The sequence below is a fragment of the Schistocerca gregaria genome, chromosome 8 (assembly GCF_023897955.1).
Source record: "Schistocerca gregaria isolate iqSchGreg1 chromosome 8, iqSchGreg1.2, whole genome shotgun sequence".
NCBI lineage: Eukaryota > Metazoa > Arthropoda > Insecta > Orthoptera > Acrididae > Schistocerca > Schistocerca gregaria.
In genome coordinates this window covers 116,675,176-116,747,264 of record NC_064927.1, presented here as the reverse complement: position 1 = coordinate 116,747,264, position 72,089 = coordinate 116,675,176, and positions in this window count along the sequence as shown.

Here is a 72,089-nt window from a genome sequence, read left to right as displayed (position 1 = left end):
CAATTTTCCCCCGTTCGAATTTCCTTAGCTCCGATGTAACGCACTCAGAACTACGCGAAAACTGTCATGAACGTGACTGAAAATTGCATCGTAGTGAAGACATTGCACAGGTGCCTTTCGCGGTCAGATACAACAGCGCAATTTGCTGAATTAGATAGCATCTGCATGTATGTTCAAGAAAGCATTTCTCGCGTTGTTTCCGGTTTTTTTGTCGAACTACCTTTTTCTGGGACTCTTACCACGAAAAATTGATAGAGGAAATAGACAATATTCAGAGAGGTGCAGCGCGTTTTGTTACAGGTGAAACGGAACACTTAAAAGCTTTTTTGTTTAATCTTCAAATCTAAAGGGGGTGGAAGGGCTGACCCAATAAAGTGAACGCTTCAATTCCCATGGCTTTATTAATTAACCAAAACAATCTTACTTAAATTTTGACATGCGCCACTCGGGCAAGATTATTTAAGAGACATTCATTACATAAATCATGAACAGATTAGTAATAAATAGATTTAACAAACAACTCTTGTTAAGACACATTATTTAAGAACCTTACATTACATGTAAAATAACATTTGACACACAGCCTCAACTTTAACTAGAATAATTAAAACATATTTATAACTTGGTCAATCTTACAGAGCGACCCCGAAAGTATTCAAATGCCCATTGACTTGAAAGAGGGGCTTTTTAGGTCATAGAAAGTTACAGCTTTGTACAATGATAAATGTGCAACAACAGAAGCATAGTCCAAGCTTGTAAGGCCGAAGTTCAACTACGAACGGTGGAACCGTCTGAAAGAAGTAATACTTCACTTCGAACCAAGACGTGGCTTCGTTTGGAACCCCACGTCGAGTAGACCACCAGAATGTGAAGCAAGCAAACACTACCGAAGGGAAACTCACGAGCTCAGGCGAAGTCCACCGACCGTAAGACAAACTTGTAATTTAAAGGGAAGCCCTGCGCTTCGGTATCCCGCTGCCTCAGCTCACTGAAACACAGATCACACCCGACAACAGAAGGCAGTAAAACCTTTCTTAACCTTAAAATTTAAGATTGACCAGTAAATGAACTCTATGAAACCAGGGGTAAACAACAACTAATTCGACTAGGAAGTGCTTCCTTTAACTGAAACAGTACTTGATAAACAAACTCTAAGAGTAGGAAATGAACTAGCTCACGAGAACCGGCACTCACTAGAACTTAATGAGACACATCTGCAAATACATCAATATAATGCCGAAGCAGAGCACACGCTTAATAGGAGGCTTCAAATGAAATGGAACAAGCATAACATCACACGTCGTGCAACGTCTTACTGTGCCAAAAGCAGTCACAATCACAGTTAACTAAGCGCTCGTAGTAATTAGCGTACATAACAGGGTGTCTTTATGCTGGGGCCATTTTGCGAAGATGCCAGACCGTCACTTCGCAAGACCATAACAGCGTGTCCCTCCAAGGAAGGGGTCACATCCACAGCTCACGAGGTTGCCGGAGAATGCAGAGCGCCGGCCAACTCCCGCCGACTCCAGTACAACCACGTGATACCGCCTCCAGGCCTCAGGCACGCCGTCTTCGCTTCCCTACGCCAACCAATCGCCGACTCGCGCACCGCCGCGTTCCGTTCTCACTAGAGATGGGTAGTTCGCGAACGAACGGGTGCAAAGGAACGAACGGTTCACCAAGATGAACGAAAGGACCAAGAAACGAATTCCAAGGAACGATCGGGTCATAGACTCATAGTTCACTTCGGACGCAGCGGTCTACTTATAGTTCCCGGGAACGAGGAACGATCGGTTCATAGTTCACTAGTTTACTTCGGACGCGGCGGTCGCGTGCTCGTCTCAATCTCGGCCTCCCTCGGCCGCGCTCGTCGTTCTTCGCATGACCACCTGTCTCAGTTCCACTGCCAACTGCTCCTAGTTAGTTCAGTATCCAGTTGTTCGTTTCGTTCACTGCGCTGGCGTATTTTACATGTGATCCAAAATGTTCTTTCACTTGGGTCTGGCTATTCAGCGTCCACGACCCGTAATCAAAGAGTATTTTATAGTTACGTAAATTACATACAAATAACGTTGAATGTAATAGGTACGTCTCTTCAGGTAACAAAAGGTCATATCAGCTCACTTCATTATGTCGATGAACAGCAGAAGACATACTTATAACAAGGCAAAGTTTTTTTTGTTATTCGTATATTTTTTGGTTTCATGGACTTGATTCAGCTGCTAACCTTCACTAATTTGCTTAATTTTTTTGTGTAAAAAGATTCATATAAAACGATTTTCGTGTATTTTTCATATACACAACATTACATTTAGGAAGGCTCTAATTATTTTTAAATTTGGTTGTTTCAATTTGCATTACCAGCTAGTTTAGTTTCTTTGAAGAAAAAAAAAAGTGCTTTGTGGGTCATTTTGGCTCAGTAGGAAAAGCGGCGCCTCTCCATTTAAAAAGACATAAACCTAAATAAAATCGTATTTACTTATTATCTCAAAAACATTTGTTCAGAAGAAGCTTTCAAACCGAAAACTTTACTACTGCGAACTTAATTGTTATTATTATTGCTGCATTAACTTTAATAATGCAACATAAAAACCTAATTTTTACTAAGTGTGTGACGCAAGTATGAGAAAACCACATTTTATTTTATGCTTAGTCTCTACTTCGCCTACGAACTCAGAGACAACGTGAAGTATATATAGAGTGTAAACGATTATCGTTTACAACGTAGCATAGCTATGTAGTGGAAGTCAAAAGGAAGAATTTTATACAAGACACTTGTGGTCTATTAAGCTGGGAAACAGCCACCAACAGTTTTACAAGACTACGTGAGCTATAGCCCATGCGCTTCACGTGAGATTTTCATGTTCTCTTCTCCAGCTCTCTACACATCGTCATCGATTGTTTCGCAATTGTTGCTTGCATTAGCTTGTTATTTCATCACTGCCTAATTATTACATGCTTGTCTGTTTGTTGTATCTGCTCGCAACGGGCAACACTTAGTCCGTAATTGGCGAGCAGTCTGTACTCGGGGCCGGTTTTCCGTGCGCCACCCTATATTGTTTCCCTGCGATCAGCCACACAATGCTACGGTTGGCTGAACGAGAGGTTCTGCAGATTCACAGAAATTACTTCTAAAAGTGAGCAAGAATTCTGTAATGAATAAAAACTCTATACTCCAGGGGGGAGGCAAGTGCCCCCTCTTGGTGCTCTCCTCCATCCTTCAGTCACCTACACTACTAGTTTTCAGTTTTTCATAAGAACCATATACCAAGCACAAATGAACGGTGAACGAGTATAAATGAACGGTTCCGAAAAAAGAACGATCAGCAGTGAACTAGTTCCCAAGGCTGAGCGAGTTTGCCCATCTCTAGTTCTCACAGCGGTGAGTCCTCTCCTCCCTACTCGCGGTCGGCTCTCCCTTATATCTCGAACCAGCCCAAGCCCAAAGACAGACCCCTGCAGTAGGAACTCAATCGTACTCACGTCAGAGGTACTACTGGCGCCAGTCCCGCCAAGGCTCAACAGGTTCTTTTAGTCACCGCGAAAGCGTCATAGAGATGATCATTCAACTCCAGTGTCAGAGACACTTGTTCGTCACTGTGTGGTTTACCGTAAAACTTCCGAGAACAAACGTTCGTAGAAGATACTACCAATATCTTTCTCCCTGCTACGTATAATTCGCGAAAAGATGGTGAAGGTAAAATTGGGGAGATTCGACCTCATTCAGAGCTCATTGAACAGCAATCGTTATTCCCGCGAACCATTGGCCACTGGAACTACAAAGGGGAGGAGTGACAGTGAAACCCAAAGTATGCTCCACCACACGCCATACCGTGGCTTGCAGAATATATAGGTATATGTTCAGGGAGATCCATAGGTAGAATATCACCCTTCTAAAACAGTAAAGTAATACGAGACGGTATGAGATGGGTAACGGAAGGCGGTGGGGTGGAGTGGGGTGGAGGGGAAAATGTGAGGTTATTTTATCAATATGGCAGCCATATCTGAATTTACGAGAAAAACAATAGTGTCATTTGAACATAGCATTATCCATACTGCAGTTATGTCGCATTTGCGCAGAACAGGGCGAAGCTGGTGATAACACAAAGCTTACCCACTGTGACGGTCCGTTCATTGAGCGACTGTCCCGATTTGTTATGAATATAACAAACTGCTGAGGGTTCAAATGGCTCTGAGCACTATGGGACTAAACATCTGAGGTCACTAGTCCCCTATAACGTAGAACTACTTCAACCTAACTAACCTAAGGGCATCACACACATCCATGCCCGAGGCAGGATTCGAACCTGCGACCGTAGCAGTCCGGACTGAAGCGCCTAGCACCGCTCGGCCACCACGGCCGGCCAAACTGCTGAGGGAACAACGACAGGACGGCCTGGGGAAGGGGGAGGGGGGAGGAGAATGCGTGTGGTAGTTAATGTGAACAGTTGTTACAAAAAGCTATTCTAGCGGAATGAGAGGTCGCTACAGGTGTGCTGGGTGAATGGAAGACCCGGCCACTGGCAGTGGTCGGCTGGTGGCGTTTTTACGAAAGCCTGAAAACTTTTTTTCCCGGTGGGCCAGAAAGCGATTGAGAACATACTCACCCAATTTCCAGTCTGCAAGTCCACATACTTCTTGGACTCACTGTAAGATAAGAAAATGCTCCCTCTTGCTATTTACTCAGTGGGATCAAGAACTATGACTAGAAATAAAACTTTTGAGTTATAACTGATTAATACAGTCAGTGAAAGTTCACACGCACAAACATAATAATCTTCCTAATAATATTAATAATAATAAAAATAAGACCCGTGGAGGCCCGGAAAAAGAATAGGCCTCCGGTATGTTCTGCCAGTCGTAAAAGGCGACGAAAAGAACAAACCACTACTAGGGCTAACCGCCCTTTTAGTGTGATTAGTTGGTTCAGGACAGAACTAATGAAGCCTCGCACAAGCGCTGTCATGGTCGGGGACGACGCTTGAACCCTATGCCAGTCCACAATGGTAACGACACTGCTAGCCACGCAGCAAGTGATTTAAACCCAAATAGAGGTGTTTTGCAGGATATGCTTCCTGCAACCACTCAAGAAGGAAAACAAAGACAGAGGATGAGATGGTCAGATGAAGTTAACCGACACCTCATGCTCTGTTGTTACCAGGCAACAAACTTAAGAAACCAACACAACTGGATACAGATCCCAAGTATACACAAAATTTATTACCAGACACCCAGAATTAAAATTTTTAACAGAACAACGGCTAGCTGATCAGATCCGTGTAATAATCAAAAATAACAGGATACCCCAGCCAGAATTAGAAAACATCAAACAACAAGTACAACAAATACTCGAACAAAATAATGTGCAATCAGAAGAAGAAGAAAATACAGTAATGGACTCAAACATCCCAGAGCAAACAAACAAAGAACGCCACGCATCAATTAAGCAATCAGAGGAAAACGACATCTTAAGACGGCCACCAGAAGAAGCACGAATAGAACATGAAGTGACACACATGTTATATATAGAAGATAATAATAATAATGTCCCTATACAAACAGCACAATTAGCGGTAAGTTCCAAGTAAAATGATCTTTCGCCCTGACTTCTAATCGCCGGCTGGTGTGGCCTCGCGGTTCTAGGCGCTACAGTCTGGAACCGCGCAACCGCTACGGTCGCAGGTTCGAATCCTGCCTCGGGCATGGATGTTTGTGATGTTTGTGATGTCTTTAGGTTAGTTAGGTTTAAGTTGTTCTAAGTTCTAGGGGACTGTTGACCTCAGAAGTAAAGTGCCATAGCGCTCAGAGCCATTTGAACCATTTGACTTCTAATCTTCATCAAAGTCAGTTGCTCGCCACAGGAGTGGAAAATAATGTCGCTACTTGCCACGCAGTCAACATTACGGGCGGCACAAAAACAGTTACTACCATGGAATCTAAGCGATACAGGACGGTGAACAATTCTCGCGAGTCCACTTCCTACTTTTACTGACAAATCGCTTGATACCTGCCTGGCTGTGGCAGGCCTTTCCCGTATTCTTTCCCGGAGCTCAGCTACATCACTTGGTAGAGGCGGTACGTGCACGAGATCTTTAATGTGTTCCTACAGAAAAGTCACACGGAGAGAGATCTGGTGATCATGAAGCAGCTATCCCCTTCCGTAGCACGGCCGATCCATCGATGCGGCAGCACCGTGTTCAGGCAACCACGATCTTCACAATGAAAATGGGGTGGAGCCCCATCCTGCTGAAAGATTAACGGAGAGTCCGATCGCATTTGAGGCGTCAGCCACTGCTGCAACATGTCCAAGTAGGAATATCCAGTGACTGTGCTCTCGGCGAAGAAGAAATGCCCATACAGTTTTCAGCGTGACAAGGCGCAAAAAACATATACCTATGGGGGAATTATGCTCAAATTCAGTGCATTCGTGTGAGTGTTTTGTACCCCATATCCGACAATTATGCTTCACCGCTAAAAATTAAGCGATCAACAATGTCACCTCTATTCTCATTCAATTGTTGCAACTGCGAACAAAACTCAAAACGCTTATCTTTGTCGTCGTCATTACTGAGCTCCTGCAGCAGCTCCAATCTGAATGGATTCATAGACACCTTCTGCCGCAGGACTTTCCACACTGTCACTGGAGCAATTTCAAATGGTTCTGAGCGCTATGGGACTTAACTTCTAAGGTCATCAGTCCCGTAGAACTTAGAACTACTTCAATTAAAAAACCTAAGGACATCACACACATACATGCCCTAGGCAGGACTCGAACCTGTGACCGTAGCGGTCGCGCGGTTCCAGACACTCCGGCCGGCGCAGCCATTTCGAGTTCACAGGATGCACAGCGCACCGATTTCTTTGCACTCATTATGAATGTCTCTCGTACGCGCTCCACATTCACTTCACTCACACTGGGACGTCCGTTTCTCTTTGCCAGGCACGATCAACCTGTCGTAACGAATTTATTGTGCCAGCGGTAAATGGCCTTCCTTCTTGGTGGCTTCTTACCGTACATTCTAAACACACGTTGAGAAGCTGCAGCGCACTTGTTTTGTCGAACTCCAACACACAGAAAGTTCGCTCCGTACCGGAACTCACCATGTTTGCGATTAGCGCTGACTATCGACAAATGACCAAACTACACTTTAGCGGTAAGCAGGAAAAAAAAAAAAAAACTTTCAGGGTTTCTATTCAAAACTAAATATGTATTATACCTGCACAATGTTTGCTTCTTGTGCAATAAATAATTGAAAGTGTTCCCAGACTTTATGTACTCTTGTATATGGGCGCAGGGGACCGTTGAACGGAACATCTGCTGTCAGCCGCTCTAGGCAGAGTCAGCAGCACCTAAATTGGCCCCTTTCTCGGACACGTATAATTTAATAACTCTGGTTTGAAACAGTTTACAACAGCATTACATTTTTATGAAGTTAAGTTGGCTTTAGGCACTGAAAAAGTTTTAGCTTGAGTGCATTTAAACTTTGCCTGATAAAAGTTTTGGAACAGAACTGACAATAGAACATGACTTCTGAACTACTTACTTAAGAGTCCTTGTATTGATTGTTATTTACACTAAAGTCTTTAAACTTGGTACAGATGCATTATTTTGTTAATGTAATTAGAACTTTCTATCACTACAAATGATACTTAATCTATTGCGAATAAGGAGGTTTCTGTTATAAATTTGGTTCTTGGCAAAATTATTGGAGGTAGCTTAATGGAGTCACGTATTTGATGTTTTTGTGTCAAGCTGAAGCTGCATAAAAATTTTCAACTTTCTGAATCTAATATTTAGGGCCTAGATTTTTTCGCACAAACACCGATTTTGGCCAAGATATTGCAAGTTGAGACTTGTACCTTTTGACTGTGACGTACTTCTGGATATTGTGAAGAATTTTTGGCCTTGTGTCTTTCTTGTTCAACGCCGCTTATGTTTTTAAAATAATAATACATTTAACGAAACATATTCATCTGATCATTCTGAGATTTAACAATTTTAACATTAATATACTGAAGCCTATACTGACCAAGTTTGGAAAAGTTACTTTAATTTTTAATTTCATTCTTATATTATGGTGAATTCCTTTGTATGTTACTCATAGGCACGTTATGATGACGTGGCGCTAGTAGCAGTGAACTGGGTTAAGCCCCGGCACCCTCGCTCGCCTCTGTACCTCTCACAGTGACACAGCCCTTGTTTTGCGACACGGCTAACTATAATAAGGCGCCAGGCAGAGAATAACCCGTTGGCGCCGATTACAGCTTGAATCCTGGAATGTGTTACTGAATATTCAGTTTCACATAGAGTTCTGATCTGTACGTTATTTTGTAAAGATACCTGTGCAAAGATTATTTTTAATTACGCTGAAATTAATGGATTGTTGCTCAAGTATGATTCTCAATGGTAATCCGAAAGTTTTAACGGTGGATCACAGTAAAGAATTACTAGAATATGTAATAATACTAAATTACTGATGGGGCTTCCTGATTGTAATGGAATGTTAGTGATGTTCTGGTGGGTAACTGATGATTTAGGTGTCCACTTGCTCCCAGTGTCGGAAACGACAACTTTGATTGATTACCGAATGTTTTTTTTTTTTTAAGAAAGTGTCACTCTGTTTATTATTTGGCTGAAAGCTACTGAGACAGTTGGGTGATTTTTTTTTTCTTCTGATGATAGGAGTAGTCACTGCTTTCCCTTCGCTATTCTTCTGAGCAATCCAAGATATAGCAGCTATTACCAAATAAGTGCCGGAATGGCCGAGCGGTTCTAGGTGCTACAGTCTTGAACCGCGCAATTGCTACGGTCGCATGTTCGAATCCTGCCTCGAGTATGGATGTGTGTGATGTCCTTAGGTTAGTTAGGTTTAAGTAGTTCGAAGTTCTAGGGGACTGATGACCTTAGAAGTTAGGTCGCATAGTGCTCAGAGCCATTTGAACCATTTGATTTCATTACCAAATCGCGATTAAATGGTGGATTTTAGCCTGGCTCTTATATTGCTTGATGCCGTTTCAGGAGCGATGATGCGAACTAAGCGCTCCCAGCTTCCGTGAGCCAATTGGTAGATCAGATACCGGAAGACAAGTGTAGCCAGAGTCCTCGGAGGTAGGGGCGCCGCCACACAGGATGTGCATGTTATGTTCTGCAGTACTTTGTAACGTTTTCGTTATCACCTTCGGTCATTCCTCATGGAGTTTAATCAACACATCACATTCCACAATCAGACCACAAGCACCAGCGGTCCGCTTTTTGGGGTGTGTAAGGTAATAACCTCAAACTCAACTGCCTTCACATGTGCCGACAGGCATTTCTAAGCGACTTGAATAAGGGGAATGTGGCAGCCCCTCCGCCGAACCTATCCATCTACGAGGAAACTGGATATACCGCTATGCTCAGATATAGGAGCGACACCTCCGAGGTCAAACAAAGTTGGAAGTGTCCTACCTTCAGACTGCAGAGACACCAGCACATATTCATCTAACAGCTATGAGTAACCCTGTGTACCCTGAATGAAAACGAAGCCAATAATGAGAGAATCCTATACACAACACCAAACGATGACTTACGATGTGCCAACTAGCTTCGAAAGATCCCTCTAGTACAGTGAAGTAATTGACCAGTACCTGTGACTAATTATTTACCACTCCATTCTTGTAGAATTATCTTCGTACGTAAATAGCACATCCTTTCAGAAATGACGGTTTTCAAACTTATATCTCAGCTGTTCTGTGAACTGATCTCGACTATCTTGATTGTTGTCGATGAGATGTGACATTTTGATTTTGGAAGGATTCCATTTATGTGTGGCCAAAACTCATCTTTGATGCGCGTCTGACTCCAGTTTCCTTTCACATTTAGCAGGTAGGGAGATTGTTCAGTGAACGATGCCAGAACAATGACTAATGTCGCTTCATTCCTAGACGTTTTCCATCGTCCAACTTTCGGTCTGTCTGCGACACAGCCAGTTTCGCAGAATTTAAAGATAAGTGGGTAGTAGGTGCTCCATCTGGTTGGCGTTGGCTGAAGTCCTCCGTGATAACACAGGTGCTCCTCTCGCCTGATACCAGGATGATCTAAATGTGTTAAGCTTGTGTTGATGTCATTCGCTTTCTCGTTAAGTGTAAGTCAGAAACATCAGTTACAGCTAGAGAATGAATGAACGTATGCTCAAATGAATGTGTGAGCGTGTGTGTGTGTGTGTGTGTGTGTGTGTGTGTGTGTGTGTGTGTGTGTGTGTGTGTTTGTTTTACAAGTTTAGTTCCACATCTACGAGGATCCGCCCAGTAGATGAAGATGTAAAAGTGCAAAGAAGTTTTATTCCACTCATTACGGTAGTGACTTATCTTTACGGTCAGCTCGGTCCGAAACAAGAATAACCAACAGCAATTCAGGGCAGCGAGAGCCAGTAGGCTTGCTTCGGAAGTACCACGTTGAGCGCCTGGCATTCGCGTCACGTGAGGTACCTTGCTTGCCACTGATGTGACGCCATTTTGGTTCATCATATTAGGGCATAACTTTAATGTTATGGCAGTATATACTTTCAAAGCAATGGCGCAATGAATAATTATCAGAGACTAATCGCTCTAGGTAAAACTTGTTATAACAAAATGTCAGTTTATGTTACTTCGTTTATAAGAGCTCTAAGATAAGCACTAATGAAGGCTAAGATTGTCAGTGATCGCTGTGGTTACATACAGAGAAGAGCCAAAGAAACTGGTACGCATGAATTGTGCAGAGCTCTCCACAATATCCGTTAGAGTTCGAGGTGATGGAGACCTCTTCTGATCATGCCAGATATGCTCCATAACGTTCATGTGTGGGGATTTTGGTGGCCGGTGGGAAATTTTTAACTCAGAAGAGTTCCTGCAGCCTCTGTGTAGCAATTCTGGACGGGTGGGGTGTCGTATTGTCCTGCTGGAATTGCCCAAGTCCGCCGGAGTGCACAATGAACACGAATGGATGCAGGTGATCAGACAGGACGCGTGCGTACGTATCACCTGTCAGAATCATATCTAGACGTATAAGGGATCCCATGCCACTCCAACTCCACACGACCCATTATAGACTCTCCACCAGCTTGAATAGCCCCTACTGACATGCAGGATACATGGATTTATGAGGATGTCTCCATACCCGTACACCTCCATCCACTCGATACAATTTGAAACGAGACTCGTCCGAGCAGGCAACATGTTTCCAGTCATCAACCGTCCAATGTCGATGTTGACGGGCGCAGGCGATGCGTAAAGCTTTGTGTCGTGCAGTCATCAACCCATATCGATTATGTTTCGTTGAATGGTTCGCGCGCTGACACTTGTTGATGGCCCAGCATTGAAATCTGCAGCAATTTGCGGAAGGGTCGCACTTCTGTCACGTTGAACGATTCTCTTCAATCGTCGTTGATCCCGCCCTTGAAGGATCTTTTCCCGGCGGCAGAGACGTCGGAGATTTGATATTTACCGGATTCCTGATATTCACGATACACTTGTGAAATGGTCGTACGGGAAAATCCCCATTTCATCGCTGCCTTCGAAATGCTGTATCCCATAGCTCGTGCCCCGACTACAACAACACTTGAAACTCACTTAAATCTTGAAAACCTGCCCTGTAGCAGCAGTAATCGATCTAACAACTGGGACAGACACTTGTGTTATGTAGCCGTTGCCGATTGCAGCGCCGTATTCTGCCCGTTTACATATCTCTGTATTTGAACACGCATGCCTGTACTAGTTTGTTTGGCACTTCAGTGTACATGAAGTTGTAAGAACAGAGGACCGGGGGTCCCCATGCTGGGGCCTACTCATATATATGTTGCCTCAACTTCGCTTTTTCAGCACATCTGAGATTTTTTTATTCTTGTAACGGAGGTACGTTATGAAATATTCGATTTTATTTACAGAAACGACGGTGTACTTTCAGTACTGAGTCTCTTCTTCCATCTGATTAAACATTGGAAGATAAATTATCATTGAGGGAAACATCCAGCAGTAACATTTACCTGTCTAATCTCAAAAATATTTCAAAACGTTCAAATGTGTGTGAAATCTCATGAGACTTAACTGCTTACGTCATCAGTCCCTAAGGTTTCACACTACTTAACCTCAATTATCCTAAGGACAAACACACACACCCATACCCGAAGGAGGACTCGATCCTCCGCCGGGACCAGCCGCACAGTCCATGACTGCAGCGCCTTTGACCGCTCGGCTAATCCCACGCGGCTCTCAAAAATATTTGACCGTCTGTTCCGAATATGGCATGATGATAGAGAGTGTGGTTGACCAGAAATCTAAAAGTACAGCTTAAATGACTTTTTTCATTCTTCCCCGTCGCAAATATTTGGCTTTGTACTTCTGAATATGTCACCATTTCCGACGATGAAAAATGGTTCAAATGACTCTGAGCGGGACTTAACTACCGTGGTCACCAGTCCCCTAGAACTTAGAACTATTTAAACGTAACTAACCTAGGGACATCACACACATCCATGCCCGAGGCAGGATTCGAACCTGCGACCGTAGCAGTCTGGCGGATCCGGACTGCGCGCCTAGAACCGCGTGACCACCGCGGCCGGCTTCCGACGATGAGTATAGGGAGGAATCAAAGAGGACAGGTTGAATTGCTGCGAATGAAACGAAAAACAAAGATGTTTATTGTCTTGCTTGTCACAAATATTTAGCTGCGATCGAATCCTTAACGACGCCTTCATAAATTTGATGGTTAAGACAAGACACGACACAATGAGCGAAGAGCGTCACATGACCCATTCCCGATTTCAGCAGAACTGAGGGATGTCAGTGGACCACCTTCCGTCTTCAGCTTCTGGGCGTTCTAGTTTGTAGCCGAGCTGTTCCTGACCACCGGTATAGTTTGTCCCTATGCTCGACGGAGGACCGTTGTGGAGGTGGAGAACCGCCTGTTCCGGCAGAGCTAGGCTAGACGAGCGACACCCTGACGCAGTGGCACACGCAGTGCCCCCGGCCTCACAGGGCATGGCGTTAGCAGGCAGCCCGCGTGCGAGTGCTCGGCAGTCAGCACGCATGCACGGCGCGCTATCCAGGAGATCTCTGGCCCTTCCTTAGCTCTGTCTGTCCCGCGCCGCCAGTTATGTGCACCAGGGCGTCCCAAGGTCGCCGCGAGGTCGGGAATCCTAATGGTGCTTCTTCTCCCCCGCTGACAGCAACGATATCCTCGGATTATCTGCCCACCGTCTGCTCCACGCCACGATGACGCAATATCGGGGTCAAATTCTTCATTCGCTAACGTGTTTACATGTTGCGTCTGATTCGCTTTGGCTAGCATGGTATTCTGGGCGCCAGGTGTGTTTTACTCTTTTTTCTTTTTCATTTTATTACCAACTGTGCCTCTAATATACTGTTCAGGTTTCGTAGCAATAGTAGTAGTAGCAGCAGCAGCAGCTTCATTCATACCTAGATGAATGACGGTTCGGATCCGGAATCACCACAGGTTGCAGATAAGCAGCTAAAATTGTAGGAGATTGTTCGAGAGTTCCCTAACTTACGCCAACATACACTGAAGGACCAAAGAAACTGGTAAGCCTGCCATAATACGACATGCCATGGGCTCAAATAACTGGGAAATGGAGGGAACTGACACTATGAATCCTGCAGGGATGTCAATTAATCAGTGAGAGTACTAGGGAGGGGGATGGATATCTCTTTTGAACTATTCGTTGCAAGACATATCAAATATGCTCAATAATGTTCATGCCTGAGGAGTTTGATGGCCAGTGGAAGTGTTTAAATCCGAAGAGTGGCGCTAGAGCCAATCTGTAGCACTTCAGGACATGTGGGGTGTGGCATTGTACTGCTGTACTGCTGTACATGTTTCCAGTCATCAACGGTGCAATGTCGGTGTTGACGGGCCCGGGCGTGACGTAAGGGCTTGCGTCGTGCAGTTATCAAGGACACACGAGTGGGCCTTTGGCTCTGAAAGCCCGTATCCATGGTGTTTCGTTGAATGGTTCGCACGCTGACACTTGATGGCCCAGCACTGAAATCTGCAGCAATTTGCGGACGGGTTGCACTTCTGTCACATTGAACGATTCTCTTCACTCGTCGTTGGTCCCGTTCTTGCAGGCTCTTTCTCCGGCCGCAGCTATGTCGGAGATTTGATGTTTTACCGGATTCCTGATATCCACGGTACACTCTTGAAATGGTCGTGCCGGAAAATCCTCACTTCATCCCTACCTCGGAAACCTGTGTCCCATCGCTCGTGCGCCGACTATAACACCATGATCAAACTCACTCAGTAAGGTATCCAACAAGTGCGCCAGAGACTTGCGCCGTATTCTGCCTGTCTACATATCTCTGTATTTGAATACGCATGCCTATACCTGTTTCTTTGGAGCTTCAGTGTATCTTATTATGTCTGCCTACAGCATGAGAGTTGTGGAGTCTCGCTGCTACCGCGCACAAGACTGATTCACTAGTACATTTTGTGGTTTCAAATCAGCCACACAGCGAAGAAATGTTTTGCCAGTCGAGTTTTTTCAAGGTTTGTGCAATGAAGCGTGGCATGTACATTATAAGCCGATAAATTTACAACACCAATGAGGCCAGAAAGCAAAGAAATTTGGGATATTTGTGATACGTTCTAATGGGACCAAACTGCTGAGGTCATTGGTCTGTATGCTTACTCACTACTTAGTCTACCTTAGACTAACTTACGCTAAGGACAACACCCACACCCATGACCGAGGGAGGACTCGAACTTCCGACGGGGGCAGCCACGCAAACCATAGCAAGGCCCCTGAGATCAGACGGCCAACTCGCGCGGCACGAAATATTGCTTTCAGCGTTATAGAGTACTAGCGAACCAAGCAGTGCCTTACAACTAATACGTCCCAAGCTGCTTCTCCCCCGTTCCCCTCACCCTCTCTCTCTCTATCACCCATCACCTTATTCCCCCTCTCTGTGTCCGTTTCCTCCCTCCTCTCTGTCCATCCCTCCATCATCCCTCTCTATGATCCCGAGCCTTTTTTACTATTATTGCAAACGGAACCTTGACCGGGATCCGAAGTCACTTAAAATAAGTAGATCTACATCTACATCTACATCTACATCCGTACTCCACAAGCCACCTGACGGTGTGTGGCGGAAGGTACCCTGAGTACCTCTATCGTTTCTCCCTTCTATTCCAGTCTCGTAGGTGACACGTTACGTCTATCCACAGGACATGTGGCCTGTAATTGAAAAGTGTCATGATGATCTCTCCATTGGCAAAAGATTCCGGAATAGTCCCTCATTCGGATATCCGGGAGGGGATTGCCAAGGGGGAGGTTACCATGAGAAAAAGATTGAATAATCAACGAAAAGATAATGTTCTACGAGTCGGGGCGTGGAATGTCAGAAGCTTGAACGTGGTAGGGAAGCTAGAAAATCTGAAAAGTGAAATGCAAAGGCTCAATCTAGATATAGTAGGGGTCAGTGGAGTGAATTGGAAGGAATACAAGGATTTCTGGTCAGATGAGTATCGGGAAATATCAACAGCAGCAGAAAATGGTATAACAGGTGTATGATTAGTTATGAATAGGAAGGTAGGGCAGAGGGTGTGTTACTGTGAACAGTTCAGTGACCGGGTTGTTCTAATCAGAGTTGACAGCAGACCAACACCGACAACGATAGTTCAGGTATACATGCCGACGTCGCAAGCTGACGATGAACAGATAGAGAAAGTGTATGAGGATATTGAAAGGGTAATGCAATATGTAAATGGGGACGAAAATGTAATAGTCATGGGCGACTGGAATGCAGTTGTAGGGGAAGGAGTAGAAGAAAAGGTTACAGGAGAATATGGGCTTGGGACAAGGAATGAAAGAGGAGAAAGACTAATAGAGTTCTGTAACAAGGTTCAGCTAGTAATAGCGAATACCCTGTTCAAGAATCACAAGAGGAGGAGGTATACTTGGAAAAGGCCGGGAGATACGGGAAGATTTCAGTTAGATTACATTATGGTCAGACAGAGATTCCGAAATCAGATACTGGATTGTAAGGCGTACCCAGGAGCAGATATAGACTCAGATCACAATATAGTGGTGATGAAGACTAGGTTGAAGTTCAAGACATTAGTCAGGAAGAATCAATACGCAAAGAAGTGGGATACGGAAGTTCTAAGGAATGAACAGTTACGTTTGAAGTTCTCTAACGCTATAGATACAGCAATAATGAATAGCGCAGTAGGCAGCACAGTTGAAGAGGAATGGACATCTCTAAAAAGGGCCATCACAGAAGTTGGGAAGGAAAACAGAGGTACAAAGAAGGTAGCTGCGAAGAAACCATGGGTAACAGAAGAAATACTTCAGTTGATTGATGAAAGGAGGAAGTACAAACATGTTCCGGGAAAATCAGGAATACAGAAATACAAGTCGCTGAGGAATGAAATAAATAGGAAATGCAGGGAAGTTAAGACGAAATGGCTGCAGGAAAAATGTGAAGACATCGAAAAAGATATGATTGTCGGAAGGACAGACTCACCATACAGGAAAGTCAAAACAACCTTTGGTGACATTAAAAGCAACGGTGGTAACATTAAGAGTGCAACGGGAAGTCCACTGTTAAATGCAGAGGAGAGAGCAGATAGGTGGAAAGAATACACTGAAAGCCTCTATGAGGGTGAAGATTTGTCTGATGTGATAGAAGAAGAAACAGGAGTCGATTTAGAAGAGATTGGGGATCCAGTATTAGAATCGGAGCTTTCGAGGACTTACGGTCAAATAAGGCAGAAGGGATAGATAACATTCCATCAGAATGCATACAACTCAAACTTCAACACCTTAGGAAAATCTGTTGGGACCGTTGTCATATGGGGTATGAGAGAGAGGAGTCCAGCTGCTGGATCTGTGATGACAATAGCTTCAGTGATAGTATTCCGCATATTGCAAATCTGCTAACGCGTAGAATTACAAAGTTTCGGACGATTCAGATTCCATAGTAGTGTTCCAACCATAAGCCTATAAGCCATAAACACAACTTTCGTTTTTTCTGTTAAAAACTGACTACGAGAATAATTCTGAACATCTGCTTCAATTCCCTTTATCAGGAGCATAATCTCATCTACCCAACATTGAAAGTGTACGAATTTTCCTTTGAGGTCACTATTCAAACGAAAAATGTTATTTACTAAGTTGTCGATAAAGATGTCTAAATTGTAAATTTGTGGTAAGATCGTATGGGACCAAACTGCTTAGGTCATCGGTCCCTCAGCTTACACGCTACTTAATCTAACTTACAAACTAACTTAAACTATGGACAACACACACACCCACGCCCGAGGGAGGACTCGAACCTCCGACGGGGGAATCCAGGCGGACCGTGATAGGTCGAAAGATGCCTACGATGGTTTCAGACAAGTTGTTGCCCATGGCCAATCCCTCATTTTGGTAGTAAAACTTATTATCAAAGCAGAAATAATTGTAAGACAATATAATTCAAGCAGCTCAATCAGCTCAACAGTTTTTCTATGACTTGACTTCTGATGAGTTAGCAAATCATTCTTTATTGTTTCAAGTCGATTCTTCATATGGAAGGTTCATGTAGAGGTTCGTTATATCAAAAGATGCTAACACCGATTCACTGTAGTTGGTTACTTCAGTTTGGTGTACCAAAAACTACTCAAAGGTCAAGGAACTAATTGTATGTCTGATGTGATGAAACAGTTTGGTAGTTGCCTACTAGTTCATTCCCCCCACAAGCTAATAGTCGAACGAGTCCACCATCCACCATATTACTGAAAAAAGTCGCTAGATGAATAGCGAACATTTAGACTGGGATGTCTATTTAGGTCATGTGGTGAATGAATCCAACTCAAAATTCCACACCGTAGGAAATAATGTATGGATGAAATATTTTGATTTAGTGGAGCCAAAGATACAATTGCAGTGTGAACAAGTAAAGCAATTCTCAAAACCTTTAAAAGAAGATTAGCAACGAGCGAAACATACAAATAAGAAGGGCGTTCAGTAAGCAGTGCAACTCCTTTTTTCCCTGCAAGTGAGCTGATTTTATTCAGGATTCCAGTATGAAATATTGTTACCGACGATTTGACTAGAAAACCCTTTTTTTTTTTCATACTCTGCGTTCAATGCGACCGCCTTACGCCACCTTACCGTGAGAGCCTGTATGACCGCTTGGTACCACTCTACTGGATGACGTGGAAGCCAACATGTTGCTGCTTCAATAACCTCTCAATTATCCACGTACTGCTTCCCAGGGAATGTATCGTTTGTTGGGATGGAAGCCGAAAGTTGCAAGATCCGGGCGTTAGGATAGCTGAGGAACAACATTCCAATGAAGTTTTGTGAGCTCCTGTCGGATGCGTAGAGTTGCGAGAGGCCTTGCGTCGTCATGCAGAAGGAGAAGTTCGCTTGCATTTTTGTAGGGACGAAACACTGCAGCTGCACTTGGCCTGCCGCCACGGCAGAGATCGGACAGGTTTGCGCGACCTTATTGCAATGACGTCAGAAGCCTTTCCCAACAACTCAACATGTTTTTTTTCACTGCCAGGTCTCCGTAGACATTCTGAGAGCACCTGTGAATATCCGTGATGCTCTGGTTTTCGGCCAAAAGAATCTCAATGACAGCTCTCTGCTTGGAACGCTCTTCAATTAAAGGCGCTATTTTGAAGGCCACGCACACCGCCACCACCTACGGAAACTACGTGAAACTATAGGGGCTGATGAGGGAATATTCTACGATGTCTAACAACAAATTCGGCACTTTTTCAACCGAAACTGGGCGAGAAAAAAATATGTTGCATTCTTTACTGCACGCCCGTCGTACAAAAGCATTGGAGGGTCGAGAGCGAACTCGGCTGCATACGAATAAATTACCTCAGAACAGAGTAGGACAGGACTAACAAATCCGTATACCCCAAAGAGGAAAACCAAGAAATTTTACGCGAAGATTCACGGACGAAACAAGGCAGTTGGTATGACTTCAATAGCCAATGCCAGGTTGCAGTTAACGACGAAAACATCAACTGTACGTCTTAGTCGAGTTAGACTTTTCAAGGTAAAGTTGGTGAGTTGCTAGAAATACATGCACAGTTACCACAGAAAAAGAAGGTAGCATGCTGCGCGGTACAGCACAGGGCGTACCTTATGGGCTTGGATCTAGGGATAAGTGTTAAAACATCAGTGTATTCTCTTTTCTCTACATTGGATTACCTAAATTAGCGGTAGTAGCACAGGGCGTACCTTATGGGCTTGGATCTAGGGATAAGTGTTAAAACATCAGTGTATTCTCTTTACTCTACATTGGATTACCTAAATTAGCGGTAGCAGCACAGGGCATACCTTATGGGCTTGGATCTAGGGATAAGTGTTAAAACATCAGTGTATTCTCTTTACTCTACATTGGATTACCAAAATTAGCGGTAGTAGCACAGGGCGTAACTTATGGGCTTGGATCTAGGGATAAATATTAAAACATCAGTGTATTCTCTTTACTCTACATTGGATTACCTAAATTAGCGGTAGTAGCAAAGGGCGTACCTTATGGGCTTGGATCTAGGGATAAGTGTTAAAACATCAGTGTATTCTCTTTATTCTACATTGGATTACCTAAATTAGCGGTAGTAGCACAGGGCGTACCTTATGGGCTTGGATCTAGGGATAAGTGTTAAAACATCAGTGTATTCTCTTTACTCTACATTGGATTACCTAAATTAGCGGTAGTAGCACAGGGCGTACCTTATGGGCTTGGATCTAGGGATAAGTGTTAAAACATCAGTGTATTCTCTTTACTCTACATTGGATTACCTAAATTAGCGGTAGTAGCACAGGGCGTACCTTATGGGCTTGGATCTAGGGATAAGTGTTAAAACATCAGTGTATTCTCTTTTCTCTACATTGGATTACCTAAATTAGCGGTAGCAGCACAGGGCGTACCTTATGGGCTTGGATCTAGGGATAAGTGTTAAAACATCAGTGTATTCTCTTTACTCTACATTGGATTACCTAAATTAGCGGTAGTAGCACAGGGCGTACCTTATGGGCTTGGATCTAGGGATAAGTGTTAAAACATCAGTGTATTCTCTTTACTCTGCATTGGATTACCTAAATTAGCGGTAGTAGCACAGGGCGTACCTTATGGGCTTGGATCTAGGGATAAGTGTTAAAACATCATTGTATTCTCTTTACTCTACATTGGATTACCTAAATTAGCGGTAGTTGCACAGGGCGTACCTTATGGGCTTGGATCTAGGGATAAGTGTTAAAACATCAGTGTATTCTCTTTACTCTACATTGGATTACCTAAATTAGCGGTAGTAGCACAGGGCGTACCTTATGGGCTTGGATCTAGGGATAAGTGTTAAAACATCAGTGTATTCTCTTTACTCTACATTGGATTACTTAAATTAGCGGTAGTAGCACAGGGCGTACCTTATGGGCTTGGATCTAGGGATAAGTGTTAAAACATCAGTGTATTCTCTTTACTCTACATTGGATTACCTAAATTAGCGGTAGTAGCACAGGGCGTACCTTATGGGCTTGGATCTAGGGATAAGTGTTAAAACATCAGTGTATTCTCTTTACTCTACATTGGATTACCTAAATTAGCGGTAGTAGCTCAGGGCGTACCTTATGGGCTTGGATCTAGGGATAAGTGTTAAAACATCAGTGTATTCTCTTTACTCTACATTGGATTACCTAAATTAGCGGTAGTAGCACAGGGCGTACCTTATGGGCTTGGATCTAGGGATAAGTGTTAAAACATCAGTGTATTCTCTTTACTCTACATTGGATTACCTAAATTAGCAGTAGTAGCACAGGGCGTACCTTATGGGCTTGGATCTAGGGATAAGTGTTAAAACATCAGTGTATTCTCTTTACTCTGCATTGGATTACCTAAATTAGCGGTAGTAGCACAGGGCGTACCTTATGGGCTTGGATCTAGGCATAAGTGTTAAAACATCATTGTATTCTCTTTACTCTACATTGGATTACCTAAATTAGCGGTAGTTGCACAGGGCGTACCTTATGGGCTTGGATCTAGGGATAAGTGTTAAAACATCAGTGTATTCTCTTTACTCTACATTGGATTACCTAAATTAGTGGTAGTAGCACAGGGCGTAACTTATGGGCTTGGATCTAGGGATAAGTGTTAAAACATCAGTGTATTCTCTTTATTCTACATTGGATTACCTAAATTAGCGGTAGTAGCACAGGGCGTACCTTATGGGCTTGGATCTAGGGATAAGTGTTAAAACATCATTGTATTCTCTTTACTCTACATTGGATTACCTAAATTAGCGGTAGTTGCACAGGGCGTACCTTATGGGCTTGGATCTAGGGATAAGTGTTAAAACATCAGTGTATTCTATTTACTCTACATTGGATTACCTAAATTAGCGGTAGTAGCACAGGGCGTAATTATGGGCTTGGATCTAGGGATAAGTGTTAAAACATCAGTGTATTCTCTTTACTCTACATTGGATTACCTAAATTAGCGGTAGTAGCACAGGGCGTACCTTATGGGCTTGGATCTAGGGATAAGTGTTAAAACATCAGTGTATTCTCTTTACTCTGCATTGGATTACCTAAATTAGCAGTAATAGCACAGGGCGTACCTTATGGGCTTGGATCTAGGGATAAGTGTTAAAACATCATTGTATTCTCTTTACTCTACATTGGATTACCTAAATTAGCGGTAGTTGCACAGGGCGTAACTTATGGGCTTGGATCTAGGGATAAGTGTTAAAACATCAGTGTATTCTCTTTACTCTACATTGGATTACCTAAATTAGCGGTAGTAGCACAGGGCATAACTTATGGGCTTGGATCTAGGGATAAGTGTTAAAACATCAGTGTATTCTCTTTACTCTACATTGGATTACCTAAATTAGCGGTAGTAGCAGAGGGCGTACCTTATGGGCTTGGATCTAGGGATAAGTGTTAAAACATCATTGTATTCTCTTTACTCTACATTGGATTACCTAAATTAGCGGTAGTAGCACAGGGCGTAACTTATGGGCTTGGATCTAGGGATAAGTGTTAAAACATCATTGTATTCTCTTTACTCTACATTGGATTACCTAAATTAGCGGTAGTTGCACAGGGCGTAACTTATGGGCTTGGATCTAGGGATAAGTGTTAAAACATCATTGTATTCTCTTTACTCTACATTGGATTACCTAAATTAGCGGTAGTAGCACAGGGCGTAACTTATGGGCTTGGATCTAGGGATAAGTGTTAAAACATCAGTGTATTCTCTTTATTCTACATTGGATTACCTAAATTAGCGGTAGTAGCACAGGGCGTACCTTATGGGCTTGGATCTAGGGATAAGTGTTAAAACATCAGTGTATTCTCTTTACTCTACATTGGATTACCTAAATTACACAAATCAAGTAAAGTTATGCATCACTTCGGTTCCGAGATTTCCGCAACATTTACAGAAAACTGTAATAGAGATCAGCACCATTTCCAATGTTTTTATTGCTCATGAATACACGTTGCATTTTGTACCACCATACACCGAGACCTTCAGAGGAGGTGGCCAGATTTCTATACACACCGGTGCCTCTAATACCCAGTAGCACGTTCTCTTACATTGATACATGCCTGTATTCGTCGTGGCATACTATCTACAAGTTCATCAATACAGCCGGCCGCTGTTCCCGAGCGGTTCTAGGCGCTTCAGTTCGGAACCGAGCTGCTGCTACGGTCGCAGGTTCGAATCCTGCCTCGGGCATGGATGTGTGTGATGTCCTTAGCTTAGTTAGGTTTAAGTAGTTCTAAGTCTAGGGTACTGATGACCTCAGATGTTAAGTCCCATAGTGCTTGGAGCCATTTGAGCCATCAAGACACTGTTGATCCAGATTGTCCAACTCCTCAATGTCGTTATCCTGAAGGAAGTCATTCACAAGATATGCATGATGGGGGTGCGAATTGTCGTCCATGAAGACGAATTCCTCGCCAGTATGCTGCCGATATGGTTGCACTGTCGGTCGGGGGATGGCATTCACGTATCGTACAGCCGTTACGGCGGCTTCCATAACCACCAGTGGCGTACTTCGGCCACCCCAAAAGAGCAAGGAACCTTCACCTTGATGCACTCGCTGGACAGTGTGTCTAAGGCGTTCAGCCTGACCGGATTGCCACCAAACACGTCTCTGACGATTGTCTGGTTGAAGGCTTATGCGACACTCATCAGTTAAGAGAACGTGATGCCAATCCTGAGCGGTCCGTTCGACATGTTGTTAGCCCCATCTGTACCACGCTGCATGGTGTCTTGGTTGCAAAGATGGACCTCGCCATGAACGTCGGGAGTGACCTTGAGCATCATGCAGCCTACTGCGCAGTCTGAGTCGTAACACGACGTCCTGTGGCTGCACGAAGAGCGTTAGTCAATATGGTGGCGTTGCTGTCAGGGTTGCTCCGAGACATAACCTGTAGGCAGGGGTCATCCAATGCAGTAGCAGCCCTTGGGCCACCTGAGCGAGGCATATCATAGTTCCTGTCTCTCTGTATTTCCTCAATGTCCGAACAACATCGCTATGGTTCCCTCCGAGACGCCTGGACACTTCCCTTGTCGAGAGTCCTTCCTGTCATAAAGTATTGCGGTACTGACCGTCGAGGCACGGTTGAACAACAGACAACACAAGCCGTGTTCCTCCTTCCTGGTGGAATGACTGGAAGTGATCGGCTGTCGGATCCCCTCCGTCTAGCAGGCGCTACTCATGCAAGGCTGTTTACATCTTTGGGCGGGTTTAGTTACACCTCTAAACAGTCGAACGGACTGTGTCTGTGATACAATATCGACAGTCAGTATCTATCTTGAGGAGTTCTGGGGGCCGGGATGATAGAAATTTTTTTTTCGTTTTTTTCTTTTTTGTCCTTTCCAATAGTAATGTAGTTTACTGTGGGATTCGCTTTTTCATGAGAGGAGATTCGTGGTTAATTTATTTCTCTTAGGCAGTGTCCATGTTATTACTGAAATACACTCCTGGAAATGGAAAAAAGAACACATTGACACCTGTGTGTCAGACCCACCATACTTGCTCCGGACACTGCGAGAGGGCTGTACAAACAATGATCACACGCGCGGCACAGCGCACACACCAGGAACCGCGGTGTTGGCCGTCGAATAGCGCTAGCTGCGCAGCATTTGTGCACCGCCGCCGTCAGTGTCAGCCAGTTTGCCGTGGCATACGGAGCTCCATCGCAGTCTTTAACACTGCTAGCATGCCGCGACAGCGTGGACGTGAACCGTATGTGCAGTTGACGGACTTTGAGCGAGGGCGTATAGTGGGCATGCGGGAGGCCGGGTGGACGTACCGCCGAATTGCTCAACACGTGGGACTTGAGGTCTCCACAGTCCATCGATGTTGTCGCCAGTGGTCGGCGGAAGGTGCACGTGCCCGTCGACCTGGGACCGGACCGCAGCGACGCACGGATGCACGCCAAGACCGTAAGATCCTACGCAGTGCCGCAGGGGACCGCATCGCCACTTCCCAGCAAATTAGGGACACTGTTGCTCCTGGGGTATCGGCGAGGACCATTCGCAAGCGTCTCCATGAAGCTGGGCTACGGTCCCGCACACCGTTAGGCCGTCTTCCGCTCACGCCCCAACATCGTGCAGCTCGCCTCCAGAGGTGTCGCGACAGGCGTGAATGGAGGGACGAATGGAGACGTGTCGTCTTCAGCGATGAGAGTCGCTTCTGCCTTGGTGCCAATGATGGTCGTATGCGTGTTTGGCGCCGTGCAGGTGAGCGCCACAATCAGGACTGCATACGACCGAGGCACACAGGGCCAACACCCGGCATCATGGTGTGGGGAACGATCTCCTACACTTGCCGTACACCTCTGGTGATCGTCGAGGGGACACTGAATAGTGCACGGTACATCCAAACCGTCATCGAACCCATCGTTCTACCATTCCCCGATCGGCAAGGGAACTTGCTGTTCCAACAGGACAATGCACGTCCGCATGTATCCCGTGCCACCCAACGTGCTCTAGAAGGTGTAAGTCAACTACCCTGGCCAGCAAGATCTCCGGATTTGTCCCCCATTGAGCATGTTTGGGACTGGATGAAGCGTCGTCTCACGCGGTCTGCACGTCCAGCACGAACGCTGGTCCAACTGAGGCGCCAGGTGGAAATGGCATGGCAAGCCGTTCCACAGGACTACATCCAGCATCTCTACGATCGTCTCCATGGGAGAATAGCAGCCTGCATTGCTGCGAAAGGTGGATATACACTGTACTAGTGCCGACATTGTGCATGCTCTGTTGCCTGTGTCTATGTGCCTGTGGTTATGTCAGTGTGATCATGTGATGTATCTGACCCCAGGAATGTGTCAATAAAGTTTCCCCTTCCTGGGACAATGAATTCACGTTGTTCTTATTTCAATTTCCAGGAGTGTATATTATCTAGAGTATAGCGTTCTTGCACGTACGTGAAGCAGAAGTGATTGAAATCCCGCCATTGTATAGTGGAACGTTGTTCTCACGATCCCTCCATATTCGGCCCCATGGAAAATGATCGATTAGTGGGTACAAGTCCAAACTAATGAAGTGTTACTTGTATCAGAACAAAGATACACATGTTCTGCCAATAGGCGACATTAGCGATAGTGTCAACGACTTAGTCACCGTTTTTCCAATGCAGATGTCTCGAACTGGCAAGTGATCATGTGAAATTCAGTTGTTCTTAGCAAATATGGAAGTCCCAGTGTACATAAAAGTAGTACCAATGCCACAACTACATATTCATTGCAGGCACCAGTTACATTCTATATTTCCACCAAACACGGTAACAGTAAACTGCTACAATAGTAATGGCGAAGAGAAAATTAGAGTCGAACCTACTTGGATTATTATTAAATACAACCAAGTGTGATACAGCCGGAGCAAAGTTTCATCTTCCCGCTATGATTACAGGTAACACCATAAACCAATATTTTATTGGCTGGAGAAACCTTATAGCATGTTGCCCAGACGAAAACTAACCTTCATGAACAATGTTTTATATTTCAGATTACTACAGCCAATATATAAGTTAGTCATAGCAAGAAAAGGACTAGTTTCGGTAGATCAAATGTTACAGTATGTGCGGAAATATCAGGAGAAGCGCAAACAAAATATCGTTAAAATCAGTGTGTCAATCACTACCGTTATGATGATACAAGCTTTTATTTGTGCAGTCTATTTTTCTCTCAGAAAAAGAGGAAATTGTGCAAACTGAACTACCGTCCATGCAATTCCTTTGGAATGGGTTGGTGCCAGTAGGTGAGATGTGTCAGAGTAAAATGTTAAAATAAAGCTAGACAAGAGAATGGTGTTAAGATTTTCTTTGTGTTTAAAGGAATAAAAGGCTCAAAGGAGATGTAAGTATGAAAGGTAGTTAAGGAAATAGGTAGAGGAAGGGTCAAATTCTGGACTCATTTTATTAAACTGTAGGAGAACTTCACGGGACAAATTACTAAGGAAATGGATCGGTATAATTTTCTAAGTTTGAACAGACATTGTTCGACACTTTGAACTATCAACAACCACTAGCCGGAAGGAGTAGAGATTTCAACGCTGTTAGTTGGTGAGCGAGACTGCAAAGTTGACATCCTTGAGTGAGACTATGAGCGAGCTCAGCAGAAAACCTTGGGAAGAGTGCAGACTGAACTGCCTTCATAAATTTATGTAAGGGACACTAGGTAGGACGCACCAATGCCTAGCAGGAGTTTGACTAATCAGTAAAGACACTGTAACCAGTTCGTTAAGCATGAGTAGTGGGAATGAAGACCGCCGAAGACTCCAGAAGAGCAAAGCCAATTTGGTCATTCCAAATGATGTCGTGGAGTGAAGCCTTTCCTCGACAACATAAATATCCCACCCCCACTAACTTACAGCACTCTATCAGTAGGATTGATGGCGTTCCTACCGTTCGCCCTTGACTCTCTGGTTATGAAATGGTAACACTTTCTATGTGAGATTGTTCTGCTGTTGGTCTCGCACTTGCTACCTAATAGGAAGGTCAACTGTCCATAGCCACAGGTTATGGAGTGCAGCATCCAGTGCAGAAGTCAGCACAGCAGCAAGCACTGATGGGGAGTCCAAGGAGGGTACTCCAGCATGGCTCTTGTCCGGGACAGAAGTCGCCCTGAGACCCTAGCATCGCAAGAGTCGAGATACGATGCTCTGAAGTCAAGCTAAACGTAGCACGTAAAATTCGTTTTTATGTTAACTGAATGGCAGAAACGGATTAAAGTTAATAGAATAAATACAAGATGCATTCTTACGATAAAACTGAAAACTCGCTTTCAAAAGCCTAGCTTCATTCAGGGTTTGAACCTAAAAAATACTTTTTGTAAATTCTTTCTACACGTGCCACTTCTGTGTTTCAAACGTATGTGAACTGGTTCAAATTTTACAAGAAGGTAGACAAAATGCATGTAATTAATGGCCGTCCTGTTTTTTTGTGAAAACTTCTACGTTGCCACGATATAAACAACATGGTCCGAAAGACAATAAAGAAACCTATACAGGACCAGTCATTGCCTCAGTCAACGAAAATCTAAGAGTTGTGAACCAGAACGAGAAATGGTTCTATCATGGAATAAAATGAGGGATATGTTCTGGGTAGAGTAAGGGATGTAAAAGAAGGGAAATAGCTTTTCGACGTATCTTGCAGAGCTGCGAAAACATTTAAATGAAGATATATTGACATATTCGCTAATAGTGCTTAGTAATTCACCGTAATTTTGTAGTTAAATTTAACGTCAGTTTTCCAAGATAATGGCCATAAATATGTTAGTTTACTATACACGTTTTTAATTTACTTTGTCCACAGTCCCAATGCAATCACAGTCAGTAGTATAAATAAAAAATCAAATAATCATCGTCATAGAGCTGTACCGAGTTAGCGCCACCGTGTGTCACTTTAATTTCAGGGCTTAGATGATTTATACTTTCGTTCGAACCCGGTATGACCATTGGACGCATGGTTGACGGCTAACAACAAATGGTAAAAGATGGGATATCTGGTGGAGAAGTTCCTAATGAGCGCTAGTAAGACAGGAGCTATCAGTTGTTACTAGTTCACAAATCATTATCGATTATGAACCCCAGATACTCCAGCAGATTTGTACTACCTGTAGCCAGAGGAAATCAACAAGCATTTTTCATGCTAATTAAAGTATTTTCTTGAGTGAACTAAGTAGTCATTAAGTTTCCTTGCTCATTTATTACACAAATACCGTGCCTTGAGATGTTTTATTGTGCTGTCTTTCCATGTACATAACTTTCACAAACCAGCATGCTGTGACATTGGTTGGAGTTGCTTGCCATGTTGCTTTGTGTGGCTTCACATGCTATATTCTGGGAGCTTGTCATCCGCCTATTTCGTTAATTGTTTGTTAATTTGTGCGCTGAAATGTGTGCTGTGCTCGTAACGTCCAGGACGGGAATTCGGAATCTTAAATACTACGTTGTGGCCAGTGGACACCGGGTACTTTGTCACATTAGGCTGTGATTAATGAGGCCGACACAGGCATTTTTATTAAAAAAGGATTCTCTCTTGTATGGAGTCGAAATTTACGGGTTTGGATCAATTTTGAGATATTTTTGTTTTTTTAATTGTGCAATCTAGATCTTCGTGGAGAGTATGTGAACAATGCGATGGACTGTCTGGAATCGTGTTAGTACAGTATTATGTGTATATTATGTATCATGTAATTTCTGTTGTTGATTATATTTTTTGAATATACAGTGTAAGTGCAAAATATATTTCGTGAGTTTTGTTACAGAGATTTTCTTTGTTTCTGAAAGCTTTGCTGTGGGAGGAACGATGTGCGACATGTGATGAACACGTATACATTTGATTCGAAGAAATTCGAGCATAGATTTGTTGCTCACGAATAGTGTACTCGTATTTTCCAGCTCTTGTTTTGTATCAAAGTGAATTACAGATTTATTTCATACTTGTTCATAACGTGCCGCCTCTGTCTTGAGCTTGAAGAGGTTTTCATTAAAACAGCCCTTGTGTCTGAAAATTAATATTGTTTGTGCCGCAGAATGAGTAAAGAAAGATATGCACAAGGAGATGTCAGGTTTTACCGAACACATGGCCAGCACCAGGTGAGTCAATTACACGACCACTTGCTACAAGGCGCAGTACAGCATCGGTTTTCCTTCAGCATTATGTTACGGTAGCAAGCAGGCTACGTTTACAATCACAGACGGGTGGGAAAAATTAGTCTGCTACCTCTACAGTGTTGCGAGGTTGTTTAAGGTTTGATTAAAAAGGTATGGCACCATAGAGCAGATTGTATGGTGGCCTTTGTGCGGTCAGAAACGTTATCTGTGAGAGTATTTTTGATTAAATAATAGTAAATTAATTCTGTTACGATTCAGCAATCAGTACGATGCGATACATGTTGTCAGTCCGTTGCGCTTGCGCTTGCAATTCCTTATTAGCCAGACGTGCCTGTGTATTCATCAGTCAGATATACTTGCATACTTCATTACCAGTCCGTTGTGCGTAAATAAACAATGACATCCGATCTGTGCTTTTGATTACATAGTAGTAAATTCAAGACTAATATGTCAAACTCTAACCTTGTTGTCGACCCAACTGGTCTCTGGAGGCATTCTTCTCTCCCAACCATAACACTCGAACGACAGAAGAACTTATCTCTGTTAGGCGTCCTGCTAAGGTCGATTTTTGCACGAAGTCTGTTACTGAGATCATCTTTGTCTTCTAAACAGAGTTTGACGGAGATGCGTTACTCCCACATCGTATTACAGAAGGCAGTTGTTGGATAAAATCGTCTTGGCATGCGGTCACGGGCCACGTGTTACCAAAATAAACCAAGTTATTTGTTTCTAGCTACTGCTGTCGGGTCTTTATTCTGTTGTCATTAACCAGGCGGGTGTAGGTGATACACGTCAGAGGAGTTCGACGTGACCACCTGGTGCCCGTTCTGCTCCGTCTACAGCGTTCCATAAGGACAGTGCGAAACGTGAGGACGAAAGCAGCTTTGTCACTATAAAATGACACTGCTTGCACTGTGATGGCGTGTGAACCCAGTTCTCTTTACTTTTAAATATGAAAGCTAGAGTGCGTTCTATAGGGCTTCTTGGTGAGCTAATACCTGAGAACAGATGCCCTGCAGGCACCAGAAGTGATTAAATGTGCAGTGTTTATATTAGAGTAGACGTCATTAACAATTGACGCAAAAATTATCTCAGGAAGTTCTGGGGCGTTTTGAGCACCGTTATTATTAAAAGTTGAATGATTGTAACAATGTACGACACTAACAGTAAGAGTATGTATCATTTCTATGCAGTATATAAAATGGAATAGACTTTTGGAAACTCAGCCGGCCGTTGTGACCGAGGTGTTCTAGGCGCTTCAGTCCGGGACAGCGTTGCTGTCACGGTCGCAAGTTCGAATCCTGCCTCGGGCGTGGATGTGTGTGATGTCCTTAGGTTAGTTAGGTTTAAGTAGTTCTAAGTCTAGGGGACTGATGACCTCAGATGTTAAATCCCATTTTTTGAACTGTTTCTGCAAGATGAAGAGGACGCATAGACATTAGGTGTAACAAAACATACGGTGAATGAATTATTTTCAGCTGCATCTCCTGACGCTGCAACCGTTCGAGGTAATTTGTACGATAGCCTGGTCCTCTGAGACAGGCAGCGTCAAACTGGAATACGTTCTGACTTATCAGTCAGCTCCCAGAGACGGCGTCTGTGGCACATCGTGGATCATGAACAATGCGCCAACATTAAGTTCTGTTTGAAGTTGCAGAAAAAAAGAGCAAGAGAAACTCATGAATTGTAGGACGACTGTTTACGAGCGGTTTAGGTGGTTTAAAAATGAGTCGATAGAAGACGAGCAACATTTGGGACGCCCATTTACCTCAAAAACAGAAGTAAACGTGCAAAAAGTGATAGTAACTCTTCGTTCAACAAGGTGAATTCTCATTCGAAAGCTAACCGAATAACATAGCATCTCTTACGGTCGTGCAAAACATTTTAACCGATAATTTGCAAATGAAACGAATGAGTGCAAAATTTATTCTCAGACTTTTGAGTGATAGACGGAAGGAAAATTGTGAATCAGTTTGGACGGAGATGAAGGATTCAGATCCGGACTTCGAAATGGTAACTGCAGACGAAACTTGATCTGTAGTTATGACGCTGAGTCGAAAATTCAGTGTTCTCAATTGCAAACTAAAACGGCACCTCAGTCAAAATCGAATATCAGAGTCATCCATATCGTATTTTTTCGACATTGAGAGAAAAATGCAATCACGCTTCGTTCCAAAGGGAACAGCTGAAAACGCCGAGTTTTACAGTGGCGTCCTGCAAAGTTTGCCAAACGATATACGAAGAAACAGACCAGAAAAGCGGGCCAATGGCTTCCTTCTGCACCACGACAGAGCGTCGCACCACACCTCGCTCTTGATTCGCGAGATTTTGGCCAGAAATAGTGTTCATGTGTATCCACGTTACTCACCAGATGTTGGAACTTCACAAAAAAACTTTGTTTATACCGCCCTTAAAGGAAAACGTTTTGGCCCTGTTCCTGATATTGAGAGGAACACGACTACGTTCCAGAAGTGATTCCAGTCATCGATTCAACGTTTGGGTAAGTGCATAGCTGGCCAAGGACAATACTTTGAAGGACATTAAATCGAGTTCTATATAAGCTTATTACTTTCTTTGTAAGAATATTATTCACCCTATTTTTTTTATCAGACCTCACACTTCGTAAGCTGTCGTTGCTGGGATTCCCAATGTGAATCGCAGTGCGAGAAGCAGAGTCGGCGATCATCCCACGGACTGGACGAGTGCCGACGAGGCGGCGGCATGCGGCGCCGACGAATAGGCAATAACTGCCCTCCCAAAAGGACGACGCGTAATGAGAGATGAATAAAAGGCGGGCGCGCTGCGGAGAGGCTGATTAATACGGACAGACAAAGCGGCGCTCCAGATCGAGAAACAATGGTCGCCGCGAGGGCAGCGCGTCACCCGCTGGACGCCTGGAGCCTGCTGGAGCCGGCAGGAGGCTGGGCAATCATCAGCCGGCGGTCCCCCGCAGAGTCCGGCGTTAATAGCAGGGGGGGGGGGGGGGGAGAGGTGAGGCGTCGAGGGAGGCAGGTTGTTGACGCCGGCAGCCCAGTACTCGCTCGCACCCACAGGGTGTGCCACTCTGCTGCAGCGCCCAAGAACACTCCTCTCCTTCAGCTAAAGAACACAAGCTTCCACCTCGAAACTTGGTGATGTGTCACTCCGTATCTACACATTCACCCTCAAATGCGACACATTTTCCCTAAAGATGGATGATTTGCTGGAGAACTTGATGTTACAAACCTACATTTTTACTGTTCCGAAACGTCCCACCTCTAAAATCACCTCTTCCCTCATTCTGGAAACACTTGCCACGCAATGGTTCCTTCTACATCTACGTCGTATACATAAATGACGGTAGTTTCACGTGCGCAACGTATAAAAGGGCAGTTTAGGGGCGGAGCTATCATTTGTATTCAGGTGATTCATGCGAAAAGGTTTCCGACGTGACATGGCCGCCGCGTGGGTTTAGCCGAGCGGTCTAGGGCGCTGCAGTCACGGACTGTGCGGCTTATCCCGGCGGAGGTTCGAGTCCTCCCTCGGGCATAGGTGTGTGTGTGTTTGTCCTTAGTATAATTTAGGTTAAGTAGTGTGTAAGCTTAGGGACTGATGACGTTAGCAGTTGAGTCCCAAAAGATTTCACACACATTTGAACATTTATTATTATTATTATTATTATTATGGCCGCACGACGGGAATTAAGACTCTGAACGAGAAATTGTAGTTATAGCTAGACGCATCGGACATTTCATTTCGGAAATCGTTAGGGAATTCAGTGTTTCGAGTTCCAAAGTGTCTACAGTGTGCCGAGAATACCAAATTTTAGGTATTATCTCACACCACGGGTAACGCAATAGCTAAAAGAGATGGGGCTCCTCCACGCCCGCACCAACATGGTGACTAAACCAAAAGTTCTACTGTCACCTCCGTAAACATGTTAGTTATCTAGTAAGTGGATCACAGGATGCTGGGCTGTGATGTTATCCGTGCGTCTGGGTAAGACTACGCCTTAACACGGTCCATCAGGTGATAGATAGTGGACGAAACGCGAGTGAGGGTAGCGATTTTAAGAGCAGAGGGAAAAACGTGCCACGGCTCGTGCCGTGGGAAAAAAACCTCTGTGACAGTGGGATGGGTACTAAGAGCAGTAGTGGCTAACTAGATGCGATAGTTCATGCAAGGTTGGATTTGTTAGTACAGGTATCATGCATCATTACCGTTACAAGCGATGGCGATGTGTCCCAGTTGATGCAGCTGCTACATTCCTGGAACAATCAAGATCGTTATAAAGTAGTGGGAGATCGGCCATAAACCATCTCACTGTGTGGGGGATGTGTGGAACTTGTCTGCATGCAGTGTACGGTACGGCTTCCCTGTGTGGTGCCAGTTATTCGGCAGTGTATTTCAGCTGGATATCCGGTAATGGCGTCTGATTAACAGGGGCTCGCCTGTACCGTTATGTTTGTGTATGCATGGTTGTTTACATCTCTGGGCGGGTTTAGTGACATTTGTGGACAGTCAAACGGGATACAACATCCACAGTCAACGTCTACCTTCAGGAGTTCTGGGAACCCGAGTGGTTCAAAACTTTTTTTGATGTGTGTAGTGAAGCATGAGGAGTACAGCCATATCATAAACAGTACTTATCCGGCCAATTTTATTCGCTCTCTCTCGGGTAAAATCTTCAGAAAATTTGTATACATACGAGTACTTTCTTAAAGTACGAGGTGTCGGTCGGATGTGTTCACAGAATGATAGCTTTCAGTTGTACAGCGCGCATCTGAAGTTGCTAGAAGACGTCCACACATATTTTGTTAAATGCTTGGATATTTTGGAAAGTTCATCAGCTTTCTGGTTTTAATGAAGGGATTATCCGAGCAGCAGTCAGATAAAAGGTGTGTTATGTGCTATAGCAACTACACTCCTGGAAATTGAAATAAGAACACCGTGAATTCATTGTCCCAGGAAGGGGAAACTTTATTGACACATTCCTGGGGTCAGATACATCACGTGATCACACTGACAGAACCACAGGCACATAGACACAGGCAACAGAGCATGCACAATGTCGGCACTAGTACAGTGTACACTCCAGGAAATGGAAAAAAGAACACATTGACACCGGTGTGTCAGACCCACTATACTTGCTCCGGACACTGCGAGAGGGCTGTACAAGCAATGATCACACGCACGGCACAGCGGACACACCAGGAACCGCGGTGTTGGCCGTCGAATGGCGCTAGCTGCGCAGCATTTGTGCACCGCCGCCGTCAGTGTCAGCCAGTTTGCCGTGGCATACGGAGCTCCATCGCAGGCTTTAACACTGGTAGCATGCCGCGACAGCGTGGACGTGAACCGTATGTGCAGTTGACGGACTTTGAGCGAGGGCGTATAGTGGGATGCGGGAGGCCGGGTGGACGTACCGCCGAATTGCTCAACACGTGAGGCGTGAGGTCTCCACAGTACATCGATGTTGTCGCCAGTGGTCGGCGGAAGGTGCACGTGCCCGTCGACCTGGGACCCGACCGCAGCGACGCACGGATGCACGCCAAGACCGTAGGATTCTACGCAGTGCCGTAGGGGACCGCACCGCCACTTCCCAGCAAATTAGGGACACTGTTGCTCCTGGGGTATCGGCGAGGACCATTCGCAAGCGTCTCCATGAAGCTGGGCTACGGTCCCGCACACCGTTAGGCCGTCTTCCGCTCACGCCCCAACATCGTGCAGCCCGCCTCCATTGGTGTCGCGACAGACGTGAATGGAGGGACGAATGGAGACATGTCGTCTTCAGCGATGAGAGTCGTTTCTGCCTTGTTGCCAATGATGGTCGTATGCGTGTTTGGCGCCGTGCAGGTGAGCGCCACAATCAGGACTGCATACGACCGAGGCACACAGGGCCAACAAACGGGATCATGGTCTGGGGAGCGATCTCCTACACTGGCCGTACACCTCTGATGATCGTCGAGGGGACACTGAATAGTGCACGTTACATCCAAACCGTCATCGAACCCATCGTTCTACCATTCCTAGACCGGCAAGGGAAGTTGCTGTTCCAACAGGACAATGCACGTCCGCATGTATCCCGTGCCACCCAACGTGCTCTGGAAGGTGTAAGTCAACTACCCTGGCCAGCAAGATCTCCGGATCTGTCCCCCATTGAGCATGTTTGGGACTGGATGAAGCGTCGTCTCACGCGGTCTGCACGTCCAGCACGAACGCTGGTCCAACTGAGGCGCCAGGTGGAAATGGCATGGCAAGCCGTTCCATAGGACTACATCCAGCATCTCTACGATCGTCTCCATGGGAGGATAGCAGCCTGCATTGCTGCGAAAGTTGGATTACACTGTACTAGTGCCGACATTGTGCATGCTCTGTTGCCTGTGCCTATGTGCCTGTGGTTCTGTCAGTGTGATCATGTGATGTATCTGACCCCAGGAATGTGTCAATAAAGTTTCCCCTTCCTGGGACAATGAATTCACGGTGTTCTTATTTCAATTTCCAGCAGTGTATATCCACCTTTCGCAGGAATGCAGGCTGCTATTCTTCCATGGAGACGATCGTAGAGATGCTGGATGTAGTCCTGTGGAACGGCTTGCCATGCCTTTTCCACCTGGCGCCTCATTTGGACCACCGTTCGTGCTGGACGTGCAGACCGCGTGAGACGACGCTTCATCCAGTCCCAAACATGCTCAATGGGGGACAGATCCGGAGATCTTGCTGACCAGGGTAGTTGACTTACACCTTCTAGAGCACGTTGGGTGGCACGGGATACATGCGGACGTGCATTGTCCTGTTGGAACAGCAACTTCCCTTGCCGGGCCGGCCGCGGTGGTCTCGCGGTTCTAGGCGCGCAGTCCGGAACCGTGCGACTGCTACGGTCGCAGGTTCGAATCCTGCCTCGGGCATGGATGTGTGTGATGTCCTTAGGTTAGTTAGGTTTAAGTAGTTCTAAGTTCTAGGGGACTGATAACCGCAGCAGTTGAGTCCCATAGTGCTCAGAGCCATTTGAACCATTTTTTGAACCTTGCCGGTCTAGGAATGGTAGAACGATGGGTTCGATGACGGTTTGGATGTACCGTACACTATTCAGTGTCCCCTCGACGATCACCAGAGGTGTACGGCCAGTGTAGGAGATCGCTCCCCACACCATGATGCCGGGTGTTGGCCCTGTGTGCCTCGGTCGTATGCAGTCCTGATAGTGGCGCTCACCTGCACGGCGCCAAACACGCATACGACCATCATTGGCACCAAGGCAGAAGCGACTCTCATCGCTGAAGACGACACGTCTCCATTCGTCCCTCCATTCACGCCTGTCGCGACACCACTGGAGGCGGGCTGCACGATGTTGGGGCGTGAGCGGAAGACGGCCTAATGGTGTGCGGGACCGTTGCCCGGCTTCATGGAGACGGTTGCGAATGGTCCTCGCCGATACCTCAGGAGCAACAGTTTCCATAATTTGCTGGGAAGTGGCGGTGCGGTCCCCTACGGCACTGCGTAGGATCCTACGGTCTTGGCATGCATCCGTGCGTCGCTGCGGTCGGGTCCCAGGTCGACGGGCACGTGCACCTTCCGCCGACCACTGTCGACAACATCGATGTACTGTGGAGACCTCACGCCTCACGTGTTGAGCAATTCGGCGGCACGTCCACCCGGCCTCCCGCATGCCCACTATACGCCCTCGCTCAAAGTCCGTCAACTGCACATACGGTTCACGTCCACGCTGTCGCGGCATGCTACTAGTGTTAAAGACTGCGATGGAGCTCCGTATGCCACGGTAAACTGGCTGACACTGACGGCGGCGGTGCACAAATGCTGCGCAGCTAGCGCCATTCGACAGCCAACACCGCGGTTCCTGGTGTGTCCGCTGTGCCGTGCGTGTGATCATTGCTTGTACAGCCCTCTCGCAGTGTCCGGAGCAAGTATGGTGGGTCTGACACACTGGTGTCAATGTGTTCTTTTTTCCATTTCCAGGAGTGTAATTATTCACTAGTAGATAGAGGCCGGAAGAAGATTTCATATGTTTGGCGACCATATCCGCGCAATTCCGTGTCTTAATTATACCCTTGGGCTGAATAAAGCAAGGACTGATATCCTAACTGACGTAACTGAACATAGTCTTACCGAAGGGGCGGCTGTAGTCGCTCGATGATCAAATCGAACTCCTTTGATTCCTGAACGAAGTTTTATCTAGTGTCAAAGCTATAGGCGCTAACCGATCAAATGTAGGTCTTTTGACGTGAATGAATGAAGTTCTTTGCAGTGTAAAGACTGTAGACACTCGACGATGAAATGGAACTCCTTTGACGTAATTGAACATAGTCTTACCAACGTGGTGGCTGTAGCCGCTCGATGATGAAACCGAATTCCTGTCATGTAATTGAACAGAGTTCTACCCAATGACACTGCAGCAGCCGAAAATGGTGGTCTTTTGACTTTAGTAAACTGAATTCCTTCTAAGGGTGAGGCTGTAGCGATATTAAGGAGAAATCCAAGACAGACGAAAGGTGTACAAAGAGTACTCATAATTGTGTAACTCTGCGTGTAGGATTAGCTGAATTCGAGCGACTTTTAATTGCTGTTCAGGTATCTGGAAAGCATATGTGCTCTGTTGGCTACCTCCGATTTTAGTCTGTTGTCAGGAATCAAAAAGTTTATACGTATTTCGATAGCATCGGCGGTAATTGTGTTCTATTTAATTTAAGTTGATTTAACATTTCCTATTAGAACAGATGAAGAGCATCAAAATTTTAAAAATGTCAAATAATGCTTTTGGTGGGTCCTCTAACAGCAAAACAAAACTTTACAATAAGTGTCCCGAAGAAATCTGTGAAAAGGTTCAATATGACGAGCGTCTTGAATGCTACAGAACACCTTCGACAGATGAAATCGTGGAACAAGCGAAACAAATCAGTATGAACAACAGTCGAGTCACAATGAGAAAAGTCGCTGATGGTGGCGGCGTGTCAGTTGACTCTAGATATGAAACTTTTTCGGATGTTTTTGGTTTGAAATGGTGAAGCCAAGAACAATGCAAAATTATTGAAACGTAACATGGTGGGTGGTGTAAAATGACCTTCGTATGTGATGTCTAAACCAAGGCTTAGGCGTCTCACTGGAAACGTTCTGGATCGCCAAGAGCGGAAAAAACTCGACAAGAGCGATAGTGTGTAAAGGTTATTATTGTTAACGACGCCACGAGCTGTTGCCACTAGCTCAAGCGTCAGCGTGAAGTACTTCGTGACTAAACAGTTTCGTGGTTTTTCCATCACAAGAATGTACTTGTCCACTCTTCGTTGCTTGTTCGTGAATTTTTGGTCAAATATAATACAGCAATGATTCCCATCCTCAGTACTCGCCAGACGCGGCTCCATGTGACTGTTTTCTCTTTCCTTTAAAGGGCTGTCGTTTTCCAAGCATAGCTGAGAATAAAAACGCATCGCTGAGAGATCTGAAAGCTAGCCCAAAGACAGTTCCAGGAGTGTTTCCGGGATAGGAAAAAGCCCTGGTACAAATGTATAATATCTAATAGGAGTTGTTTTAAAAGGGATAAAATTGATGTGGAGATATAAATATTTTTTTCATAAATTTCCCGCTATTTTTTAACCACACTTCATGTATAATGCCTCGCTGCACTAGTGTTTTGGTAGTCATCTCCTCCGAATCAGCCGTTCGGGATCGGGAGCGTAGTTTTCCAGTTTCGCTCATTATCTGGCCTGTTTGGCTCCCAGTGGATGCTTCAAAAATTAATCGAATTACTGACACAACATCCAAGCTGGTATAGCTCTAAATAGAATCGAAGAGCAAAATGAGGAAACAACTTTCTTTTCTTTTTTTTTTATTAAGTAAGCATTTCAGAGCATATTGTGAAGGCGTCAGGCAGTCCTTGCTAAACAGGCTGCCACTTCTGGATTAATAGTAAATATTACACAAAATATTCGGAAAAGTTGACTTTGGGGACCAAAAAGTTTGCAGAGATTGTTTTTGTGAGCGTCTACAACCAAATTTTTTTTCTTGTCTGTGCACGCATCGTCTCTTGAATATGCTTTCATCACATGACCTGAGAGCTTGAAAGCTTGTTCTCTACAATTACGTATTGTAACTGTGGATCCATTGTTACATATCTTGGAAGAGGATTACACTGTTCAATAGTTTACCAAAAATCGATTTCTCAAATATTCCACTATCACCTTATTTCCCCTGTGATCGCTATGAACCATTACAGACGTGTAGTTGGATGACACCTACAAAAAGCAAGAGAAATAAGAATTTGTGGTAAGGTCTCCTCCGAGGAGGTGGGGGGGGGGGGGGGCGGGAAGGGGGAGCCGTACGAATGGTGATAAGAGGCCTTAGACAGGGCGGCTTTTCTGATTCATCGCTTATTCCATAATATAAATTTATACAGTTATGTAATATCAGAAATGCAAATCACAAAAATGTGTAGCTTTCTCCAGTCGCTAAGCATCAGAGAAAAATCAATGAATCATAAACTAAAAGCTTTCTGACATCAGAAATATTTTCTCAAGTATGTTATTTTATAGCTTTCGAAGACAACATATGAGATTTTCATATTCTCTCTCTCGTTGTGTACAAAGTATTAGACCTACAGAAAAGAATCAACGAGACTTTTTGTTAGAAATAATGTAGTCAGATTTTGTACTTGGGATACGGTTTGAAGACCACTTTTGTACGTTTTTCTTGAATAAACCGAAAACTACGGCCTCCAGCAAAAATATATCCCAGTGTGATACTTAGCTACGTTAAATTCCCTAGAAAAAGGTCCTGTTCATTTTTTTCTGTAGCACTAATAGTTTATGTGTAGAGAGCGAGAGCACACGAAAATCGTGAATGAGGTATTTGAATGTGTTGTGGGCTGCATAAATCAGTTGGGATGCGGCAGCTGTACACGTAACGTAACAGTCTCCTCCCATGTTCCACCCTGATTATTTAAGATGTACTGCTGTATTTACAGTATTCCATGTTGTGATTGAAGCTATTTTCAGTAAGTTATTTTATTTACGCAGATACTACACTCTAACATTTTAGAAGAAGTCGAGATTTATCGTGCTCTAAAAAGATTTCCTGATTCTATCTCAATGCCCAGGCAGATCTTCGATACAAGGGCCTTTTGACAAGTTTTGACTGACTAAACGGAGAGGTATTTCTCCTATAGCCCACTATTTCGTTACCACAAGTCTACTTTCAAAGACTAGCCCTTTGCGTATGTACAATAGTATACCGCTGTAGTTGTTTCACAACTGAGAATCTGTGCTACCACTCGAGTTTTGTTAATATTTTACGTTTTAACTAGGCACTGGCAACATTTTATAAATTGTACTTGTTAAAGAGGAAGTTTATAGTACCGCTCTTGTTTTATTAATTTTTTGCATTTCAGTTAACCACTTTCAGCATTTTTATAAATAGGACTCGATCTTTTTACATATTGTTTAAGTGTAGCACATGTACACCCCCCCCCCCCCCCCCCAAAAAAAAAGAAAACCATTCGCGCCCTCTATAGAGTAGGTTTTGTTCCCACCGCCTGTGACGCCACCTGTAGACACCTCCCCCACTGCATAGCGGTCGGTGCTGCCTCGCCTGCTGCCGCTCAACCACCCTCCTGCTTGTGACGCGTAGGGTACCTCTCGTTTACTGGGTTCGTACTTCGACACTGTCTCGGTGCACTATTAGTTTACAGTTTGCCTTGGCCCGTTTAGTTTCTGTCCAGATATTATTTTTGTAAGTTCTGCTACCACTTCGTTTTAAATAAGGACTACCGTTTGTAGCGTGGTATTTTCTTGCAACATAACGTGAATTATGGGGAGTGTCTCTAAGGCAGTCAGTTTTCGGCCATGGCCTATTAAAAAGAATCTTTGTGAGTACTCTCCCAGCACGTCTCTATAATACGACTTTTCACGATCGTCTTGTTCTTTGCAGTTGTTGCAAAGCTCGAAAGTAACGCGCTCCTAAAATAGTGTGAACACATCGAACCAACTGATGAGCTTTTAATAATTTTCTCATAATGCGAGGCCACTGTCATAACAATATTTCTTTAAAGTCAGTACCGCCATTAGACTGTTGATTATTTACATTTACATTTACACTTACACTTGACTCAAGATGGTATACTCAGTGATGAAACAAAGCAGTAGACTTTACCAGAAATATCGGCCCTTAGACAATGTGTCTAATAGCGTATTTTAAGTACGAGAGTATGCCATCTTAGGCACTGTATAACACTTAAAACACTTGATAATGGCACTTTTAAGCCGAAATCATTATCGTGTAAGTGTAAGTGTAAATGTAAATGTAAATAATCAACAGTCTAATGGCGGTACTGACTTTTAAGAAATCTCCATCTCCATCTTGACTCAAGATGGTATAATGAAGGGTGTGAAATGCGGAATGGAAGACTTTTTGAAAATATGTCGCTATTAATACAATTTTGTATCTAGAAGTACGAAAATTGGTATCTGGTTTTTCAGTCAGAAATAAAAATGTACTTGTTATTCCAGCATTTTTGGAAATTCGATTAATACGGGGGTAAAATAATGAGTGAAAGTTTTTGACAGTAAATCATTATTAAGTGTTATTAAGGATCAATGAAAATTATTTGAGTACTCAGATATAAATAAAAAAAATATGTGCATCAATATTCTTGGAAAATCAAGTGAAATACTGTATAAAACCTTATATTAAATTATTTCTCATTTTCAAAGGTAAATCTGCGTAAATCTGTATTGTCTTCTCTGTTAGAAATTTAAGAAACATACATGTTTCACTGCTTTTACAATCCCTAAGGGGATGAAACAGCGAATAAAAATTTTTTAAAAAGTATTTCGTCATATTCAAAAAAATTAAAACCTAGTCTGCAAAAATAGATATTTCAATTATCGGTGAGACAGAACGTTTTGGGGATGAAAGTTTCTATGGAAATATCGCGAGACGGAATCAAAAGCCATGATTAACAAAAGCCTTGGGCTCCGGCTACCACAATGCCTTTTTGGTCATAAGTACATTCGGAAAATACGATACTCCTATGACGTCAATTAGCGTGAAAAGTTTAGGTGTTGAAATTTATGAACAACATAAAATTCGATTAAAGAAAAACAAACAAATCTGATCACACCATGCTGTCTACGTGAGTGAAGCAGCGGACACTAAGCTATTACTACGTACACTGTAAACAGCAATGGTCCTGTAAAACTCCCTTGGTGTATTCCCCAAGTAATTTCTACCTGCGTTGATTTTATTATGTTAATAATGATGTTTAGTATTCTCTATGCAAGGAATTCCTGAATCCAATCACAATGAAGGTCCGATATTCAGTAAGCTTGTATTTTGTACTCTTACCGGCAGTGGAGAACAATATCGAATGTCTTCAAGAAGTAAAGATACATGGTAATAACTTAGTAGCCATGTTTCTAAGCCACTTTGGATCTTAGGAATGCAGCCCACTAAGTTTGATAAGGTCTCTGTTTGTGGACTCCATGTCGATTTAAATAGGGGAGATCTTAGTTATCACAAAAATGTCATAATGGATGGCTGTTGCACTGGTTCCATAATTTTACAACAAATTGAGGTGAGCGACATATGCCTATAATTGCGCTCAACTGTCTGACGACCCTTGTTGCGAACTAGAATTACGTGTAGTATCTTTCTTTTTCTTTTTTTCAATTGCTTGGTACTGTACGCTTATCCAGCGATCTACAGTAAAATGTTTTCTAAGAGGGGAGCAACTTATTTGGCGTAATTCCCATAGAATCCCTCAAGAATTCGGCAGTTGCGACTTTCTCCCTTTAATCTTTTGTTTTGACCCCAGTGTATGCAATGAGAGACTGAATGGATAATTTCGACTAGTTTTCAATCTTTACGTGAGATCAAAACTTCTTATGAATTTTTTCAGATCTGTTGCCAAAATGATACTTTGGAATTCACTGAACACTTCTCGCATTGCTTCTTACGCTCATTTTGGCTTGGTTCTGATTTAGTTTGTCAGCCAGGCGTTGACGTCGCTTAAATTCGTGCTGCAGTTCTCTTTGTTTTTGTAGCAACTTTCTAAGTGGGCATAGCACTATGTGTTTCAAACTTTTGTCCCTCATCTAGTGTTGCAGTTCATGAACCAAATATCTGATGCCCTATTTTCCTAAGTCTAAAGTAAAACACATTTACACACCATAAAGTAAAATAAGATCCTTTTGTGACTGGAAGGTCTGTGTGTCACCTTTGGACATCGTGTGCAGCCAACACATATCTGCCCTAGGGGTCGACAGATTTGTCTTGAGAGGTTAACAAAACTGTATGATCAGATTTACTTCTTACGCTCATTTCTGCTTGGTTCTGATTTCGTTTGTCAGCCAGACGTTGACGTCGCTTAAATTCATGATGCAGTTCTCTTTGTTTTTGTAAGAACCTAATATGTGGGCATAGCACTACCTGTTGCAAACTTTTGTCCCTCATCTAGTGCAAGACAGTAGTTTCAAGCAACATACTGTAAGTGAATTCTTGACTGGGAAAAAGGAACCGTGATGAACATCCATAAACGCTTATGTGTAGTGTATGGTAGTCGCGGAGTTGGTAGGATTACTTGTGGGCGATGAGCAGAGAGTTAAAGCACCAGTAGGTGCAGAACCTTATTTCTCTGATCCGCCAAGTTCGGGCCGTCCTGTCACAGCCGCTGCTGCCGACTTAGCGAATCTCGCGGATGCCACTATTGGTGAAGAACAGAGCAAGACAACTCGCCAATTGGCTCCAGAGTTATCAGTGGCGGTAGTACATGTGTAATGGTTGAGGCTCTTGGATGTCCAAAGTGGTGCTGAAGACGGCTTCTACGAATGCTCACAACAGAAACCACAAGATTCAGCGGTACATGCAGTTCATCTGAACTGTTGGAGTAGTTTGAGGCCATTGGAGAGTTCTTCATGTCACCAATCGGTACAGGTGACGAAACCTGGGAGCATACCTTTGGTGCCGCAAACACTGAAGATCCATCACTAGCAATTACCAAAAAAGAAGAAATTCAAAGCAGTTCCTTCTGCTGGCAAACTCATTACGACTTTCTTTTGTGGCAGTGATGGTGTCATTCTCATGGATGTGCTGCCAAAAGGGTTAACTATTTATTGAGAGACATATGTGACGACGCTGAACAAACTCAAGAAACATTTCCGTCGTATTAGATCTGACAAGAATCCAAAGGAAATCTTGCTTTGACACGACAGTGCACGCCTACACAAAAGTCACAGAACCCGCAACCATATCGCCAAATGGGGTTGCACACCATTGCCTGATCCACCCTCTACTGTAGACCTGGCACCCTCACACGTCTCTCTGTTTGGGCCATTTAAGGATTCTTTACTTAGGCACATTTCGAAGATGATGAGAGTATAATTCATGCGGTGAAAATGTGGACAGGACCAGAGCTTTCAACAACATGAAACATATGCTTTTTCTCAAACCTGACGTAGGGCCATAGAACAAGATGTATATTATGTAGGAAAATAGAACGTATAAAAGAAATGTGATTGATATTATTACAAAATTTTAACTCTTAAGGAGAAGTATGTTGTGGGATAAATATTGTGGGGCGTTACTTGTTGATCGACCGCCGTAGATAACTGCATCATGAGTATAAAAGCGTCAGCTCGTTATTAATATTGTCTTTTCGTTAATTAAAATACAATATGAACAGCAAGGGTTCTACACTATTCTCTGGAGCACACCAGAAGTTGCTTTTACTTCTGTAGATGACTCTCTATTCGAGATAACATGCTGTGTTCTGCAATCCACCCGGCCGCTGTGGCCGAGCGTTTCTAGGCACTTAAGTCCGGAACCGCGCTGCTGCTACGGTCGCAGGTTCAAATCCTGCCACGGGAATGCATGTGTGTGATGTCCTTAGGTTAGTTAGTTTTCAGTAGTTCTAAGTCCATGGGACTGATGACCTCAGATGTCAAGTCCCATAGTGGTTGGAGTCATTTGATTCATTTTTTCTGCAATCCATTCATAAATTTCCTTTGATACCCCACATAATCGTCATTTTGTTAATAAAGTAGTACTGAGTCAAATCCTTTTCGGAGGTCAAGAGATACTACATTCATACGAGAGCGTGGAACCATGAATTTTAGGATTTCATGCGGGAAAAGGACAGGTGTATGCATCTGAGTTTGATGTATTCGGTCAGTTGAAAAAATAATTAATCATTTTTTGTTAGTTGTCACTATATCAAAGGGTGCTACACTGCTAGAGTCTCGTTTGGTTTCCGATGTCGTAAAACTTGAATGAAAGATGGTACACTGTTCGTGATAACTTTACTATTGTTTGTTATATGGGAGCAAAGATGCAACGTGAAATTTTTCGTGGCAGTGGGATAAAACATTTACAAAAACTTTGAATATCAGAAGAATATTTACCGAGGTGATCCTCTAGATCGAATGAAATTTGCGAATGATTGTCCTGATTTAAAGAATCCATCCTGAATCGGCCGAAGACAACTATAGAAGGAAGACATTCGACCTCAAGTTCAGAAAATCAAGCGTGCATTAAGTGATGACTTGCAATAGACGTCAAATTCTCAACTTGAACCTGTCGTCTGAATTTAGCTGCAATATTGATTGTGCATGAGGTTTCTGAAAATTGTATCCCCGTTTAATAACCAGAGAGAAAAAGGAAAATCGAATGATCGTTTGTCAGAACCTCCTTGAACAACCTGAAGGTGACGAGACATTCGTGCAAATGATTGTCTCAGGAACCGGGAGCTGAGCTTGCGGCTGCAACGCAGCATACGGTCTTCACGTTCGGTTGGAAAAAGGTCAATGAAAAGAAAAGTACAACTGTCTCAATACAAGGTAAAGTGATGCAGTTTCTATGTGCCAATATAATTGTGCAGTTCGAAATTTTTAATTTGGATCGGGCAATCGACTGTATTACTATGAAAAGATCCGAAACCAAAGAGGGTACTGATATTGGACGCTGAGGTGTGAAGCGAAGTAGCCACTCTAATTCATTCCAAAGGTTTTCTATTGGACTCAGGTTGGGACTCTGGGCAGGCCCATTCATTTCAGGACGTCACTGTCCACTAATCATCCCTTACAGATGCTGCTTTCTGACAGGGTGCATTGTCATGCTGATACAGTCACCGTCTCCCAACTGCTCCTCCACTGTATCCCGCACAGAATGCTGTAAAATATGTTCATTACTTTCATATTTAGCGTTTTTTTTCAAACGTTGTACGGGGATCACACAGTGACCAGGGAAAATACGCCTATAACGTAACACCACCTTCTCTGTACTTCAATGTTCCCTCGACATTTGATGGCAGATAACGTACTCCAGGCACTCGCCAAACCCAAACCTCTGTCATACCATCACGGAGGACAGCATGATTAATAGCTTCAAATCACTCGTTTCCCGTCATTCACTGTGACATGGCCTAGCTTTTTACACCACCACAAGTGTCGCTTAGCACTGAGTGCGGATGTGTGGCTTATCAGGAGCTGATAGACCAGTGTTAAATCTATGCACAGTTACACTTTGAAGTTCCTTGGTGTTCTTCCACTGATTTAGAGTGTTTCTTTTTACAACCGTCATCTGCAATGATCGATTGTTCTTGTCCATCCATACATAATGTCACCTGGTCATCGTTTAGCTGTGGTTATTCTTTCGTGTTTCCACTTCACGGCTAAATCATCAACAATCGACTTGGGCAGCTTAGAAGGTTGAAATGTCCCTGGTGGATTTGTTACTCAGGTGACATCTACGTTCGGAGTCAATGAGCTCTACCGACCGCCCCATTCTGCTGTTACGACATTTCTGCAGGCAACACAACACGCTATAGCCTACTTACTGGCACATCTGCCTTTCATGACATCTAGTGGGCAATTCCTCATCACACAGGGGTGTCCAGATACTTTTGTTCAGACTGTGCGTTTGTGCTACACAAATTCGTCTATAAATGTCTTCTCCATTCACAGATCACATAAGACACTAACTGAAGCGCATCCAAACTTACCACTTCTACACAACACCACCAACAGGGTCCGCTTTCTCTTGTTGGCTAACAGTTTTTGTTAGTCTTACAGAGCTTGCACCTGTTTTAGGAGAAAGGAATGAAGTGTTGGAAGTAACTGATACTACGATTCCACTGCTGTTGTTGAGCACTCAGCTCCACAAAGAAATTTTTCTGGCACGCCGGTTATTCGCAGCACAGACACGTGGACGGCGTCGCTCACAGGACCCTGGCACGGTCGCCAGTCCCGAACGTCTCCCCGCCTCTTAAGATGCCGCCTCGACTCTGCCAAGTCTGTCTCCTGCAGCGCGTACTTCACACGCGGGTGAATGTTTGCCGCGTTAACGCATTCCGCCGCGGCTTTAATGATGTGACAAGCACCGGAATCGCTCATTCAGACTCTCCCGCCAACTGGCTCGCCGCCAGCACCGCTATATGCGTTCCCACATACTGTCCCCGCCTTTACATATGCATATGCACACTGAGGAGGAATAAATTGAACCTCTACCAAGAACCTGCAAGATGCACATCATAAGTCACTCGGTATTCTACACGTCGGTATAGACACACTGCAGGCTTAAAGTTACAATTGTAAAACCACCATGACCTACAGTAACAGCACTCTGATTCTTCTGCCCTCCATGGATTTGACTTTAAGACCGTCCCATTTTCGCAGACTGTCTGCCACCTCTTCTCCCTACATGTCTTCTACATGATGACTGTAAGGCTTGGCTTGTTATGAGTGTTGTATGAGGGTCATTGCAAAACAAGTTCCTCCTGCTCTTTCGAGATAATTACCAGTGGCCAAGTCAGTTTATGTAGGTGTATGCCCATTTTAGAATTTCCCATTAGTCTCCTGGTGGCGTAATTTTCGTGTGACAGCCACCAGCTCCACGGGAACGTCCCAACACGATGTCGAACATCGACTTGCGTGTAACGCAGAAACATATCATTGAATTCCTTACCACTGAATATATTGCGCCAATTGGGTACTCCGTCTCGGTAGATGTGCACAACAAGCCACTCCCAGTCGACCCTGCTCAGCTGCCATGATTCGTAATCAGCGGCGTCTCGATCAACTCATCCGTCGCGATCGTCAGACAAGCATTTAGGAATTGTGTGCACAGTTGAATGTCGGCTGTAATGCCTAAGATGAGATGTTTAGCAACTTCAGTTATTGTAAAGTATATGCGGTACGAGTTGCCTGGTGCTTATAAAAGAGCAAAAAGAAATCATGGATTCGAAATTTGTCGTGACTGATAGACCAATAAAAGGCACAAGGTGACAGTCTTCTGAACATCGTCGTCTCGGAACAGTGACACCTGGTGTATCAACTACGAACCAGAATTCAAAAGCCAGAAAGTCCAAGGCGCGACGACATGTGAACTCTCCAACGACGAGAAACTTCAAGACACCGTTATCTGCATTTTAAAATGACGCGACGTGCACAGTCATTTGGGATAAGCAGGGTGCGGATGTTTTAGATATCTTGGAGCCTAGAGCAACTGACAGTTCAAATCGCTACAAGTCGACACTGACTAGGGACAAAACGCGAATTTTCAGAGTTATTCCACAGTACAAGACGAACTTCCGCTTGCAGCTCGATGACTCCAACCCCCATAACAGTGCTTCGACAGTTATCCAGTTTCAGCTGACAGATTACATATTTGCTGTCTGCCAGGCATTTAATAAAATTGGGTAAGGAATCAAAGATTTTGATTGCACCCTTATGCACCCGTTTGCGATTTAACTTCAATTTGTTTATTTCGTGTCACAAAACATTTAATCAGGCGAACATCTGCAACTGAGGAACATAGAATAAATTGCGCTTCAGTTGCCAGTAATTTCCTCAATTTATTCTACGACCGGTTTCGAATCTTTAAGTTCCATCTTCAGGTGTCATCAAATATTATGAGAACATAAATGTGTGACGGTCGGGCCAGTCAGTCTCGCGGGATCACACCCACATCAACGCATGGGAGCGTAGGACCAGCAACCATAGCGAGGTCTGGGCAGCACGACACGGAAGCGTCTAGTGTAAGCTCGCCCAGAATTGGCTGACCACCGCGGCGGAAGAAAATTACTCAGAACAACATCCAAAAACTCTGCCAAGTAATGCCAAGCCGAAGAACTACTTTCATAAGAGCTAGATGTGAAGCAATGATGTATTGACTTGCTCAATTTGTGAAGCTTTTTCTCTTGAATAAATCACCCAGTTTCTTGTGAAACTGTAATCATGTGTTTGTCTGCACATCTACATCACCTCTGCCGCTTTCCGTGCCATTCGGATAACTCCTTCGTGGTACTTGCTTTTTCGCCTTAGAGTGTATATCACAGCAGATGGCACCATCATAGAGAATGTAGAAAATACGAGTTACCTCGACATCCGTCCATTACTCGTGGTGTCAGAAACAAGAGTAAAGTCAGGATGCACCCTCAATGTGTCAATAGAAAAAGGTGATACGGGTAAATGTATAAGATTACGGAAGTGAACACCTTCCAATGAACATAGATTCGCAAACTTCTATATGATATATTTTTCTAGTTGGCAGAAATGAATTTAGAAAGCAAACCTTTTACCCGTGGGCCTTGCGCAATATTGGTAAATGTGCTAGGTGCACCAAGCCGCACTGCCACATTTTGCATCTGATGTGAGAAGACATAAGACGTACTAACACTCTCCAACATTTGTAGGTCCAGCAGGATTTCGACTTTGGCCACATTGTTGACGTGACACGAGTCGTTTATCCGGTTGTAGAACTGTAGCAGTGAACGATACATCTCTATCAAGCTTTGTGAGGAGATTTTAGGGGTGGGGGGTTGGAAAAAATTGTAACTCAATGCAAAGACGAGTACAATATTGCATGCAAGTGCGAGGACGACACAGGGCAAGCCTTCTTTAACACTCACGAGTGAACAGTAAATTGTAAACGTAACGTGCTGCAGTAGTATTGTATTACTTTCAAGGTAGGCTGTGGTTGGAATTCGAAGCCATACGGGTTTCTACCTCACCGCGAAGTTTATTCTTCAAATACCAGGTAACCGAATACTCACTGAGGGCCAGTGTGGGCTGTAGTCATTGTATGGCAGCCAAACTTGCTAGAAATTCTAATGCATTAGAGTGGAAGAGATTAAAACGGGAAGATTGGACACAAGGCGCAAATCAGGCGTTGTGAACGCAGAAAGATGTCAAGAAATGTTTGCATGTATAATGATTTAGAAGCGGGACGTGGGCAGGGAAGGTCAAACAACTGAGACAGGCTTAATGTTGATTTTACTATTGACCACCGCTTACGTAATTTGTTCAATACGAGCACTGTAGACGCCGACGAGACGCTACATCCGTGAAACGATCAATAGTGATTTAGTGCAGTACCGGAGAGATAACACTACTGCATATGTTTTAGCACTTTATTTTCTGCCATTTTGACAGAGCATCAAAACTCTACATCTGTCTTTACGAGTGGGTCGAAACAGGAGGACTCTGTTGATGCTCTGTTGTTTTCCCAGATCGTGTCCTCAAGATCCGGCTGACTCGAGACTTCCTTGTGTTTGACGCGGAACTGTATGCGATGTAGCGGGCACTGGAGATTGAGGCGTGCTTCGAATGCTAAATTCCTTGTGTGTTCTCTGAGTGCCTTACTCTCTACAGCGATTGTATCAACAACAACGACTGTGTAAGGAGGTATCTTTCTGCTGAGTACCAGGTCAAATGAGTTTTGTAGGGAACCAAGCAGTGGATGTAGCAACAAGGGGGTGTAGCGAGCGTCAGTTAATTTCAATGTCCGATGCATGCTATCAGCGCCTGTTGTGATAGGAGTCATGGATCGATGGAAGGACGAGTTGCTGGAAGCGATTGATAAAAAGTTTCGTCTAGTAAAGCGCACGACGCGACCGTGGCGTAATTTCTTTCAGCCTCGAAGACGGGACGACATATTCGTTACCCGTCTTCGCAAAAGCCTTACGACCTGCAAACGTCACGGTATACCTGTCAGGCCCTCTGGATGAATTCTGTTCAAAGAAGAATGGACCGAGAATAAATGGGTTTGTGAATCCGTACCACACAGTCACATAGGGTGAGTTCAGTGGCTCTTCGTGCGCAACCCGCGGTTTATCAGTCTCCCAGTTTCGGCAGTTCTGCGTATTCTCTGCATATAATGTGCAGGTAAAATGTGCCTCGCCACTCCATAGAAAATTGCCCAGCGACCTGTCATCAACTTCGATTCGTGCTAGAAAACGAAGAGCAAATTCAGAACATTGTTGCATCACGAAGTTCCATTTGCTACACCGTCTGGTTCTAGTACGGGTCCCAGTGTAATAGAGACCGCAAAACTTTCAGTACTGTTGACCCTGAGATGGACAATTCTCGTGGTACTGCACGGTCACAAGCACTACCCATGGCGCGCGCTGCCTTTTGAATAACTTCTACCAGATAGGACGCCTCCCTTTTCTAGGTGCCTTATCAAGCCTCTACGTGTTTTCTAATTGCACTATAGTGCCCTTTAAAATGTTTAATGATATCGAGCTTCTCCTTTCAGTCGGCGATACTCTCTCAATGCAGCTCTGTAATTGCTGCTGTTCACGGTCTCTCTTTTCGGTAGGCAGACTATTCACCCATTTGATGGCTCATCAAATGACAGCGTGGATGTCGTACCGTCGTGCAAAGAGTGTAGAGTGTTAGATTTGCAGTTAGCGGCCAAAATTGGAACTATAACTTTTCCAGGGTTAATTTGTTCCGCATTAACATTTCCATCACGTTTCACTACTATACGATAACTACGGCCCACACTGACCACTGTAAGTAGCTGCACTTCAATTATAACCATGGTACATTGCACCAACTAGTAGAATAATTCACAAGGGAATTCTGTGGTGGTTCCCAACCACACATTCGCAATTATCTCGCAAACCTCTCGTCTAGGGGCAGTCAAATGAAACCCGGTCACTAGTGTAAAGTAACAGTAATGATTTCATTAACTAAAAAATTTAGTTATACACAGTACACATAGTCAAAAATAGTCGCCAAAACTGTTGGCACATTTATTCAATTGCGACGCTAGCCGGTCGATTCCATCCTTGAAGAAGCTAGTAGACTGCTGTCGGATCCAGGTCTGGACACGCTTCGTCGTCCGTTGCTAATCGATGTCCTCAAATAGCTTGCTTTAGAGGTTCAAACACATGAAAGTCACACGGTGAAAGGTTGGGACTGTATGGTGAATGTTCCAGCGTTTGCCACTGAAACTACTGCAATGTCGTCTTCACCACAATGGCCGTGTGTGGGCGGGCATTATCATGCAGGAGGATAACGCCATTGGACAACATGCCTTGGCGTTTCGACTTCATGACTCGTCTAAGGTTCTGATTTCGCTGGTCATTGATAGTGGTTCCCCGTCCCAAGAACTCGACAAGCAGTGGGCCCTTGTGGTCAAAAAAGGAGTACACCATGACCTTACCAGAACTGGTGTGCACGGCCTTTGATTTCTCTGGAGGTGGTGAAGTCTAGTTTCCACTGCTAGCTCTGACGCTTTCTTTCCGGTTCAAAATACTGACACCATGTTTCATCACCTGTGACAGTATGCGACAGAAAGCCGCATATCTCCTCATGATAACGTTCCAGATGACTCAAAGACAGCGCCATTCGAGTATCGCGCTGTTCGGCGGTCAGTTGGTTGGGCACCCACTGCGCACAGATCTTTCGAAAATTAGAGTGTTGATGTAATATGGTGTGGGCGTGTCCACGCTAATAGTAACGGTGCATCTCGTCCACGGTGATTCTGTGGTTGTCCGAGACTAATGCATTCACTTCCACAACCATTTCCGGTGTGATGACACGACGGGCCTGTCCAGGACGAGCATCGTCTTCCATTGACTCGCGCCCCTCGAGTAATCGTTTGCGCCATTCCAGAAGCCTTGTACGACTCAGACTGTACTCACCGTACACAGCCTTCACCCGTCGATACATTTCACGACCTCCAACTCCTTCCGCCGCCAAAAATCGAATCACTCCTCGTTGCTCCTGCTTACTCGCCTGCACGTTCGGTAGTGGACGATAACCTGTGTGACCACCTTCTCTCCGGCGTGGAACCACACTGGCGCTATGCAACATCAAACGGTGCGCACGCGTCAGTCTCTCTACCAATAGATGGCGCCACCATACCCGCAGCCATGTGGTGCCACCTTACGTGTAAGGCTAAGGTAGACACACTGACCAGGTTTCATTTGAATGCCCGCCCCGATAGCTGAGTGACGCCGGCACGGTAGCTCAGCGTGCTCGGTCAGAGGGTTAGCTACCCTCGGTAATAAAAAACTGAGTGAACGGATCAACAAAGAACCTGAACGGGTGTCATCGGACGTCCGCCACAAACAAATTAAACGAACAATATAGAACAAAATGAGATCAAAAAAACAAAAAAACAAACAAAAAAAATAGTTGTGATGGATTGCTGTCCTACGGGCCCGGGTTCGATCCCTGCTGGGTCTTCATTCATCATTTCATCCCTATCCGGCGCGAAGGGTGGGCAACGTAGCGTCGAATGTAATAAGGACTTCACCAAGGCGGCCGGACCTGCTCTGCAAGGGGCCTCCCGGCCAATGACGCCAAACGCTCATTTCCATTTTTCCATTTGAATGAACCTCATCAACAGTTTTACGTATATTGTTGTCTACTTTCATTTGTATCAGATTTCGCTGTTAATTATGATATACCCTGTATATTTCGTGAACAGTAGTAGCCCTGTAACACTCCACTGGGCTACTCCCGAAGTTAGTTTTACGTCAGGAGATTTCTCTCCTTTCAGAATAACATGCTGTGCTGAATACCCTACAAACTCTTCAATCAGAGAGCTGGAATGAATCGTATTTCATTCATTAGGTGACAATGAGAAACAGTGACTGCTAAAACCAGGTACGTCAGTCTCGACGTTATTCCATTACTGTGCTTGCACATTGCGATGCCAGGTTATGTATGATCGAGGTGGCGAATACAAACATTCGAAGTAATAACTGGTTGCATTGGGGGAACAGAGAGGGCGAGATCCTGTCTTCTGCGCATGCTGCGAGCTCTCTGCTGCGTGAACGGAGGTAACGACAAATGACGATAACACAGAATACGTCAGAACAATAATGATATTGGAACGTTGCTGGGCAACAGACTCAGGCTGTCTTCTGTTCGTCATGGTGGCTACACGAGCAAGGCGACTGCAGGACAGAGTCTGTTCTCTCCAACGCCGCTACACTGCGGATCAGCTCGGCTTTGACATGGTTGCTCACCACGGGGTAAAACCAGCGACGACGCAGTTGCATCAGGTGTAAATATTCATGGTTTATGCAAGTAGTGGTACGACAGCAGAAGACGGACGCGCTAGTCCAATGTGACAACTGTCGTGTTTAGAGGTAAGAAAGAATTTGTCAGTTGCTGGTAATGAGAGTGTTAAACTACTTGTCTCGAATTGTTGGCTCCTTTAATTTGCCACCAAATATGCCACATTATTAAACATTACTCACGCTTGCAAACTACATATGTTTTGTTGAGATAGACGTGGAGTCCAGCGTAAATAAGTTAGCACATCATGTAGCCAGTGAGATGAGCATTTGGTGTGCGGAAAGCAGGTGGTAGCTTAGAAGAAACACCGCGCGTGTGAATTCCGACACAGAACTACTTCAAAGCGACCTTTTACTGCAATTACATTGTGCTCGTGTCTAGTGAAGCAGGGATTTGACAAATAACGTCATACATTACTCATAGATAATGTCTTCACTTTCAGCCATAGATTATAAAACAGTTCTTCATTCCGTATAAGCGCTATCATTGTACATTAAAATAACTGAATGTGATTTTAAAGGAGATCGCTACGTATTGCTCAAAATATTCTACGAGTGCATTTATTTAAATAATTGGTTGTTTTCAATTCATTCGGTACCTAATTTCATTCTTAGTGATATTGAGGTAATTTGGATAATTAATTTCTTATTTTAGGACAATTTTTAGTATCTCATTTTCGTTTGTAAGTATGGATTTAACTGTTCCGACGAACCTGGATGATTTGAGAGGCTATGGGCGTAGACATGTTCGCCACGATTTGTTTTTTACAAACGTGCGGTCTCGTTGCCGAGTACGTTCTATGTCGTGAGTGCGGCGAACATATGCACCTCACAAGTGTATCTAGTCGCCGTACTCGCGACTTATTCGTATGGCGGTCCATTAGACGAGGGACGTGGTTCGAAAACTCTAAGCTAGCCTCGAGAGACTTTATGAAAATCACGTACTGTTGGTGTTTGAGATATCCAGTGTGGCTGTGTGTCCATGAATGTCGTGTGAGTAAGCGTGGATTGGTACTCTTTTTGTAGAGAATACATGAAATATAGGGGGCCGATGGGGGGGCCGGGTGTTATGGTCGAAATTGACGAGTCGCAAAAAAAAAAATTTCAAATGTGTGTGAAATCTTATGGGACTTTACTGCTGAGGTCATCAGTCCCTACGCTTACGCACTACTTAGCCTAAATTATACTAAGGACAAACACACACACCCATGCCCGAGGGAGGACTCGAACCTCCACCGGGACGAATCGTATTTTGGCAAAATGAAGTACAACAGGGGAGGGGGGGGGGGACTTCCGGTGGGATTATGGGTTTGGGGGGGCTGTAGTTTCAGTCAAGAGTGTGACGATGTAGTGTTTAAAGTACTACCCAATCGAAGGAAGGAAGTTTTGGTCAGCTTAATTAAAGATCACGTTGCAGAGGGTTCCATTATAATTTCAGATGGTTTTTCTTCATATAGTGATTTAGGAGAAAGGGGTTACCAGCATGTCGTAGTTAATCATAATGTTGAGTTCAGATCATTATCCACAGGGGCTTGCACAAATAGCATAGAGGGTTAGTGGTCAGCTGTGAAATCTCTTGTAGGGAAGGGAAAACGCCGGATTTCCACACTTCCAAAGTCAGTTAGACAAATATTCATGGAGGCGTAGTATTCCCCAAATATACTGCCCGTTTAAATGTTTTGTTAAACGTGTTGGGCAAATGTACCGTCCGAAATATGTTAGCTAATTCCCCATTAGGATGGTGGGGGGGGGGGGGGTGAATGTGTGTGTGTATATATATGTGTGTGTGTGTGTGTGCTTTCGTAATGTTTTGTTTGTTATGTATGTGGGTATGTGATTTTTTTTATGTCTTTCTAGGCTAGCTTCGGTTCTTTTAAGAAGTTCGATCTTCGGTTCTTTTAAGACGTTCCTGTGTGGTAAGTTCAGTTTTCCATTGTTTCTTTTACTGCATTTGACTATTTTGACGTATTTCATTGTTGTATTACACCATTACGTATGTTTTAGCTGGTTCAAATGCCTCTGAGCTCTATGGGAGTTTACTTCCGAGGTCATCAGTCCCCTAGAACTTAGAACTACTTAAACCTAACTAACCTAAGGACAGCACACACATCCATGCCCGACGCAGGATTCGAACCTGCGACCGTAGTGGTCGCGCGGTTCCAGACTGTAGCGCCTAGAACCGCTCGGCCACCCCGGCCGGCCACGTATGTTTTCGTGTACTCCAGTACGTAATAGAAATTTCGCAGCTGTCGTTCTTTCGTTTCCCAGCACTAGTATCAGTATGATGTTTTCGAATCTGTACTGGCAATATTAAAGGCGAAACACCCGACGCACCTAAAATTTCTATCTTGTCTTTCAGTTGACCTTTACACTGATACTACCTATTTCAAAAGAACGACATATGTGGCACTGATGAGATTTACCTATATATGTCAACTGGAGACCAGGATACAAATGTTGTGTATAGATATATAGCTCAGCTAAAGAATGGGGTACTATTGCCACTGCTGTGATCAAAACTACAACTTTCAGCCGATACTATTAGCACCGAAGGCGAAAAGAAAACTACCCCATAGTGAAGTACCGAATACAAATGTGTCGTCTTATTGTCTCTTCTCGTAGTTCAACTGAGGTACAGGTCGCAAATGCAACGTGCGTTCATTTCCACGTTTTTGTTAGCAGTGTACATATATATAGGTCGACATAAGTATGGGATACAAAAATTACGTACGTAGCTCCTTCTGCCACCGGTAGTACTACTATCTACGTAAGAACAGACTATTAGTGGTAGCGGAGGCGAAAGAAACAACACATGTAAAATTTGTATCTCGTGCTTCAGTGGGCCTATATAGTTCAACTGAACAACAGGATATCTATGCTAACGAAAACGAAGAAATCGATGTACGTTAAACTTGTATCCCGTACAGCAGTTAACCAATACAGTTCGACTGAGGTTCGAGATACAACCCATATATATGTGACGTGGGGTATTCTATGCTACCAATATTTACACCCGTTTTTTCCCCTTCATTTTCCACAGAAATAATACGATACAAACACGCGGTATCCTTAACGTGAAAATACTACTTGCCTTGATATATGTCAACTATATCTTCCATCTCTCGTATTCCTTTGTTTCTGAATAGTCTTGTCACGTGTTTCATCTGTGTAATAAATGCTCTCTGGCCAATTCTGACGTCATTGATCAAAGCCGACGGTTTGTATCCTCTGCTTCACTACACCCTTGAGATAGGTGTAGAGTCCAACGTAAATAAGTTAGCACATAATATAGCCAGTGACATGAGCATCTGGTGTGCAGAAAGCAGGTGGTAGCTTAGAAGAAAGACCGCGCGTGTAAATTCCCGCACAGAACTACTTCAAAGCGACCTTTTACTGCAATTACACTGTGCTATCGTAGTTACGCTGACCATTTACTGATTTCTACTGCATGGTGATATTTTATACGATAATGAAACGGAATGTAAGCAAGCCATGCACAGAATTTTGTCACCTCAGGATACGTCACTCTAGTACCTCGCAACATGATTTCCAGCTTTGATAGTGCCCACAAGTTTCTTCAGAGAGTCCACAAGTTTATGTAGGTATGGCACATCCAGTCGAAGTCACTCATTGATGATCAGACATTGGACAGCTATCTGATTTCCAGGAATGTTGGTTGCTACGTTGCGCCCACTGCTCCAAATAGTCCCTGACATTTTATATGAAGATGAGAAAGAAGGATCCTTTATTGTATGATTATATGATAGCGGAACAAACACTGGTAGCAGTTACTTCTGTACAATATCTGGGAGTATGCGTGCGGAACGATTTGAGGTGGAATGATCATATAAAATTAATTGTTCGTAAGGCGGATACCAGGTTGAGATTCATTGGGAGAGTCCTTAGAAAATGTAGTCCATCAACAAAGGAGGTGGCTTACAAAACGCTCGTTCGACCTGTACGTGAGTATTGCTCATCAGTGTGGGATCCGTACCAGGTCGGCTTGACGGAGGAAATACAGAAGATCCAAAGAAGAGCGGCGCGTTTCGTCACAGGGTTATTTGGTAACCATGATAGCGTTACGGAGATGTTTAACAAACTCAAGTGGCAGACTCTCCAAGAGAGGCGCTCTGCATCGCGGTGTAGCTTGCTCGCCAGGTTTCGAGAGAGTGCATTTCTGGATGAGGTATCGAATATATTGCTTCCCCCTACTTATACCTCCCGAGGAGATCACGAATGTAAAATTAGAGAGATTCGAGCGCGCACGGAGGCTTTCCGGCAGTCGTTCTTCCCGCGAACCCTACGCGACTGGAACGGAAAAGGGAGGTAATGATAGTGGCATGTAAAGTGCCCTCCGCCAGACACCGTTGGGTGGCTTGCGGAGTATAAATGTAGATGTAGATATCTGGCCATTGGAGCTTCCGTTGGTTGCCTGAGTGTTCATCTCCAGATTTGACACCACTGGACTAACTTTTTCTGCCATTGTATAGAACATCTAATAACTCATAAACACCAAATTTGGTTTGTAATGTATGTGTTTGCGTCTTCCGCCTTACTGGACAAATTTCCCACCATTTTGCAGAATATGGCATAATGTCATTTATTTATACCAACACCGCAATGTCAAAATTTGGCTTCGATACTTAGCATTGTGTACTGGCTACTAAAGAAACTTGTAGTGTCAAGACAATACTGTGATATTCCCTTACACGTGTGAGTTTAGCAATGGCTGAACTGGCAATGGCCATGTCATATAAAGAGGCGTTGCTCGACATTGTTTTAATTAATCAAGTGCCAGGACTATAACATTAGCTTTGATAGGTGGTTGTCACTTTATGGACGTGCATATAACGCAAGACTCTTCTGGAATTTATCGCCGAAATGAGGGACCTGTGATTAGCTAACATCAGCTCACAACTTTTGTGTGCAAATGGAGGGGTAGCAGTGGAGACGATATTCTAAACAGCGCTATCTTCTTTGGCTAAAGACTACGGCTTCTAAGTATGGAATGGATTGTGTTTGACCCTGTGAAAGCCTCTCTGCATTTACTAACGGCTGTAGATGTTATATTAAAGCCAGAGAGACACTTTTTTTCCAATCCACCTCATTTTTCGCCGCAATACCATCAAATATAGGGATATTATCAAATTATAAAATGGATGTATGTGGCAATGTTAGATTGAGCCACAACTTATTTGTGCAGTGATACGGTAATGTTATTGTAAGCTACAGAAAGCTGTGTAACATGAACGAGCTCCAGTTATAGAGAGGCTTATAAATTACTTTAAATACGGATTATGAAAAAAATCTGAATACAGCAGAAGAAGGTGTTCAGATAAGCACTATTCCTGAATGCGGCAGTTGTCATTTATGGAGGGCTGTATGGGGTAAAGTGATCACGCTGCGAAAAGATAGCACTCCACCCCATTTATGACGGGTTGTAATTAATTACACAAAGTAAAAAAAAAAAACAAAAATATCTCAGGGTCTCCTTTCATCACACTCAATCACAATGCTTTATCCGACGTAGAGGTAAGTAAAATGCATATCACCTTTTTTAGCTTGACATCCTGTCATGCGACTGCTACGGTCGCAGGTTCGAATCCTGCCTCGGGCATGGATGTGTGTGATGTCCTTAGGTTAGTTAGGTTTAAGTAGTTCTAAGTTCTAGGGGACTAATGACCACAGCAGTTGAGTCCCATAGTGCTCAGAGCCATTTGATTTTGAACATCCTGTCAGATTAAGATAGTGGTGGTGGATGCGATATTTTGTAAGAATCAACGTTGTTTACAGGCAGGCTAACCGCCTATAGCAAACGAATGATCGTTAAATATAGTAATTCCTTATGTTTTAAAACTGCGCAAAATGTTTTACGTGTTCTAGACACACACTGGAAAAAATATCAGTTCTATAGATGACCAAGAATTTAAAGCCCTGGTAACAGAAAGATGTAAAAATATAACATACCCAAATGTACCGGGCCCTGTTTCTAGAAATTTTGCTCAAATCACCGCTAGGACAAATATCCAGCCAGAATTGCCGCGTTCTGATAAGGTAGACATGAAATTGTAAAATGATTGGGATGCAGCTGTTTTATATATAGGGAGACGTAGATGGTAAAGCGTCGAGAGTGTGGTAAAAAGTGTGGTATCACATATCGATAACACTCCATGGGTGTCAGAGTTTCCAGCAGACCCCGACAGTGGCCGTGTGGGGGTCGAGTGGACCCAATGGAAGACGCCCTCTGAGCCGCGTCTCCAGTGGTTCCATATCACGAGAGTCCTCTGCCACCGTCATACAGCCCACTCACATTTGGAGTCTCCTCGCTAAGTGATGATACGCAGACGTCGCCTACACGAGGCTCTGACACCATTGTTCATGCTTGGTTCGGGGAGCTTCATCCTTGTTGATATTGTATCAACTGGAATATGTTTCTTGTTGCACTATTCGCAATGAGTCTTCGTACACTTTGAGAATTACAAATTAAGTAAATCTTTTGTTTACTGTGTTAACTTGTTCGATGATCATTTCTTCTCCTTTTCCTATCATGATAGTTGCCACGCCACACTGTAGCTCATGTCTCCTTACCTATGTGTACGAAGTCATACACAACAAGAAAAACATCAGTCTTTGTGCTAGAATCCTAGCATTCTTTGTGTAAATGAGAAGTCCTTGACTCCTTGCATTTGACAGGACGTAAAGGTTTGCTGTAACAGCTCCCACTGTTTTGTTGGTTTTTATGAGAGAACTCGTTTTCGCAAAGTCAAATGGATGGGAGTGTGTTATAACGCTTCTGTGTCAGAGTCTGTGTTAACAATTTTCACAGCTGCAGCGTTAGTCGTCAAAAGGCACCAGATAATAAATCGCAAGTAGTATTTTCGGTTAGGTGCAAGCGTTAAACACAATTGCTCAATATGAAATCATCGTATGGCATTGCCGATCGGGAGGCCCCATCCGGGGAAGTTCGGCCACCGAGTGCGAGTCTTATTTCAGTCGACGACAGATTGAGTGACTCGCATGCCGGTGATGAGCATGAAATGATGATGAGAACAGCTCTACACCCAGTCCACGAGCGGAGAAAATCTCCAACACGGCCGGCAAACGAACCCGGGTCCGCTGCATGGTAGGTAAGCACGTAGCCACTCAGCTAAGCAGACGGACAATAGTTGCATATATCATCTAGTTACAAGAAAATAGGAGTACGTCAACATACTTTATAGCGACCCCACCCAAGGATAACTTCTGACGTTATGAATTAGTAGGCAGTATCTTGTTTTTGCCTTGGTAGTTCTATAAAGATGCCTATGTGGAACATAATGCTCGCCTGGGGGAGACATTGTCACATATTAACATATACCTAGTGCTGTACATTAATAAATATATTTTTTCCCCTCACTAAATAGACGTTTAGTGGTTCAAATGGCTCTGAGCACTATGGGACTTAACTTCTCAGGTCATCAGTCCCCTAGAACTTAGAACTACTTAAACCTACCTAACCTAAGGACATCACACACATCCATGCCCGAGGCAGGATTCGAACCTGCGACCGAAGCGGTCGCGCGGTTCCAGACTGTAGCGCCTAGAACCGCTCGGCCACATCGGCCGGCCAGACGTTTAGTGGTGTGGAGCAGCAATGTGCATAAAAAAACATAATTAACTTGATTGCCATATGCAGAGTCGTTTTATTACTGATGTTAGGTTAGTGGGGTGTATTTTGTCATGCGTCACAATCTTTACTTTTAAAGACTGTGAATCTGTACTGTTTATATAACCAGAGGAATATGCAACATGGTGTCATTGGCCTACAGGTGATAAAGTAGGAATGGTATGTAGTACAAAACTCTAAAATAATCCACAGAACACGCCTACACCCAAAGCATCCGTTTAACTATGTGACCCTGAACACTTAAGCATTTTGGGGTGACGTCGACAGTTGCCTGCGTGAGATGTGATGCTCGCTTGGGAATGACATCTCGCATTAAAATGGCGCCATTAATGATAGTATTAAAGTTACACACAGCTAAATTTCATTGATACATAGGCGTTTAGTGGTTTAGAGTAGCAGTGTGTGTACAAAAGACATAGGTGCGTAGTAGATATGTACGCTCACAGATCTCTAATTGCTGATAGTACCATCGAAAACACTGCAAATACTTTGGGTTTTGTGATCTGTATTGCTTTATTGGGCAATGATGGAATACAGATGTCAATTTAGGAGACATTTAAAGCTATATTTACCACCGAAGTAGATGATTTTGGTTGGAGAGTAACTGTATCTGTACAAAAAGACAGGTATGCTGCATACAGAAATGCTGGTAGAGGATAGCGAATTGCACAGGATCGATGATAAGTACAGGGTGTAGTCCCCCGCCAGCCATCCAAGGTAACAATAAACAATAAAAGAGATACAGTGATCATTCATGAGTGCGCTTACAGAAGGCTGTCTTTGTCGTCAGTTGTACCATAATACAGCTAGACCTTCAGAGGTGGTGATCCAGATTGCTATACACACCGGTACCTCTAATACCCAGCAGCACGAGCTCTTGCATTGATGCATGCCTGTATTCGTCGTGGCATACTATCCATAAGTTCATCAAGGCACTATTGGTCGAGATTGTCCCACTCCTAAACGGCGATTCGGCGTATATCCCTCAGAATGGTTGGTGGGTCACGTCGTCAATAAACAGCCCTTTTAAATCAATCCCAGGCATCATCGATACGGTTCATGTCTGCAGAACATGCTGGCCACTCTCGTCGAGCGATGTCGTTATCCTGGAGGAAGTCATTCACAAGAATTGTCGTCCATGAAGACGAATGCTTCGCCAATATGCTTCTGATATGGTTGCACTATCGGTCGGAGGATGGAATTCACGTATCGTACAGCCGTTGCGGTGCCTTCCATGACCACCAGCGGCGTACTTCGGCCCAACATAATGCCACCCCAAAACATCAGGGAACATTCACCTTGCTGCACTCGCTGGGCAGTGTGACCTGGTATCCTCCAAACACATCTCCGACGATTGTCTGGTTGAAGGCATATGCAACACCCATTGGTGAAGAGAACGTGATACCAACCCTGAGCGGTTCATTAGGCATGTTGCTATGCTCTTCTGTACCGCACTGTATGGTATCGTGGTTGCAAAGATGGACCTTTCCACGGACGCCGGGAGTGAAGTTGTGCATCATGCAGCCTATTGCGCACAGTTTGAGTGGTAACACGACGTCCTGTGGCTGCACGAAAAGCATCATTCAACATGGTGGAGTTTCTGTCTAAGTTCCTCCGAGCCATAATCCACAGGTAGCAGTCATCTGCTGCAGTAGTAGCCCTTGGGCGGCCTGAGAGAGGCATTTCATCAACGGTTCCTGTCTCTATATCTATCTCCTCCATGTCCGAACAACATCGCTTTGGTTCACTCCCAGACGCCAAGACATTTCTCTTGTTGAGAGCCCTTCCTGGCACAAAGTAACAATGCGGACGCGATAGAACCACAATATTGACTGTCTAGGTATGGTTGAACTACAGACAACAAGAGCCGTGTACCTCTTTCCAGGTAGAATGACTGGAACTGATCGGCTGTGGGACCCCCTACGTCTAATAGGCGCTGCTCATGCAAGGTTGTTTACATCTTTGGGCGGGTTTAGGGACTCCTCTGAACAGTGAAAGGGACTGTGTCTGCGATACAATATACACAGTCAACGCATGTCTTCAGGAGTTCTGGGAACCGGGGTGATGCAAAACTTTTTTGGTGTGTGTATTTACAATGTGCAATTTCACTTTCTTTGCCAACATCTTTTTCTACAAGACTGGATGCATTAAACACATTGGGCAGATACACACCTGCATTAAGTGTCATGATGTGATGTGTCACATACGTGTAATGTTGGTATGACTTGTGTGACATCAGTATGATACGCGCGCAACGTTGGTACGACATATATATGAAGCACATTAACATAAAGTGTTCAATGTTTGGACAGGTACATCAGCATTTCTTTGCCTAACCTGCCCATTTTACAAAAAAATCAACAAATTAATTATGGTCTCCTCGCTACAGAGAATAGACCTAGAATAGAGAACAAATTGTCTGAAGGTAGTGGTGCTCCCCTGGCAATTCGCTGTCGCCATGATGATGTTGACATTTCACAATTGGGCAAGAGAAAAATAAGGAGAGGGAGGCCTTGAATATACCACGAACACCTAGCTCAGCATCAGAAATGTTGATACAGGAATGTACTGACATCATGAGTTTGTGGAATGCTGCCAACAAAAAGCGCGGACAGCACTGCAGTCCCTGGAATGCTGACGCCAAAAAGTGCTGACATCTGCCATTTTTGTCCAAGCAAACCGCTATGCTCTGTTACTCGCCATATTGTGTTCCTTGCACAACACAACCCCTTCACAACTGTGCCTGCCATCCGAGAATATTTAATGGACTCACTGCATCATTCTGGGTGATCCTGCACCATTTCTTGGAGACTAACAGCAGGCAGACTGAGGAATTACTATCCCATGTGTAGAATGCATTTAACACCAAAACACAACGGCTGTATTTGGAGTGCTGCTGTGACCGTCAGTCAGGGACTGCACATAATAGCATCGCACTCGGTTCAGCAATCAATCGCTGTTCCATGGTAATCCCAGATGACTATCTTTGAGGAGTATGGCAGCGGCCTGGGGAGAAGTCCCATTCTTCTGGTGTTTTGGAGAGGCACAACAGTATTCCTCTTGGCATCATGTTGTAGGCGTCTTCAGATATGACTTCAGGTCGAGGTTGGTTGTAGGTGAGGGAATTCTGATGGCACAATGATATTTCATGAACATTCTGTGTCCTCATGTGACATCTCTTATGTGACAGCATTGTAGTGCCATTTTTGAACAAGGCAGTGTTTGTCTGCATATGAATTGCGTCTCTATGAACTGTCTGTTTGAAGTTAAAGTAATCCAGTACCCAGAATATTCGAAGGTCTGTCTCTGACACACCACATGTGGGACTGGCTTGGAGGTCAACTCGTTTTCAGCGCCAGTACCCAGGATATTAAGGCCCCGTCAGAGCAGTTGTGGGGCAGTTTGCCTCATGAGAGGATGCAATGGCTTTACGACACCCTTCCTAACCAAATCAGTGCATGCGTTCAGGCCAGAGGCGCTAAGACGTCGTACTGATAAATTGGCTCATAGTGCCAAGTTCTTTATAAATTATCCTCGATGTTGTATTCACTGAAGTAGCATCACATAGCCGCTATACCAGTGATTTTTCGTTTAGTTTTCTTCTTCTCTTCTGGACGCTTCATTTGTTTGGCGAGCGATGGGTGTTTCCCGACTGTTCTTGGAACGTATGCTCTCGAAATTTCAACTGCAAACGTCTCCACGTTGCACATCACCTCTCTTGTAGCGTCTGTCGTTGGAGTTTGTTGAGCACCTCGGTAATGCTGTCGCGAGTTTTACTACACGCCGCGCCTCGTTGGAACTTCTCTACCTGCTTCATTAATCCTGCTTTTTAAGGGTCGCAGTTTGCTGCACAATACTCAAAAACTGGTCCAACGAGTGCTTTGTAGCTCACTTCTTTCTGGGATGAAGCACATTTCCTTAAGATTCCTCGAATGAATGTCAGCCTGGCACCTGCTTTTCCCTGCCGTTTGTCTTATGGCGTTATTCCATTACAGGTCGGTCGGGATGATTGTTCCTAGGTATTTCATGGCAGTCAGATGTTTCCAGTTATTTGTCACAAATAGTATAATCTAACAGTATTGGATTTCTTCACCTTTTTATGTGCAATATGTCACGTTTATTTAGTTTCAGAACAAATGTAATTCCCTGCACCAATCGTCCGTCCTCTGCAGGTCTCCTCCCATTTTACTACAGTTCTCTTGCGTTGCAGACTTCCTTTAGATTGCAGCATCGTCCTCAAACAGCATCACTGATCTTCCGATATCTAGATTCAAAAATGGTTCAAATGGCTCTGAGCACTATGGGACTTAACTTCCGAGGTCATCAGTCCCCTAGAACTTAGAAGTATTTAAACCTAACTAACATAAGGACATCACACACATCCATGCCCGAGGCAGGATTCGAAACTACGGCCGTAGCGGTCGCGCGGTTCCAGACTGTAGCGCCTAGAACCGCTCTGACACCCCGGCCGACGATATCTAGATTACTTGCTGGTACGAATGAGAGGTTTTCTGCGTTTTAATGTCCTTTTCATGTGACAAAAAATGAAATGTCGTGTGACGAGGGCCTCCCGTGGGGTAGACCGTTCGCCTGGTGCAAGTCTTTCGATTAGACGCCACTTCGGCGACTTGCGCGTCGATGGGGATGAAATGATGATGATTGGGACAATACAACACCCAGTCCCTGAGCTGAGAAAATCTCCGACCCAGCCGGGAATCGAACCGGGGCCTTTTGGATTGACATTCAGTCGCGCTGACCACTCAGCTACCGGGGCGGACTTCATGTGACAGGAGGTTTTAGTTGATCGAGGATTGGACTGTGACCACATAGCGAAACGTACTCAATGGTGTGGCTAGAGACCTTGTCTTTGTAAATCGACACATATACGTTACACGAACAAAACGTGAAAAATATCGGGTGCAAAGAGGTGGTTAAACGCTCCTAGACAGTATTCCAGTTGTGTACTAAAGCGCGATAAAATCTAAGATACGGAATTGAAAATTATGTTTCAGAAAAGAGATCGCACTACATTGGTGTTATTTACATGGAGGATACAGAAGATACAAAAGTCATGGTGTGCAGAGCGTTTGTATAGGAAGATAGACATTTTTTGCCATGTAAAAATAGTTGTCTTAATTAAAAAAAAAGTTTTCTATGTAGAGATCCACTTAACAACTTATGAAAAATAATTTAGCATTTACAACTTTGATCTATAATTTGTACCTAAAACTTTATTTAACAGAGGGGAGAAACGTTTTCAAGTGAAGATGGCCTAAGGTGCCGAAGGCTTGTTGGTGAAGAAATGAATATAAATTTACAGAACATTAGGAAGTGTTTCTTATTTAATATTATAATCATGTTCTACCAAGCACCGAGGAAAAATTGTGAATTGTGTAAAGCAACACAACGGTGAGTGTCGATAAAAAGTTAGTAGGTCATCATGCCCGCCCGGTTAGCTGAGCGGCGTAACGCGCTGCTTTCCGAGCGGGAAGGCGTCCCGGTGCACGGCACGAATCAGCTTGGCGGATTAGTGTCGCGGTCCGGTGTGCCGGCCAGCCTGTGGATGGTTTTCAAGGTGGTTACCCATCTATCTCGCTGAATGATGGCTGGTTCCCCTTATTCCCCCTCAGTTACACTGCGTCGGCTATTGCTGAGCAAACACCGTTTCGCCGGCCGCGGTGGTCTCGCGGTTAAGGCGCTCAGTCCGGAACCGCGCGACTGCTACGGTCGCAGGTTCGAATCCTGCCTCGGGCATGGATGTGTGTGATGTCCTTAGGTTAGTTAGGTTTAAGTAGTTCTAAGTTCTAGGGGACTGATGACTATAGATGTTAAGTCCCATAGTGCTCAGAGCCATCTGAACCATTTTTTTGAAACACCGTTTCCACGTACGCGTACACCATAATTATTCTACCACGCAAACATTTGGGGCTACAGTCGTCTGGTATGAGACGTTCCTGGAGGGGTCCACTTGGGGCCGAACCACACAATAACCCTGGGTTTGGTGTGAGGCGGTGGTGGGGTGGGTGGCCTGCAGCGGCCTGCTGTGGGTTTCTGAACCACTGAGGGCTACGACGGGACAAAGCTTCTCCGTCGTTTCCAGGTCCTCGGTTCAATACATACATATATGGTCATCACTGTATTACCCATGACTGCGTCACATCCATTATTGTACAGGTATTACGAAATACTATACATCTTGCAGATCGCCCTCTGCCTAGCATATGGATCCTTGGCAATTCTCGGAGAAATTCCCACGATCCTGAATCAGATCTACTGATCTGGAATGTTGCCTTTCGGCAATCCATTTTTTTATCTATTTTGTGTGATTTTTTCTTTTGACAGATAGAAGAGTGCGCAGCCTAGAAACAGCCAGCGTCTACCACATCTTTCTTCCTACTGTCGTCCATGCACACATCCTGTTAACAAAATCAATACATTTCAAAATACTACACTGCAACAAAATAATATTTAAAAAGTCCTCATTTTACAATGCACTTTCCGCGGCAGGCCGAAATCCGTCACCTGTGAAATGTCAAGCATGCACCACAGTCCGTGGATAACTAAACAGAAATTTCGTGATTTACCCCAGGCACACGAAAAGACCCGGCCTCAGGGCATATCTGAGAAGTTATATCTGATGAGCATATCCTGCACGTCATTGGGAGACGAAGGGCCTGAAATCAGCAGGTCGGACCTGTCACAAATTTCTGCATAACTGGCCTTCGGACCTGCCTCACCACAAAAATCCACTGCTCATGTTTTGACAGCTATTAACGCGTACTGTAAAGAAATAACGGTCCTATAAGACTTCATTCGTGTAGTCCCTGAAATTACTTTTATATCTTCGATTTTTTTCTCTGATATACTGATCACTGACGTCTTTGAGCCACTCCTGACTTGAATGGCGGCTGGTTCACATGCTGTGACATGACGTGTGCCTGGCATGTGTAGTCGTTTTTGAGCAGAAATTCGTTCATGTGAATTGTCCTTTGTGCAGAGCTTTACTGCCTGCAGGGCGGCCGGTGCGGGTAGCTTCTAGACATCAGAAACAGAGCGAATACGAGTGTAGTGTTGAGGGTTGCATAAACAGAAAATCAAGACGCCGCCTTCAATTCAGTATTATACAGACTTTCCTCCTTCCCGCTGTAGTTCCTCGAGTATGGCGACTCTGAGGAAAGTGATGCTGCGGTTCCATCCTACTCATCGACTGGTTCTCTCTTACTGAGACGTGCTGGAGTGAGCATAGTCGAGATTCATGATTCTGTTGTAAAGCCCCACTGACAGAGGGGATCGACCTGTTGTCGGAATCAGATGGCCTCTATCGAAGCTGTGTTGTGTGAGACTGCGGAGGGTATAAGACGAAAATTAACAGATTCAGAATTACGAATATGCTTCAAAACAGGAAGCGTGATGTCTGGAGAAAGCTCGATGCTATAGCCCATTCTTCAGAAGAGAGACACGCAACGTTTGGCCAGTGCAAACAAAATGGTTTTCCTGTTTATTTGGCCTCCACGGTAAGAAAATGAATGTACTCCATCTAACGAAACTGATCATATAGCAACGTCACTGTTATGTTCGGGCGACCAAAAGGCGCTCTATTTGTGTATTCGTGAAAAATTTCGTTTCTGGGCTAATAGCGAGTTCTGTAGGTTATTACTCGTTTCCGTAACATTCATGAAGGCTGCTGTCGAGTCCTCCCTCGGACATGGGTGTGTGTGTTCTCCTTAGCGTAAGTTAGATTAAGTAGTACGTTAGCTTAGGGACGGATGACTTAAGCATTTCGGTCCCGTAAGATCTTACTACAAATTTCCAAACGCTGCTGTAAGGTTATTGTGATAATCACTCACGATATAGGGAATGCACTTCATCCTCATGTCCTGTTGCGCCATTTCCAAGTTACTTAGTTCTGAAGTTAGCCCATCAGGTGCGAGAAAATTCAAGCACTTACACGCGCTAAAATGAAGCAACGTACAGAGAACATTGGGTCCATTATTACCACTTGTTCAGATGTTCATTACCAGATAAAATTTGCGTTTTTCGGAAGTTATAAATTCGGTCGGTTTGAGAAAAAACCAAAGGAAGAACATGTCTGTCAACATTATCTCTGACAGGCTGATTGAGTTGGTGCGCGCGACGACCTTACTGGCTGACTTTAAGGCTAAATCGCTCGGAAACAGCGCAACGTATCACATTCTTCTTATTTCTCGGCACAATCTCCCCTGAAATATCGTTATAAGCTTTTCAGACTGTTTCTAATCACACTGTATATTACACACACACACACACACACACACACACACACACACACACACACACACACACGCACACACACACACACACACACACACATACAGAGTCTCGACTGAATCGTCATCAAAAATGGTTCAAATGGCTCTAAGCACTGTGGGAGCACTATGAGGTCATCAGTCCCATAGACTTAGAACTACTTAAACCTAACTAACCTAAGGACATCACACACATCCATGCGGCAGTAGCAGCAGCGCGGTTCCAACTGAAGTGCCTAGAACAGCTCGTTCACAGCGGCCGGTGACTCATCATCGCTCATCCAAAACTGCTAAGGGTAGAAACTTGAAATTTGGAGTCGTTGTTGATGTCATACTGTAGGCGTAGTTTGAGAAATGAGTTTTCGAAATTGCCCCACTAAGGGGATGATTTTTTTTAATGTCACTATTACGGCAGTTTTAACGCTACATCTACCAAAATTAGTATTCGAAGTCTTGGAGAGAAATAAAAAATACATGTTTCAATGTTTTCGAAACCTACGCATTCAGCGAGTGAAATACGGGCTGATAAGTTTTATGAAGTTATTTCATTATGAAAGCATTTTCAAAGCTAAATGTATGAAAATTTATATTTGGTTTGTCTGTTAGAAATAAGTACACGTTTCATTGTTTTTGGAAATTCGACCTGTAAGGAGCGAAATAGAGGATGCAGATTTTTAAGAAAATATTTCGTTGCTTTAAAAAAAACACTAAGCCTAACCTATGAAAACCAGTATTTCACTTCTCCGTTAGACATAAAGAAATATGTGTTAAGGGATGAAAGTTTCTATGGAAATACCATACAAGATCACAAAGGGCATGAGTAACAAAGACCTTGGACTACAAAATCGCTTCTGGTCAGAGAATATTAGGAAGGGACCATGCTTCTGTAACCTTATTTAGTGTGCAAAGTGTAGGATATGTTGCAGTTTGTGAACAACACAAAAATTTGATTGAAGAAAAACAAGGAAAATTTGCGCAGACCGCACAGTCTACGAGAGCGAAGCAGCGAACACAGAGAAGTATTGACCGCTAACCGATCAGTCACTTCATGGGTATGTAAAAATCACCATGCCCACCGGTTGCGTATGTAGCGGCGACACCCACGAGTCCTCGGTTATACTTGTGAACTCGTGTATTCGCCCTCCTTTACAAAGCTGCGACAGTACGCTTGAGCCCGACAACAGACTCGTGCGACAAGTTTGAATGGGCTGTTGCGGAGAATCGAGAGTCGAGTTTGGACATAACGTCGTAGGACACGCTGGCGAATTTAAAGAGAGCATACGTCGGTGATTTCCGACCCCGTGTAGGTTCAGCGGGCGGCCACACGTGTGCAGCGGCTTCTGCGTGCCTCGACCTCACGCCGCTGCGCGCTGCGCGCTGCCTCTGCGCCCGCCACGATAATTACGGGCTGATTAAACAGTGCGTGGCCGCGATCAGCCGCGTCCCCGGACCATGAAGCACCTCTCAGGATAGCGGCAGCCGCCGCTGCCCGTCGCCCGGCAGCCGCCAGGAGTCCGTGAATTACCACCCCCTTCCCCCCACCCACTGCAAATACCGCGCTCCGACTCAATTTAAACACCCGTTAGCTTCCTTTCCGAATCTCTCCTCTAATTATAATTACGCAGATACCATCTACGACCGACTAGAAAATTGTTCGGCCACCAGATCCCGTCGAGAAAATCCTAATTTATAAGGAGGGGACGTCCTTCTCAACCGTGAAGGATTC